The sequence below is a fragment of the Dryas octopetala genome, chromosome 6, assembly GCF_963921425.1.
Source record: "Dryas octopetala chromosome 6, drDryOcto1.1, whole genome shotgun sequence".
Taxonomy (NCBI): domain Eukaryota; kingdom Viridiplantae; phylum Streptophyta; class Magnoliopsida; order Rosales; family Rosaceae; genus Dryas; species Dryas octopetala.
Genome location: NC_141371.1, coordinates 20,498,590 through 20,570,009, shown reverse-complemented (window position 1 = coordinate 20,570,009; position 71,420 = coordinate 20,498,590). Strand labels below are relative to the sequence as shown.

Here is a 71,420-nt window from a genome sequence, read left to right as displayed (position 1 = left end):
TATTGATATGAATATAATAATGCCTAGAACTAGAACATATACAAAAATGAAAAGTACCATAAATTTAATACCTGAACATTTTTTCACTCCAACCAGGGACATCACAAAGTAAATGAATTAACAATTCAACTAACTGGTCAATATCCTGGAAACCTTCCACAAACATTTGTTTTTTTTTTTTTTTCAAAACTAACCATTTTTTTAAATCTCTCATGACTCAAGATCATAAGGTTTTCCTAAGTTTTTAAAAGTGTTTTGCAGCAAAGGAAATTCACTCTATTGTTCTATCATTTCTCTAAATAAGTGACTAGAGAAAAGAGCAACACCATGATGCAAAAAGCTTGTTGATCATATAACCTAAAAGATTTTGGTAATTGAACCTCCCCTCTATGTGGCCTACTGTTTCTTTAACATAAAAATGGGGGAGGGGGGAAATTAAAAAGAATCTATCTTGCAAGTCAGCATGCATGCAAGTGGCATTTGGAGTGCTAAAGAATAACAACATTAATCTAGCGTGTTAGCAATTAAATGGAACAAGGATACATTTGACATCAATAGCAGATTAGAACTGATCAGTGAATAAGTTACCACATTTCAAAGTCTTAGAGAATTAATTAATCAAAATGAGTTTGGTTAACAGCTTAATACTTATTCAAGAAATACATGTCAATAAATCTTAATAGAAGTTTAGAATGATTAAAGTGCATGTGAATTGAAACATCAAACAATAAGCATACCATGTGAGAACTAGTAGTCAGCTGTCTTGGTCTCCAATTCCCATATTTTCCACCTGCTGATCTGAAAGAGCCATCCAACAAGAATTTGAAAACAATTATTCGAATGAGAGAGACGGAGTGAGACAGGGAAAAGGGTGGAGAGATTTGGGTTGATACCTTTGCTCTACACAAAACCAAGGTAAGTAATTGAAACCCATCCTAAATCTAGTTGGAATCCACCTTCAAAAGCCTACAAATCCCAGACCCAGCCTCCAAAGCACAAAGATGACAACAGACCCCCACCCACAAAATCACTGGAACCAAAATCTACCACAAAACTGAACTCGAAACTACTTTAAACCACAAAAACAAAATCTCATCCCAAACCCAGCCAGAATCCCATTTTATGACGCAAAAACCCACCATCAAAATCTTAGCCCTACCCCCTCCTAAAACATAAATCAGGTACTAGAAATCCACAAACCCATTGGAAAGCAAACCCCTCTGCCCTTAAAGCCGCTCTTAAACCCCAAAATCGAATACATAATAATAAAAAGAAAGAAACCTTACATTGAACTTAGATCAAAATCTCCAAATTGAAGTTTGTTCTTTTATCTTCGACTCCAAATCGAGCTTCAAATGAGCGAAACATTTCAAACCCTAACCAATATAGATCTAAACAGTTCCTGGTAACTTTTAAGTTGGCAACTTTGACACCAGCTTTGGATTTATATGAACCCCAAAAAAACCCTAACCCAAATGTACCTGAAGGGGAGTGCAGAGATGGGCGATTTGTGGCTTTCTGTTTCAGTCGGTTTGTGGCTTTCTCAATGTTTTAGTCAATTTATGCAGAGATGGGCGATGCAGTATGAGATGCAGATGGAGATGGAGATACGTGATGAAGATAGAGATGGAGATAGAGATGCGTGATGGTGAAGTCTGATTGATGTGAAGATGAAGATGGAGATCGATGTGAGGATGAAGATGGAGATCGGTGTGTGTGAGTGTCTGAAAGTGGCTGAAGCCAGAGGGCTTTGACCCAAAAGACTTAAGGCGTGATATGATTTCATTAACGCAGTCACGCGCTTTGTCAAATACAAAGACCCGAAAATTTTTATTTTTTTGAAACTTGCCCAACACAACGGTATTTCCTAATACTATTGTCTGTTAATTGTTAGGAAACATTATCAAACCAAATACCATGGGATAATATACTTTAATATAACGGTTTGTTAAAAACCGTTGTGTGGTAAATTAAAATAACGGCAAAAATACAAACCGTTGTCTATTGACCGATGTCTATTACGTTTTTTGTAGTAGTGAGAAGTTATATATCTTGGACTCAAGGTGCTCACGGACTTTGTACTGGGCCTCCACTTGCCCTTAAAAATATCAAATGGGTTATGTACCTAATTAAACAAGACTATAGAGGTTGTCTTGGACTTGTAGACCCACTACAAGAAATGTGAGCAAAGCACAACTCTCATTGGTGACACAAAATGAGGTAGCAATTGGGAACTTTAGTCCCTATTGCCTAATTGCCACCAATTTTTGTTAAAATCGAGGCACTTCAGTGTTTATTGCCCAATTATCACCTCATTCTATGCCACCAATGAGGATGAGCTTTGCTCACATTTCTTGTAGTGACCCTTAATCTCCCTATTTGTCTGAGTCATAAGACTTTAATTAAGAATTAGGTCTACATAGTTAAAGCCACTTTCCATTTTGGTCATCATAATTTTAATTTTGTCATCCAATTTGGTTTCATATAGTTTTGATTTTGTCAATCACATTTTCGTACATAATTAAGGAATACAATTAAAGTTAGTTCAATATTTTCATCCAAATGAATTGACCAGATGCTCACCTGACATGTAGTTCAAAATTTTTGTGCTCAGGCCAAATTTTTTTTATATTTTTTAATGTTATTTTAAATCATCACATAGTTATGTGCAAAGATTGAAATTATCATGTATGTATCTTTAGATTCTGTCAATTAATTGTACGTAATTACTAACTAACAACATGAATACGATTGATGATCGAAATAAAAATTACCAATATTAAAGTGAAAATTTTGAGCATTGATTAAAATTATAATTTGACCTAAGAATGATCATGCACCCAACACATTTGACTTCTTATGTGTATTAATTGTATGTAAAGCGCTTATATGACTTCAGTACAAAGTAGCTACAAAGCCTTATACTCAAGTAAATCTCACACATATATACGACTCTTTATTATTCTCACACTCACAGTACTCTTCTTTACTTTCTTAGAGCAACTCCAACAATGCTCTCAAACTTAATATTGGTGTTTATGGATGTTTTCTATTCTTGGTTGAGAGATTAAAATCGATGCAGCAAAAGGTGGCAATTAAGCAACAATTTTCAGTTGAATAGCAAGTAAATTTGGTGATGTTATAGTATATTGGGTGTGTGGCCCTGCCTGTGCTTTAGAAACCACCCACCCACCCATTTCTTTCCTTCAGATTAATTTTGAGGCATTTAATGGAAAGATAAAAGGACATAAGATATATGATGATTGAACAAATATGACTTCTAAAGGTTCGATCTTATTCTCTCTTCCACTAATATGTCCCTCTAGCTCTGAGTTTCTTTTTTGTTTTGTTCTTGGATTTTCTCATTCTTACCTCTCAATAAAGCCAAGTATGGCAAATACAATTTGCTCTTTACATGTCATTTATAGGTAATTAGTAGTACTATGTTATATATCATGGATATATTTATTAAGTTTGAGGTGGGTAGATGGGAGATGGTGTAAGCTAGTGGCCGGGTTGCTAGAATATTCCTTTTCTCTTTTTGGGTAAACTTTAGGCAGCCTGCCATGCCCATATTCATGCGACATTCCAGCATTTCTATGGCAGTGAGAGCTTCAAATCTCTTTACTTTTGAAGCTGCAAACACAAGCACTACATTTCATGTGACATTTCAGATGTGATGTTTTTTCCTAGTGCACATGATCTTTATTTGTGAGGATACTTTGTCCTCACCATTGTCGGGTGGAGTGGCTTTAATTGAGATAATGGTTATGTAGTTATGTGTGCATATCATATGTCATGGGGTTAACCACATAGATTTTGTAACTTACAACCCTTCCAAATTCTCATTAGAAAAATGGAAATTAAGAATTTCATATTAATGCATAGAGTGTGTATTTTGTATTTTGGTCTCTACAAGTTTAAACTGTGAGGCAATGAATAAATGATATATCAAGTTATCAATATTTTTCCTCACATGCAACCTCATGAATTTTAAGTCTAACAAATAAGTATGTTTCAAATAAAAATTAAATCTCAAAAACTAATTAATAGAGACTGATCAACAACACTCAGAAACTAAGAATGGCATGGGCCAAAAGCTGAAAAAGCTTTAATTTGAAGCATAGAAAGAGGTAGGGGACCTAACTCGATCCTAAGGGTTATGTCATATGTAAGATAATTTTCTTATACAAATCCCAGCTTCACAAAGTCTTATTTGTGCTGAGAATTTAGCACAAGACTACAAGTCATGAGCCCCATCACTCGATGAAAAGGGAACATATGTGAGAAAACTAGATAGATGTTGAGGCCCTTGAGGGGTCAAAAAACCTAAAATATTATATTCTAATATGTGAAAAGGTAAGATTGGTGGGTGACCATTGGACATTAGCCCGTGCACCGACCCCCACTTTTTCAGCCTACCCTCTTCTACACTCTACTGAATGAATGAATGTAACCTCATTCCTATGGACACCCTGAAGCTACCATCAACCATGAGTAATGTAGACACTGCGCGTGCAACAAAGAATAAAGAGACTTGTCCCTCATCACTCACTCTCTCTCTCTCTCTCTCTCTCTCTCTCTCTCTCTCTCTCTCTCTCTCTCTCTCTCTCTCTCTCTCTCTTCAACATCCAATATTATGATCAATTCTTTATCAAAGTTAGTGCTCACTGCTGTGGTCAACAATTAATCCTCGTAACTTCACTCACTCTCACATGCTTATTATTCTCTAATCATCATCATTTCTCATCCTCTTCTGCCCTGGCATATATTAATTAATTAATTGTACCCTGCTAACTTTTCATTTTGAACTCTACTTATTTATGTAATTCTTGTCTCTATCTTCCACACACAAACAAGCTTGACATACTGCAATTTGGAATCTTCTACTTTTTTTAATTCGGTTCAAAAGTGAAGGGCATCATAAATCTCTCATCCTTTTGCCATATTCCATCACTAATCAATTTTATATATGTAGCACACAACTTTTAGACTTTCAATACTGCTGCAAGATTTTAACATTGATTAATTTGTTTCTTATTTAAATTGTGGGGCTCTGGTTTTTGCAGAGAGGGAAGGAAATAAATAATTCAAGCTTCCCATGCATCAACTTGACAAACATGCGTCAGAAATATAAGCTTTTATTACCACTTTTTTAGCACTTTATAGAATGTTTAATGAGTGGCAGGCTTTAATTTGCTGCTCATTTACTGACCTTATAACAAGAATGATACATTTGGCATTTAATGGGTGAGATGAATCACATCAATTAATTGTAAGATTTCTAAAGTGCTTGAGTACATGATTATTCTTATGTTGCAATGTGGTGGCCCCAGTTAATAAAAACGAATGCTATGTGGATGCCCTGCTCTGCATGGTGTCTCAGTTGTTCATTACATGCATTTTCACATACCTTTTGGTGCACTGAATGAGAGGAAATAAAAAGAGGTTACTAGCCTGGTCATCACTCATCTGTGAATGGCATTCATGGCTGCTCTTTAATTTTAAGGATTAGTTTGATATATATTGTCAGTTCATTCCTTAACTTAAATTTTTTGGGTGTAGTAGCTGCTTAACATGATACCACAGCTTTGGTTTCAAGACGTCTTGAGTTCAAAACCTCCATCCTCATTTCCAACTAGTCACACATTATGTTAACATGCAAGTGGAGCTGTCCTAAACCGTAGGCTTTTTAAGTTTTTGGGTTGCAATGGTTGTCTAACATTATGTTCCTTCAATGTTTATTTCTAGTTGCAGAAAAGTTTCTCCCACAAATTATTAGAATTCAATTTGATCATCTCTTTTAATTAGAAGCAAATATCATATCTGGGACATGAGGATTCAGAAAAAAACATACTTCATATATATATAGGGAGCTTACATAAAACACCACTCCTCTATAATCACACAATAATCAGATTTACCATCCTGAAGAGGAACTCAAAACAAAAGTCCTCTTTTAATTATGTACATACATGCATGGATTATTTGCTTTACAGATGAATACCCACTCCATTCAGTGAGTCAGCAATGCTCTATGTCACTATCCATTAGGGATCTAGGAAGACCCTCCAACAAGCAGGAGACTGGTGGAATAGTTAGTGTCTGCAATTCTCCATAAGCATTCCAACAATAAGGGTCCAACACCACATCTCCAATAGCAGGAAGAAGCTCAACATCTGAGATAGTCAAGTTGGTGCATGGGAGAGAATCACTGCAGGCAAAATGCATTGGGGAACTCCTCACATCATAAGTCCCCTTGATGTTTGAATACAGTATGTCTGATACAAACACTGCTGAAGTTTGGTTGGTGCACCCCTTGGTAAGGCAGTAGAACTGGTCAATCATAATGGGGTTCCTCACATTATCCATGTGAATGTTACTGAATGTTACTCCAAATACTGATCCTGATCCTCCCTGCCATGTCTTGATCCTAACTCCGTTGTCCGTATTTTTGATTATTGAGTCTCTAACCGTAATATTCGAAACACATGCTCGCGAGTTGTGATTTCCTAGACTCCCAATGCTGAACAGAAGAACAAGGATAAGTTATTTGTAATGAAAAGGAAAAGTTTGTAAGACTTTAATTTAATTAGATTATTTTGATGAAAAGCAATAGAGTACCTGATTCCATGACCAGGTCCACAAGTGATGTTCCTTATGTCTACATCATAACAGCCTGAGCCAATTGACACACAATCATCACCTACAGAACAGAAGAGGGATTATTAACAAATAGGTGGGGAGAATTAATTAATTAGAAGATTTGAAGGTTTTTCACTTACCATTGGAAATTACTGAATTATAAATCTGGACATCATTTGTGTTCTCTATGTGAATCCCATCTGTGTTTGGACTCTTTGCAGGGGCTGTTATAAAAATGGACTCTATATGCACATTCCTGCAATTATCAAATCTGAAATGGAACTGGGGGCTATTCTTGATTCTAAGTCCTTGTACTGTCAAGTTGGAACTCATGAAGAACCTAATGGCCTGCATTGAAATCATAATAATATTGGATTAAAGCTCATGACTAAACTTATATATATAGCTGATATATAACATACAAGCAATGTTTTCAACTTACAGTTGGGCTATCACATGGTCCAGGCAATGTGGTTCCATTTATCCCCTGTAACATTAGATTTGCAAGGATCAGCAATTGCCTCAATTACAAAAAATTTCACATAGAATACAAGCCATTGGTAAATTAAGAATTAAATACCTTGTGGGGTTTGCAGGGAAGATTCCACCATTTCTCTCCTCTCCCATCAATTACACCACCTCCTTGCAACGACATCCCGTCAATTCTGTAAAATACAAGCCATTGGTGCCTGCTGTTGTTCTTTGGCCAGGAGTCTGGTCCATCAGGTGGCACTATAGTTCCATCAACCTTCTCAGTACCAAAATTTACCCAATACAAAACCATGTTAGTCATTTAAATACTTTCCTAAAGAATAATCTATTAATCTACAAACAAGGCCTAGAATTAATACATTACCTGTAACACCAGAGCCCCAAGGCAGGGACCAGTGAATATTGTAGATTGAATCATGACTGATAAACCATGGGGAACGAGGATCCGCGCTGCTGATTCGCTTTGGCAGGCTGTGTCCCATGCCATCTTAAATGCCTGAGTATCATCAGTTTGGCCATCCCCAACAACACCAAATGATCTCACATCAAAAACACCAGGGGAGGAATTGTATGATTTGGTTGGAGGCTCAACAGGTGGGCTAGCACTAGCACTAGCAGCAGTCTCAGGTGAAGAGGAAGGAGGTTGTGAAATGTAAGAATATTGCTTGTGAGGTTGGTGGGTGTGCTTGTGGTTTGTATGGTGATGCCATCTGGCTTGGGTGGAGAGAAGAAAGCAAAAGAATAAAATGTAGAACACCAGCAGTGACAACTTGCAATTCTTCATCATATTTTGAGGCTTGAGCTATTCACTTTAACTAGTGGAAGTCAATGTGGGAACAAAGAGAATGAATTGTATAACTAACAAAGAAAAACTCTACTTTCCCCTTACTGAAACTCAAGAAATTAATGGGTTGGTCACTGTCATCAGAGAAATGTGAGAATAAATGCACCCTATGTTTTGGAAGTAGAAGCTAGTGGACTCTGTGTGTGTGTGTGACCACTGTGGTCAGTAGTAGAACAAGTTGCACAAGATGTAGCTAGAGAGTAGAAGCTTTGGAATATATGGAGAATCAGAAAGGCTGATGAGTCTGTATATATAATAGAATAGAATAGAGAATTGGTGGTAGTGGAAGGTGATTCAAACCTAAATCTCTTCATATTTTAATGGTTTTAGGGGGCGGGAACCGACCATGCAATACCATTTAAGCAGTGGCCCTTTTTTTTTATACAATTTTTTCTTTTTATTTTTTTCAGGGTTCAGGGAAAAAGGTAACGGAATGAAAGGAATTGGAATGGGTGGGCAATCGATAAGCCCCCCCATGTTCTTCCCATAACTGTCACTCTCTTTGGTCCCGAATTTAGTTATTGCAACAGTCACATATATTATAATAATAGCCACAATTTAACAGTTTGTACAAGTCCCATTTTCTCTATTATGCATTGAGAGAATTTAGGTTTATAATTAACCAAGGTTTATGAATCCAAATTATTAGCACAGTCACACATCATGTATGTGACTACAGTTGGTCGAGTTCGTATCTCTTGCTCCAGTTGTACAATGTTCATCTTCCACACCATCTTCTGCTATTTGTGCTAGCTCTTCGTATTCTATTTCAAATCAAATCAGATGGAGTCCCATGATTGCTCTCCATAATCCATAAATGCCATTTGCACTGGCTCTGAATTGCACTAATGCTCTTCGTAAATATTAAATAAAAACGAACCCCATCTCATGCATGCATTTTAAACTAAAGATGCAATCCCCCTTGGGTTGTCCAAGTGCTATTGGGAATGAGGTGTGCATGACTTGGCCGGCCGCAAAGGTAATTTGCAGTTATCTTTCTACTAAGTTGGGCAGTCCACTAATTACAACTCTCCAATATATCTATATTAATTAAATATAAATATGGTATCCTTAAATTTATTAATTTGTTATTTTTGTGGCTGAAGCAGTACTGAAATGATTGGGTGGGAGCAAACAGAAATTGCTTATTGGTAGCTACTAGCTATAGCTAGCTGCCTAATTTAGAATATGTATGTGGGGCGGTGGATTGGATAATAATCATAATACGTACCCAATACAAAAGCTATTTCACAGATCGAAAAAGTGAAAATTAATAAATAGTGACTAGTGAGACTGAAACAAACAGACATCAAATTAATATGGCGTATATGATATGTTGTGTGGATGACTGTCCTCTTGGATTCATTGCTTCTCACTATCTGAGTGAGTGTTGGTAGCCCAGTCACCCCATTCCACATTTACACAGATAGAGTGATAGACTGTTGTAGAGTATATATCAATTATTTTATGGATATCTGTTTGTTCAATCACTTTATATTTTACCATTAACCAACCAGCATAACAAAAACACGTTTGAGAGGTGTTGAGAGTATTCCAGGTCAGAATTGTGTGATAACATTCTTGTAAAGAGAGAAACCAGAAAAGAGAGCAGAGAAGATAAAAGAGAAAAGAGAAAGATTGTGTTTTATGAGACACTAGAAATTGTGCCCACCCATTGTCGCGGGTGTGGAAAGCTTATAAAATGTGCAGAAAACTTATAAAATTTTAATGGAAAGATATAGTCTTTAGTATATCGAAGTTTAAATGGTTGTGCCCAGCCTCATAAACCATCATCAATCAGATTTTAATCAAACCAAATATTTCGTTAGAGAACTTTATATTTCTTTGGGCAAAAATTGTAATAGACAATATAGTATAAGAACTAAAGGAGAAAAGGGCCAAGGAGGAAGACATCCTAGTCCTATGTTGGATAATTTTCAAAGTATCAAAAGGAATGAAAATTCTCGGCAGAAATGAATCAAATTCATTGGGCTCTCTTGGAATTGGCTCGTACATGCCTTTTCTGAATCAATGTGTCTCTTTGAAAGGTTGCTGAATATTTTGGAGAAGTTTTATGTTCATTGGGTCATGACTTTTCATGAACATGCATGATTCAAATAAAATGATACCTCTTGGATTAAATTCAAATGAATGGGTGTTATACCACTTCAGAAATGACACATTGAACTCTATAAAAAGGGAAAGATATCTGCAGTTTATACAACTAATCAAAATCTCAATTACATCTCCATCTTTTCATCAAAAAGCAAAATACAGAGAACTAATATCTGCAGTTTTACTTTTTGGAAAACTCGAGCATTCTTGTTCGATCTGTTCTAGTGTTTGGTCTGTTCTTGGTCGTGCAGAACATTAGCAGACAATATAATTCTCTAGGCTTCATTGTATCCACAAGGCATATTTGTGAATTCCTTTGCACCCTAGAAGTGGGGGCAAATATTGTCTGAAAGAAAGCACTGTTACAGTGTGCCTTAAAGCAAGTTTCTTTTATAGTTCTTGACAACCACAACTCTGAAGATTTCCAGAAAAAGCAAAGTTCATTTTCTCGACAGTTACAACCCACACAGTTTTTCCAACAATTTTTAGATAATATTTACTACTGTGACTATATCATCCATGAAGGATTTTACGTCGAACTTTGTAAAGCTTGATATATCGCTTTGATGGAGGAAATTTTAGGCGGTGGTAGAAGAAGTTACACTTTCTTCTTACAAGTTAATTTGAAAGTGGTTTATGTCCTAACTACTTCAAGACCGGAAGAGAATGAAGATGAATCCATTGCTGACCAGCATGGACGTTTCAAGTTGGATCAAGATGACTACATCTGCAAGGGACACATTTGCAATGCCATGACTGATGCATTATTCGACATCGATCTAATATGAGACGGAGAGTTCCAAAGAAATCTGGGATGCACGTGAGGCTAAATATATGACTGAAGACACAACAAGTAAGAAGTTCCTTGTTTCTAAGTTTCTAAATTATAAACTAATTGATGATAGAAATGTTATTGAGCAATTTCATGAGATTATACACATGCATAACCAACTTTCTCAATACAAAATATCTATAGATGAGTCTATCCTTGTTTATGCTATCATGGAGAAATTACCATCTTCATGGAAAGAATACAAAAAGAACCTTAAGCACAAAAAGGAGGATCTCTTCATAGAGCAATTGGGACAACACCTTCGAATTGAGGAAAAGTGTAGGGTCCGAGACAAACCTGATAATGTTACATCATCAAAGGTTCATATGGTGGAGGATGGTTCTAAACAAACCAACAATCTCTAAGGGAACAAAAAGAGAAAGGGAAATTGCAACAAAGACAACAACAACAACTCAAAGAAGACAAAAGGAAATTGTTTTCATTGTGGCAAACCTGGCCACTTCAAGAAGGATTGTCATCACTTCAAGAAGCAACAAGAGTCAAACTCCAAAGACACTTTGCTACCGTGATTCCTAAACTGAACATGATGGATGACAATGATGCTTTGTGGATCGATTCTAGAGCAACCAAGCATGTGTGCATGGACAAGAACATATTCAAGACCTATGTTCCTTGTGACAATGGTGATGTTCTCTATATGGGAAACTCATCTACTGCTGAGATTAAAGGAAAAGGCACAATAGTGTTGGAGTTCACTTCTAGAAAAGTGCTTACTCTCAATGATGTTCTTCATGTTCCAGAGATTAGAAAGAATCTGGTATCTGGAAGTCTTCTCAACAAATTTGGTTTTAAGTTAGTCTTTGAGTCAGATAAATTTATCTTGACTAAAGGTGGGAACTTTGTTGGAAAAGGTTATATGTATAATGGAATGTTCAAACTCAATATCAATAATATTTCTATTGGTTCTGTTTATATGTTTGACTCTTTATCTTTATGGCATAATAGATTAGGTCATGTCAATATGAAAAAGATGAATGACATGTCTAAACTTGAATTATTTCCAAAGCATGTGAATGATTTGAATGATAAGTATGTTACTTGTTTGCATACCAAGATCACTAGGAAATCTTTTCCTAAGATAGAAAGAACATTTACTTTATTGCAAATTATTCATAGTGATGTATGTGATTTACCTTGTACACCTACAAAATATTTTGTCACCTTTATAGATGATTTTAGTAGATTTTGCTATGTCTATCTCATGCATACTAAGGATGAAGTGTTGGAAAAATTTAAGATCTATATATAAAAATGAAGTAGAAAATCTTTGTGAAACTAATATAAAGTATCTTAAATCAAATAGAGGTGGAGAATTTCATTTTCCATCCTATTGTGAATCTGTTGGAATTGTGCATGAAACTTCTATTGCATATGCACCACAACAAAATGGTGTGGCTGAAAGGAAGAATAGAACTCTTATTGAAATAGTCAATGTCATGATGTTAAATTCAAACCTTACTAAAGGTTATTGGGGAGAGGCAATGCTAACCACATGTCATCTCTTAAATAGAGTTCCTACCAAGAAATTAAAGACCACACCATATGAACTTTGGTTCAAAAGAAAGCCAAATCTAAGTTATCTTAGAGTTTGGGGGTGTAGAGCAATTGTAAGGTTACCCGAACCTAAAATAAAGAAGTTGGGACCTAAAGCTATGTGCTGCATATTCTTGGGATATGCAGCACATAGCAAAGGTTATAGGTTTCTGGTTATAGAACCTAATGATTCCATAGGAGTCAATACTGTTATTGAATCTAGAGATGCTGAATTTTGTGAAAATAGATTCATGTCTATTTCAAAGAATGTAAATGAAGTGGTGGAGGATCCACAAAGGAATGAAAATATTTTACCAAATATTTCAAAAACTCCTTTAACCGAAACACCACATGTTGATGATGAAGAACCTTTTGAACATAGAAGGAGCAAAAGAAGAAGGACTGAAAAATCATTTGGTCCAGATTTTATTGTATATCTTGTTGAAGGTACAAGGGACTCACATAGTAAACAAACTATGATTACACCAAGTGTAGAGTCAAACCCTCTAACTTTTGAGGAAGCCATGAAATCTCAAGATTCTGCCTTCTGGAAAGAAGCAATAAATGATGAGATGAACTCATTCATGGTAAACCAAACATGGAAGTTGGTTGATTTACATCCTGGTTCGAAGCCTATAGGGTGTAAATGGATTTTCAAAAGGAAAATGAAAGTCGATGGAACTATTGACAAGGTCAAAGCAAGGTTAGTTGCCAAAGGCTTTACACAAAAGGAGAGCATAGATTATTTTGATACTTATGCACCGGTTGCAAGAACCGCGACCATAAGGATGTTAATTGCACTAGCATCTATATACAAATTTGAGATTCACCAAATAGATGTCAAAACTGCTTTCCTAAATGGTGAATTGGATGAAGAAATTTACATAAAACAACCTGAAGGTTTTGTTCTAACTGGACAAGAACACAATGTATGTGAATTGGTTAAATCATTATATGGTTTAAAACAGGCTCCAAAGCAGTGGCATGAAAAGTTTGATAAGGTGATTATATCTAATGGCTTTAGGATACATGAATCAGACAAATGTGTTTATAGTAAGTTCCAAAAAGATAAAAGAGTAATTAATTATTTGCTTATATGTTGATGTCATGTTAATCTTTGGAACAAATATGGAATCTATAAACAATATAAAGGAATTCTTATCATCTAGCTTTGATATGAAAGATTTGGGCATTGCTGATGTAATTCTCGACATGAGAATCAAAAGATGCAATGATGGTTTAATGTTAACACAATCACATTACATAGAAAAGATACTAAAAAGATTTAATCACTTTGATTCAAATCCAGTATCAACACCTTTTGATTCAAACATTAAGTTATATCCTAATAAGGGTAGGGTCGTGAATCAATTAGAATATTCTAAAGTAATTGGTTGCTTAATGTATGCATTGACATATACTAGGCCAGATATTGCATTTGCGGTAAGTAAACTTAGTAGATTTACTTATTGTCCTAGTCAATTTTATTGGGATGCAATAACAAGAATATTGAAATATCTAAAGGGAACTTTGGATTATGGAATTTGGTACAGTGGATATCCTAAGGTTTTAGAACGGTACACTGATGCAAATTGGATAAATGATTTTGAGGATCATAAGTCTACAAGTGGTTGATATTCTTACTTGGTGGAGGAGCCATTTCTTGGGGCTCAAAAAAATAAACATGCATTTCAGACTCCACCATGACAGCCGAGTTTGTAGCCTTGGCTTCATGTTGTAAAGAAGCTGAATGGTAAAGAAACCTGTTAATAGAGATTCCAGTTTGGTCTAAACCAATGCCTCATATCTCTATTCATTGTGATAGTCAAGCAACACTATCAAGGGCCTGTTGTCAAGTGTATAATGGAAAATCTCGGCACATTGGCTTAAGGCATAGTTCAGTAAAGCAAATGATTACTGATGGAGTTATAACTATCAATTTTGTAAAATCATGTCAAAAATTGGTTGATCCATTAACAAAAGGACTTGCAAGGGATATGGTGTTGAAAACATCAAAAGGGATGGGGTTAAAGTCCACACCTACATGATTACCAATGGTAGAAACTCAACTTAAACTCTTGAAACATCAAGTCTTTAAGTTCAATGAGCAAAGTACATCATATGATTGTAATCGCAAGCATTTAGTGTTATCATATTAAATGACACACTCCAATTATGTTTATCCATCCAAGCATTAAAATGCTTGGTACCTGTAATGTATGGAAAATGGTGAGTTTTTCACTCTTAATAGATATGATGAAAAGTACTTAAGTTACAGGGCTACTACATGTCTACCTATATGCGTGTAAGAGGTGGTGCCGCTTCTTATACGACAAAAGACTTGTCACTAGAGCACGCACAAAAGTGGGTATAGACACAAGGCCAATCCATGTGTCAGTTTATAAACACAAAAATGGGTTATAAAGTTTTGTGTGTGAGATATGTCCGATTATTCATATAAGATTGAAAGTTCAAAACAACCAATGCTACTCTCCATCTTGATTAACTTTGATGCATTTTCATTAAAGTTCAAGTTCAAGTCCCAAAGACACTTTAATTTATGCACAACGCTTTCAAGAAATTGCTCAAGTATTTTTCAAATGTTTTTAAAATATGAGTCGTTTTTATATTTTGAAAATGGTGGAGAATTGTTGGATAATTTTTAGATTATCAAAAGGAATGAAAATTCTCGGCAGAAATGAATCAAATTCATTGGGCTCTCTTGGAATTGGCTCGTATATGCCTTTTCTGAATCAATGTGTCTCTTTGAAAGGTTGCTGAATCTTTTGGAGAGGTTTTATGTTCATTGGGTCATGAATTTTCATGAACAGGCATGATTCAAATGAAATGATATCTCTTAGATTAAATTCAAATGAATGAGTGTTATACCACTTCGGAAAGGACACATTGAACTCTATACAAAGGGAAAGATATCTGCAGTTTATACAACTAATCAAAATCTCAATTACATCTCCATCTTTTCACCAAAAAGAAAAATACAGAGAATTAATATCTGCAGCTTTAGTTCTTTGGAAAACTCGAGCATTCTTGTTCTATCTGTTCTAGTGTTTGGTCTGTTCTTGGTCGTGCAGGACATTAGCAGACAATAGAATTCTCTAGGCTTCATTATATCCACAAGGCATATTTGCGAATCTCTCTGCACACTACGGCCCGACGAGTCATCTACTTAAAAGGACCCTCCCCGCAGTGTGCTCTTCCTTGAATTATTCGGTCATGCAATACTTACTCATCAAACGACGCGTTGCTTGGCGTCGTACGACGCCAGGTGGTGCATCGTTTCGCTTCGGTATCAGTTAGCACTGACGCGGCGCGTTGTCCACTCGTCGTACGCCACGTGGCGCAGCGTCAGTCCTCGTCACCAAAATAATTTATTTTTAAAATTTTTATATTTATTTCAACTTTAAAATTTGCCAAAAATATGTCTGGACTCAGAAAAATTTCCCGAAAATTTCTACAGACTCATCTCAATGAGTACTAATTTTATAAGGGGTCGAAACACTAATTTAAATTTCCAACTCTCAAAATAAATTCTAGAAAACCAAAATAATTCTAGAAAACTATCGAAAAATTAAATTAAGTCTAAAATAAATTTGGAAAAATTAACGGGATCTCACAAGTTTGGCAAATTGGCCATTGGATTTCATTTGGTCCAATTATTTTATGTTAATAACCTCTATAATAAATTTACTCAAATTATAATAGTGCATAGAGTAATTTTTGAATAGGTATGAGTATTTGTAGGTTCATGATTCAGTTTTAGTTTTGAGTGTTGTTGCAAAATGATGGGGAAGAGGAAGGAAGAAGGCGAGGAAGAAGAATGAGGGGGTGGGAGCATGTGGGGATCTGGGCATGTGGTTGGGGTGTGGGTAGTTTTAAATTTTTTGTTTTTATTTTAAGTTTTTAATATTTTTAAATGCTTTGATTAAATTTTTTATTATTTTTGTGCACATGTGGCATACATATCATTAAAAAACCAATGTCAGCATTGTCCATGCTGACACTTAACACCAGCTCCTTAATAGAAGTTAGTTTTGCAATATTTTCATGTCTTTGCGAGAGCTAATGAAAGTTTTAGCCTTTGATAGACCACCTTGAAAGTCGTCTAATACTTTGGTTAAAAGCTTAGGTAGTTTAGGAGGAGATTAGGTTATGAGAGGATCCAAATCCCAAATTTAATATGATTTGAAAAAATTTCAACTTTAACATTAGAGAGACATTCCCAAACCTTAACTTTTTCTCAAATTTAATTTTGATAATATTTGAAGGAAATAAAAGAAAATGGTCAACATCAACATCAAAACATACAAAAAAACCCCTATAAATGAATGTTCAATAAATTAATAATCTCGGTTAAATAATAAAATCTTCCAATCCCAACTCAGACAGTATTAAAATATTAATCTCGCTAAATGCATAAGATAATAATTTTTCTTAATATCCTTTAAGGCCCAACGAATATATAAATTAATAATTGATGAAATATATAAAAAAAAATAACATATAAAAATTCATAATACATATTATGAAACTTTTTACTTAACAACTTCTGTTTTCTCAATTAAGCTCTTTCTCAAAATATGCTGTTAAGGAAAGTAAAGTCAGCAAAGGCGTTGATTGAGTAATTACCTTCCAGTATAATAGTTATACAAAAGTCAACTGTGTTAATTACCTTTCCTTTTGTATATGAATGTAAACCTGGTAATTACGTTGTCTAGGCCTTAAGAGTAGGATCTTGTTAGACTTTTCTATTGAATAAAATCCATGTACAGATTCAATGAGAAGTAAGAAGTTGAAACCATTTTCTTCACATGGTATCAGAGCATTGCATGCTCTTGGTAACAAAGGAACTCTAGCTGTTCTCAATATAGAAAAATTCTGACTCTCCTAGTTGATCACCATGCGAGACGAGGAAATATCCAAAACCAAACCCATTAAATATGATGATCCAAATCATCCTCTCTACCTTCACCATTCAGATCAACCTGGTGTTGTGCTAGTCACCCAGTTGTTGAATGAAGAAAATTATGGCATATGTAGCCATGCCATGACTATGGCTCTCAGTGCCAAGAACAAGGAAGGTTTCATTGATGGATCCATTAAGAAACTTTCAGGTACATCTACAACTAAATTACAATAGTGGATGCGTTGCAATAATCTTGTGAAATCATGGTTGCTGAATTCGATATAGCAAGAAATTGGCGCAAGTGTGATTTATAATGAGGTTGCCCAGGAAATTTAGGCAGATCTCAAGGAGTGTTTTTCTCGCGCAAACAGTGTTCATCTTTTCCACATTGAGCAAGAGATTTATGACTGTACTCAAGTTGGCATGTCCATTGGTGCCTATTATACCAAACTCAAGGGCCTATAGGATGAACGAGATGCACCATGCGACATTCCAGCTTGCACCTACGACATCGTGAAAGAGATTTTGCAATTCCAGCAAAATCAAAATACCATGAAATTCTTCATGGGCCTCAATGAATCCTATGCTGCTGTCAAAGGAAAAATTTTGCTGATGGATCCACTTCCCTCTGTCAACCGAGCACACTCACTCATTCTTCAAGATGAGAAGCAGTGCATTGTCTCAACAGGGAAAAGATCCACGCCTGATGCATCAGCTCTTGTTGTCAGGGACAATTCCAGAGTCTCGGCGAGAAGTTTCACTCCAAAGAATCCTCACTTAAAATGTGAGCGTTGTGAAAAAATCGGGCACACTTCGAAGACATGTAGATCACATCTTAAATGTGATAGATCACATCTTAAATGTGATTATTGTGGCTAGAAAGGACATACCATAGACACTTGCCGAAAGTTGCAAAAGGCCAACCAATTAGGCGGCAAATCTGACTTTCAGGATTGTCGCAATCCTACACCCAAAGCCAACCACGCTGATGGAGCATCAACACAACTACCTCTTTCACTCTCACACCAGAGCAATACCAAAATCTTATGGATATAATTGGTAATAGTAAGCCAAACTCCATGGTTAACCATGTTGGTAGTTCTTCCGCAATGAGTGACGTATCAGGTAAAACATTTTGTGCTTCTGTTTTTGAGAAAAACATGTCTTGGATTCTTGATAGTGGAGCCACGGATCACATGGTTTGTTCTCCTAGCCTATTGACCACAAGTTTACCTGTCACCAATCGAACTATGCATCTTCCAAATGGTGCACAAGCTGCTATTACTTGTATTGGCAATATCCGTTTTTCCCCCCATCTCATTTTGAATGATGTACTTTGTGTTCCTTCTTTCCAATTGAACTTGATTTCCATTAGCAAACTTGTCCAACATTCACACTATCTTGTTACCTTCACTAACAATACTTGTACGCTTCAAGACCAACGCTTGGAGAAGATGATTGGGACGGGAACTGAACTAGGACGACTCTACTACCTTGATATCTCGAAGGGAGCCCTTTGTCACTCAGTTAATGTAGCTGTCATTCCTTCTTCACGCCTTTGGCATCAACGCCTAGGGCATCTTTCTAATAAAAGTTTGCGTTTATTTTCTCATTACGTCCATTAGCTAAACACACTCGTTCACAATTTTCTTTAAGTTCTATAACTACTCATGCTCCATTTGAATTAATTCATGTAATGCTCGTGCAACTCGCTGCATATTTCTTGGTTATCCCTATGCACAAAAAGGTTATCATTTGTATGACATTTCAACTGGTAAAATATTTGTTTCCCGTGATGTCTTATTTCATGAAAATATATTTCCATATAATTCTTCCACTGCCGATTCTTCTCTTATTCTTCCTAAATTTCAAGATGTCTTATTTGATGATCCCACACCTTCTCCATCTCACTATGACATTGTCACCCCGGGGCAGCCTTCCTCTAAGATTCCTCTACCATCAGCTCCTCCTGCTGCTCCGACACCATCCTCTCGGCCAACTCGTGCTACACAAACGTCGAGCTACCTTTAAGAGTATCATGTAGAAGTTTCTCTCCCTTCACGTGCTCCTCCCTCATCAACCTCAGCATTGGTTGGAACTACAGGTGTTGTTCATCCTTTATCTCATATTCTATCCTATCATCGTTTATCTCCTAAACATCATGCTTTTACCACTTCAATTTATGTCCACACAGAACCTCGCTCTTTCTCCCAGACTGTCCAAGACCCCAAATGGCGTCTTGCCATGCAGCAGGAACTCGTTGCTCTTGATGCAAACCACATATGGTCACTCCAACCTCTACCTCCAGGCAAGAAACCAGTTGGGTGCAAATGGATGTATAAAATCAAGTTTCATTATGATGGCTCAGTTGAACATTACAAAGCACGGTTGGTGGCTAAAGGCTATAGCCAAGTAGAAGGACTTGATTACCGGTAAACCTTTTCTCCTATTGCCAAACTTACCATTATGCGTCTCTTACTTGCTGTGGTTTCTACTCAACAATGGCATCTTCACCAACTTGATGTCAACAATGCTTTCCTCTGTGGTGATCTTGCTAAAGATGTTTTATAAGTCTCTTCTTCCTGGTTTCGGACGAAAGGGGGAGACACGGTTTGTAAGCTTCATACGTCATTGTATCGCCTCAAACAAGCCTCCCGACAATGGTTTATTAAGCTTTCGACAGGCCTCAAGCAAGTTGGATATCAACAATCAAAGGCAGATTATTCATTATTCGTCCGATCATAAGGTGATAAATTTACTGCTATTCTTGTTTATGTGGATGATGTTATATTAGCAGGAAATAATTTGCAAGATATTGAAGCCACCAAATCATTCCTAAAGAAGCATTTCAAATTAAAGGATCTTGGTCAATTGAAATACTTTTTAGGTATTGAAGTCGCCAAATCAAACAAGGTAATTGTGCTTTCTCAAAGAAAGTATGCACTTGAAATTCTTGATGATGCTGGTTATCTTGGTACAAAATCAGCCTCATTTCCCATGGAACATAATTTATTTCTTACCAAATCGGATGAAGATTACATCAGTGACCCCTCTTCGTATCGAAGACTTGTTGGGCGTTTGATCTATTTGACTATAACACGACCCGATTTGGCATATTCTGTACATATCTTGAGCCAATTTATGGACAAGCCACGAGTACCACATTTGGAAGCTGCTCATCGGGTTTTGCGCTACATCAAACACACGTCGGGACAACGGATTTTCTTTTCCGCGACAAGTCCAATCCAATTGAATGCTTTTTGTGACACAAATTGGGCTCATTGTCGAGATACTAGACGATCTGTCACTGGATATTGTATATTTCTTGGTGACTCACTTGTTTCTTGGAAAAAAACTACTGTGGCGCGGTCTAGTGCGGAGGCTGAATATCGATCTATGGCTGCAACTTGTTGTGAGGTCACTTGGTTAAAGTACATTTTGCATGATTTGGGAATCAAGCATTCACATCCTGTCAAGTTATACTGTGACAACCAAGCAGCACTTCACATTGCCTCAAATCCAGTCTTCCATGAACGGACAAAACACATAGAGATCGACTGTCATCTAGTGCGAGAAAAGATTCAAAATGGGGTGATCAAAACAGCTCACATATCTACTATACATCAACCGGCTGATATTTTCACAAAAGCTTTTGAGTTCTTCACAATTCATGACTTTACTTGACAAGCTGGGCATTATTAACATACATATATGCCAACTTGAGGAGGAGTGCTAAGGAAAGTAAAGTCAGCAAAAGCGTTGATTGAGTAATTAACTTCCAGTATGCTAGTTATACAAAAGTCAACTGTGTTAATTACCTTTCCTTTTGTATATGAATGTAAACCTGGTAATTACGTTGTCTAGGCCTTAAGAGTAGGTTCTTGTTAGACTTTTCTATTGTATAAAATCCATGTACAGATTCAATGAGAAGTAAGAAGTAGAAACCATTTTCTTCCCATATGCTTCTAAAGTCATGTCTTTTCTTTGTACCTAAACCAAATTGAACCTCATTCTTAAAATACATGTATATCTTTGAAGTCATACATGTATCTTTATTTTTTTATAACATACATGTATCTTCGGTACAAAAAAAAAAAAAAAACATGAACAAAAAAACATAAAACTCTTTTTAAATTAATAAATATTCATTTATCGATATATAAATAACTCCTCTAAAATAATAAATTTTTTTAATCCCCAGAGTATTAATTTATAGTGGTTTTTATTGTACATCCCACACACACAAGCACAAAGCACAAACAGTGACCTCAACATCAACCAGCATTCAGCAAGCAACCAGCAACGAGCAATCAGGTTTCAGACATGGGAGCCCTTGGACGGCTGCTAAAAAATTGTATCTCTCCTCTATCCCTACTATCCAAACAGGTACATTTCTTGAATTCATTATTGTGATTGAGAAATTGTGGAGTCGGCACCATCCTCATCTTCCAAAGCAAACGCCTCCTGTCTTCTCTTACCCTTTTGTAACAGTTCTCTCTAAGCTACAAAACATACAGACAATGAAATTGAAGGATTAAAAATATGGATATTATAAATCACAAACTTGGAATTTTGTATTGTTTGTTTTTGTGAATAATTAGGCGAAACATAGATTGGAACAATTTGGAGATTGTGATTTGTGAGTGAGAGACATAGATTGGAACAATTTGGGGATTGTGATTTGTTAGTGAGAGACCTTGTGTTTCTAACTGTGATAGTTATTGAAGAGAAGGTGACGCGAAACATAGATTGGAACAATTTGGGGATTGTGATTTGTGAGTGAAAAACCTTGTGTTTCCAGCTGTGATAGTTATTGAAGAGATGGTGGAGTTTCAGAGAACACTGTATTTGTGTAGATTCCATTGGAGCTGCAGCTGCAGCTGTTTTTTCTTTTCTTTTCTATTGCTTTTCATCAGTAATTGTAAAAGTTTCAAGCAAACTAGATAAAGAGAGTGAGCTTTTCTCAAAATTAATTAAAATAATTCTGTTTTAAGTAGTTTTTAGCAAAATTCTGTGCTTTAAATTATATGAATGACTAATATTAGTACCTGCATGTATTTCCCTATTTCTAAACAGAAACCTTTTCAATTTTCATTGATATTACAATCAAAGTAATTCATGACATTCTAAATGTGAATGGTCCAGTAAGCTATTCATCTTAATGTGATTCTAAAGTTTAATATTGATTAGAATGGATTGTTAATATTACATTGAAATATTGAATTGATTGTTAATATTAGATTGAATTGATTGTTATAATGTCTACCATGTTAATCCACAAGTTTCCTTCTATCATGAGATTGCAAAAAGTGTGGACTGGAGTACAAGGATGCACCCCTTTGTCCACAACCAAAGAGGACATGATTGTAATGTCATCGCAACATTGGAGGTTATCCAAGCACAAATTGACATCAAGACTGAAGAGAGAGCATATAATAGACAATTTGGGCAGTGATATAGAAAATACAGTCAAACTCTACAACTTCCTAATTACATAAGGTGTTGCCCTTCATGAAGATTGGCTATATGAAAGGGGTCCAATGAAAGTAAATGGCAGAAAATTCAAACTTCAAGGGTACATATATACAAGAGGCCAGAGAAATATACTTCGCGCTTTAATGAAGACTCCGGTTGTTGCAACAGTGGCTTATACTGAAGACCTAAACCTATATGATGGGGTAAGCCCTAATATGCAGATTCATATTAACTCTAGTTCTTATGTTAATATTAACCCTTAAATCTAAACTAATATAAACCTTCTCATTGTAAGGGCATCTATTGACAACCTTGGATTGATTATACAACATGCGACGACGAGGAATGTGAGTTCAAAGATCAAAGGGTAAATCATTTTTGTGAGAATTGCAGATACCGGGAGCAATTTCATGCCTTAGCCCTCACAGGATATGGACCAAGCTATTGGAAAGCTAAAGGTAGCTATGGCATTGAATGAGGAGAGAGAGGATACATTAGAATCCTAAAAGAATGTGGAGAGGGGGGACTTCATAGGCCTAAAGGAGTATTAAATATAGAAGGATGTGTCACGATTCCCATTTTTAAGGCCTAAATGGAGGTCAATCCATTCTGAAGATTGCGTTGAATGTACATGAGATGCATACTTATAACTATAATATATATAAAAGACCTTATTGCCTTAGTGTATTATTATTCTCTGAATCATTTGTCTACACTACAATGAGGATCAGTTTCCATGAAATTTACAGTACTTCATGATATTCTATACTGTGTGCACATGCATGTATTCCATATGTCAATTATAAGCTTTGAATGATTGTGTGAATTAAGCATTTCCGTATAACTTAGAAATTAGAATATCAGAAAATTAGTAATGCAATAAACAAGGATTGAGTTATAGTGTTTCAAAATTGGCGGTCGCATCATTCCACCAACAATTTATTATTCTCTGAATCAATTTTCTAAACTACAATAAGGTTCAGTTTCCATGAAATTTATGGTACTTGATGCGAGACATGCATATCCCAAATATGAACACAAGAATGTGTAGCATGCATAAATGTACAGACATATAATCCTTTTTACGGAAGTGGATCAAAAGAGTAGCTTTCGTATAAGCTCTCTCATGAAAGTCTCTAGTTAAATCTTCGTCTCCACCCTTCATTAGGCCTGCTAAAACTGCTGCGGCTTGTTCTCTTACCTGATACATAAATTGGAAGTATAAAAATAACAAAATCTACAACTCCCCAAACATATGTGCATCATCATTTAAGGACCATCCTTGAGAGACACTTGAATTCAGGTTTTCTCTACCTCACAGGTCAAAAGCTTATGAATATTAAGATGAGTTTATATGTCATCGTTATATATAGATAACTTTCTAATGAAAGTGTGCCTCTTGTTTAAAAATAAATAAAAATTAGCGATACTAACAGAACTTTCTTATCTACATGCCTGAATCAACATCGTATTATATCTTATCAAGAATAGACATTGTATGGAACTGAAAAGTTTGAATGCAAACAAATAAAAGGTGGACCATAATATTGTTATCTAAGAAAATTATCATATGTCACAGATAAAAGGGGTACATGACTTCAAATTATTTGGACCAAAACATATATAGACTTATGTCTAGTCAAATTATGCTTTAGAAGTATGCAGAGAGAAAAAAAAAATTATTTGTAGTTTGACATCCCTAAAGTAATCATTAAGGCACATTAAAAATTAGAGGCTCATACCAAAAAGGATGAGATGCAAAATAAGTATCATACATGTACATAAAACATCGCAAATATGTCAATGTTGCAGATCTAGTTCGGCAGTTAGAATCATTGGCAGAAGAAAAAATCAAAAAATACAGCGTCCTGGAGGTGAGGTCCCCAAAACACCCTCCATTTGAGCAATACAAAAGTTACCTTGTCCAAGGTTGATGAATCTTTACTTGAAGTTTCCTTTAAAAAAAAAAAAAAAAAAGATATAAAGATATAAAGATCTGATGCCCAACCAATTTGCACCCGTACAATAGCGCAACCCAATAGATTGTTACAATATCCAACCTCTTTTAAATTTTTCAATGAAATCTTTGTTTCTCATTAAAAAGAAAATTCAAATGAACACTCAATGCAAAAATTTAAACTCAGTGGCTACCCATGCCCAGGGAAGTACTAATAGAGTCGGACCTTTGATAAGAAAAGTAGAACAGACATCAACAAACATAGTTAGATGAGTCAATTAACAGCTAGCTCTTGTTCAAAATGGAGAGCAAGTCCGCAGATCCTGATTCTACATTACAAAAGCAATCCAATTGGTGTTATAAAACTCTTTCATGTTCTTCCTGATTCAGCAAGAAAAGCATCCAACAAATTATTGCCAACGTGATGATAAACTATCCCCCTATTAATCACTCAAGATTAACCAACAAGGACACACACAAAAGGAATAGAAAAAAAATATAGAGAATTGCATAATGAAAATTACCTCAAATGAAAACCAGTGAAGCACGACTAACAGAATCAAGCTTTTACGTCAAATACCTGCAAGTATATCACAAGATAAAGAAGTCCCACAATTACATCCAGCAGATATGAAGATCATGATTGGCTACCAAAATTCCTGCTTTCCATCTCGTGTGAATGATCACGATTACATCCTGCAAGTCCCACAAGTACATCCAACAGATATGAAGATCATGATTGGCTGCAAGTCCCACAATTACATCTAGCAGATATGAAGATCGTGATTGGCTGCCAACATCCCTGCTTTCCATCTCGTGTGAATGATCACGATTACATCCTGCAAGTCTCACAATTATATCCAACATATATGAAGATCATGATTGGCTGCAAGTCCCACAATTACATCTAGCAGATATGAAGATCATGATTAGCTGCCAACATCCCTGCTTTCCATCTCGTGTGAATAATCAGGATTACATCCTGCAAGCCCCACAATTACATCTAGCAGATATGAAGATCATGATTGGCTGCAAGTCCCACAATTACATCCAGCAGATATGAAGATCATGATTGGCTTCCAACATCCCTGCTTTCCATCTCGTGCACAATTACATCCAGTAGATATGAAGATCATGATTGGCTGCCAACATCCCTGCTTTCCATCTCGTGTAAATGATCACAATCAAATGATTCATAAAGCCATATATCAGAGCACAATGCAAAAAGGGTAACACCTATCGATTCTCTTACTTGTCCACACAAAATATTCATCAAAACTTTGAAAATTACAAGTATAATACCCAAGGTTAATGAAAAATAGGGATAGAGAGATAAAATGAAGATTGTCCTTCCCTCAAGTAATAATATTCTACTACAAGATTAGAAGCAATAATTATTAGACCTCCTATACTACACAAGAGAGATCACTTTTCAAAAACATAGGTGGAAGAATAACATGGTATATAGACCTCCTATACTGGAATTCTATTACTCTATCAATCTTCTTCCCAATGTGAGAATCACGAACACATTTATCTAATTAAATAAAACGAAAGAGAGAGAGAGAGAGAGGATAATTAAAAATAATAACTTTTTTTTATCTTTTAAATTATTAACAATCATAACATTTTTTATAAGAAAAGCACCATTAATAGTTCTGCTAATATCTATTTTACCCCGTTGCAGATATTCTTAAAATAAATGAACAAATAGTGGAAGACAACATTCAAAGAGTAAAACAAATTAAAAGAGACATGCTTACTTGGGCAGATGAATGGCATGTGATACCAAGCAGCCCCTCCACAAGTCTATAATGGAGCTGCATTTCAATGGCATTTTATGGGGAGATAATTCAATAAGTGCAGCTGAAAGGAAAGCATAGCACTTGGCAACTACGGTGGTAGTTACTGTTCTAGCTAAAGATGCTACCAATCAATCCAGTACCAATTGTCTCAAGAGAGGAACCCTTATTCCATATTTCCCATTCCAGTAACTGCATAACGTATACAGGTTGCCCACTCAGGTATTGATTCTACTGATTGTGATAGAATGACATTCTGCAACTGGACCGCCATCCAGTTATCCCATGCTACTAAGAGACCATTAATGCAATATGCCAGCAAATGCTTCAGTAGCAACACATTGCTTAGACCTCTCCTTGGCATTTGCAAACTCCTCCAATGAACTTTTAAAGTGCCAATATAATTAACAGACATGCCACATTCTTGTATTAGCCGCTTGAAAATTCTCGCAAAGTTTGAGTAAAAGGTCTCACTTCCCAATAAAGATATCCAAGTAGGAGTACTTGGCCATGAAGCGGTAAAATCAAAATAAAAACGGGTGATTGATTTGTCTGCTAGGCTCTGAAAAAAAGTTTCACGATTGCCTCGAAGATGTGCTTTCAGTACCAGGAATTATGTAAACATTTGAAAGGTTGTTCAAAGTCTCACTGAAAAATCCCTATTCGTGAAATATTTTACTTAATTCTCCTTCAAATGATGATTTCTACTACCTTGAAAATTCCTAGATGAAGAAGCCTGGTCTTCGGCTGACAGTTCATAAGGTGATTCTTTTAACAACGTATTTAGAGCTGAGATTGCAAGTATTCTTGTCTAAGGAAGCTGGTTTTTTAAATTCTTTAAGAAGTGGCTTGGAAAGCATAGCATCAGAAAAATTTAGAATTTTATCAAAACAGATGTACTTAACAAATAAGTGTAGTGTTGAAAAGTAAAGGGGCCATTCATGAGTCAACAAAAACATGAACCAACAAGCAATTTTACTCAAAAATATTGAGGAGGAATTTGAGTCGTACCTAGATGACATAGCCAACAACAGTAGAACCATATTAGCCATCAAATTTTACCTGCCAATACATAAGAAATTGTCGGTTTGGCCTGAAAAGAAAATGATTTAAATTCAAAATAAATATCTAGGAGCACTAAAGCAAATGGTCAACATCATTCACAAGAGAAAGTAGCTTGGTGTTGCTGCAAATTAGCGAAAGTTGAAAACTTTAACAACATAGTCATGGAATCAGATTGAAAAATGATGATTTGGAGTACAACTTAACAAAATAAGAAGGTTGATTTGAATATTTACCATACCTCCAACTTATGGATGGTTCGGATATTTAGGTCCTGCAGATAAAACCTCCTATGTCTGAATTGAGTCAAAGTTGAAGACTTTAACACCATATCCACGGAATTTGAAAGGTAAATTGATTCTTGAAGCTGATTTCATTCTATTCAATGGAAGAGGGTGGATCGGCAAATTCAGAAATAGGGAAGGGAACCATGTTGACCCCTAAAATCTTATCTTCCTTGGTCGAGATAGATGTAACTCCTACAGCGGATAAAAGATTGGCTTCGTTTTTATATAAGCCGTTTGTTGCCCACGCGTCTTCAAAAGAGCATGAAGTAGCTCCACGTTGTGACACTAAATCTACTTTGTGTCCACGTGTTTTTCTATTAGACTTGAAGCGTACTTTGTGACTTGTAGTTGTAACTTGTAAGAAGGTTAAAACAGAAAAGATCTACACCTAAAAGGACAGAAAAATTCCTGAAATTCACGAAAAAGTGGGAATTATTTAATATGCCACACGTCAGAATTTTATTCGTTGTTTGGAAAAGTTATTAGGAGGTTTGAGTTTTCAGTTGCAAGTCTTTATCTTTTTATCCTTTTTTTATTCCCCCGGCCGATTAAAACAAAAATGGGGGGCAAACGGGGGCGGATTCAGCGATTTATATAAACTTATATACCCATAGTCAAGGAATAAAATTTTGGGTTTCGAGGAAATTTCGATGGAAATTTCGACGGAAATTTCGAAGATTTTTAAATTTCGACAGAAATTAGAATGAAACTTTACCATATGTTTATTTAACATATTATCTACTACATTGATAAAAAACATTGAAGAAACCAAATTATATAATAAATTTCATGTGATATAAAATGAATATAATGCGCTTTGAAGACAAATACTGTTAAATAAAATTAGTATAATGAATAAATAAAATTAGTATATTTTTTATACTCTATAATCTATACACGAAATCCTAATATTAAACCCTATATACCCTAATACTTTTTAGACTCTATAATCTATACACTAAACCCTATATACTTTATAATCTATATTCTATATTGTTAAGATATCGTATAGGATATTAGGGTTTAGGCCCTTTAGGGTATTTTTAATTATTTTTTATATAAAAATGTATTAGAGTTTACTAGTTTAGGGTTTAAAAACAACTAAACGAAATCCAAAAATGACCAAACGAAATCCCAAACCATTTTTTTTCTTTCCAATTGTCCAAAAGCCCCAAACAGTCAAACACCAATCAAAAGAAAACCTTTTTTTTTTTTTTTCTTCTCTTTTTTTTCTTTTTTTTTCTTTTCTTCTTTTTCCTTTTTTTTTTCTTTCCTTCCTTTTCTTTCCCCGTGGCTCTCCTTTTCTCCTTTTCTTTCCTTCCTCTCATTTCTTCTCCTTTCTTCTTCTCATGTGGCTGCCTGTGCTTCTCTCTCTCTCTCTCTCTCTCTCTCTCTCTCTCTCTCACTCTTATTCCTCTATCTTTCTTTCTCTGCATCTCCACGTACCCTCACCTCACCCTCATCTCTTTCTCCCTCATCTCCCCCTGCCGCCCGCTCCCTGCAGCCAAAACCCACCGAAAATCAATTCAGTCCAGCCCTCATCTCCCCCATGCCGCCGCCCTCACTTTCTCCCTCGATCTCACCCGCCAAAAATTTTGGCGAAATTTCGAAGAATTTGATAATTTTCTTATCACGAAAAAATTGAGGATTATGAGTTTCGATTTCGATCCCTTCTAAAATCGAAATTTTCGGCGAAATTTCGCGGAAAATTTCAAAATTTAAGCCCTTGCCTGTAGTTAGTTTATAATAATATAAACTATTATATTAGTATATTTTTACAAACTATAATAATATATTAGTGTACCCTAAACCCCCTATACTCCCTACGCCGCTCTCTCTCTTGGAGTCTCGCCAGGTCTCACCACCCTTTGTCTCGCTCACTTTCTCTTAGACTCTCACTCTCTCTTCTCTTAGAAGCCCATAAACCTAGGTATGTAATTAGTTTTCTCACACAAAATAAAGATGTTGTAATATTTGGTGTGTTTCAAATTGGACTATGAAAACGTGAAAGAGGAGAAAATGGTCCTTTCACAAACAATATCAAGTTATCTATGATAGAATATCGACTTTTGCATATTCACCCATATGGGAATAGAGAGTTAGCATAACATTATAAGACAATGGTCCTTTCACAAAACCTAACTCCTTCATCTTCTCGAAAATGGACTCAGCCTTTTTCAAAGATTTATGGTCTGCATAGCAGTATAAAAGAGCAACATGCAACACACTTTGAAGATTCTCACTGGGTTTGGGATGCTACTAAAATACTTCTCAGCTTGTTCTAGGCCGTGAACTTTTGAGATCAAACTGTTAAGACCCAAAGAATAGAGATAGAAAAAAGAGCCTCCAATCAGGATGACTGCTCAAGTGAGTTTTCATTTAACAACCAACATAAGAAATTACATCATAAGATAATATTCTAATTACAACTAAAATGGTATTAACTAAACAATATATATATATATATATATGCGTATTGCTTATGAGAAGTAAAATGGGCTGGGCTAAGTGAGTGAAGTAGTGAAATGGGCTACTATATGAATAAGGTTCCTATCACAGCCCAAGCCGAATCCCAATGTCTCATGGTTCCTCTCTCGGTCTCTCTCCAACTCCAAAGTCGATCTCAGCCTTTCTATTGGCCTCTAGTCCCTCCATAATCCATTTATTTATTTATATATGAGTTTTTGTTTCTCCGCTTGCTTTTCTTTTCTAACTCTAAAATTAATCCCTAATCTTCTCGATCCCTATATTTGAATCCAATCTTTCTCTGTCTCACGGTGAGTTTGTGAATTTGCACATTTAGAGAGTCATGGCAATGTCTATTCGCTCTGTGGTTGGAAAGCTGGGGAGGGTGACGTGTAATACAAATATTACAAGAAATATTACGAGAAATATTAGAGGATCAGAAGCATCAATGGCTTCTGCTGGTTCTGCTTATTCCTCTCGTCACCCTTTTGATTCTGGAGACCATGCAAACCGAGTGCTGCATCAGCATCACCATCTGCATCGCAGAATTCGCAAGCGTCAGAATCTGGTAATTTTAATTAACTTGTAATTCAATTATTAAAGGAAAAGCTTTTTCTTTTTGTTTTTCTATTGTCTAAAATCTAATGAATAATAATATGTATGCATGCCTACAGAGTAGAGACCAACTGCAGCGTGTGAGAGCGATAAGGGTAAGTAACCAGGGGCACTTCTGTAAATTTTTTTTATAACAATAGAGGCCGTTGATACTGCTGATCATCATGGCTTCTGGTGGTTCTGATATTAATTAACTTGTATCAATTTAAGTGCTAATATAGGTTGCTTAATTTGAACGAATTTGAACAGAATTTCCAACCTATAATTGGTGGACCAGGCCATATCCACTCCATACGTGCATCTAGTCCTGATATTCTTCCTCTTGCCCATTTTGCCGTGGAAGAGTTCAACAAGCAAAAGGTTTGAATGGATCAATCATCATAACATTCCGAGAGTTCATTATGTACATATACACATTATTGTTTTGATTAACATATATTCATATTTATATATTGTTCAAATTAACAATTGTTTAACTCTAATGAAATGATGTGTCTTGATCTCTTTTAGGATGCCCAACTGCAGTTTGTGAGAGTGGTGAGGGTAAGTAGGCAGGGGCTGTTCCGTAGAAAATTTTTTATAACAATAGAGGCCATTGATGCTGCTGATCATCATGGTGTGGTGAAAGTTTATCAAGCAATGGTTGTCTGGGAAGTAGTCAGCAATAGCATGGAGCTCAGATTGTTTGGTCTTGTTGTTGATGATGGGAGTTTGTTAAAACTGATTGATAACAGAGGTGGACGATTTGATGGCAGAGGTAACTATATATAATGGCATGCATGTTAATTTCTGCTGAGAAACCAACATTAGTTATAAGAATATTGATCATCCATTCATTTGCATGAAATAGACAACTTGACTGAATCATGGTGTCTTGAAACAGATTCCATTAATTAGCAAATCGCAATGTCTTGTATAAATTTTACTCTCTCTCCCTCCCTATACATTTATATACATACATCTATGTTATTTGAATTAATATTTTATATATACTCTCAATATTAGACTATTTGTTAATGCATTTATAGGTAGGGTTGAATCTTGGGTCCACCCCAGTCAATTGGACCAATCATATCTTTACACCTCTATTTTTTTCTTCTTGTTTAATTGTCATATATACTTTCTGATAAAAAAATAATTGTCATCTCTGCTGTTAATAGGTCGTCAGGAAAAGGGGATGGTAAAGGTTCCAAGGATTAGAAGAGGATATCCTGTTGAGGATGAGATGCTAAGCACCTTGCGCATGTTTCCCCTCCAATACTGAATTTGATATTATTATATCACCTTTGTAATTTTATTCATGAAAGAATAAAAACTTGTTTGGGTTTTTATTCCTTTATGAAATACTCAGTTTGATGTGCCATAAGCCAAATTTGAGACAAACTCTGGTTGTAGTCTTTGCTGATACAAATCCGAGTGAGAGAGTGAGTGAGTGGCTGGTTGTAGCCTCTGCCGATACAAGTTTGTTTTTGTTTATAACCATTTCTTCCCTTCCAACTGACAGCTAATTTTTTCTTGTTTCTGTCTTTTTGTACTGACAACTCTTTTTTGTCCTTTTTGGACAAACAATTTGGATCACAATTGAAATAGATATGGATTTCGACAGATCTATATTGTTCTGATCAAATTGTTTTTTCCCCTCTACTTGAACAAGAAATTTAGATCAAAATGTGAATAGATATAACAAATATCAGTAATAGCATGAGACTTGAACTCAATCCAATTAAATGCGGGGTGATATTAATTATAGCACAAAGGAGAATTGAGTTTATTTGAACTTTGTTAACTAAGAGAGTCTTTAATCTTCTGCTGCTCATTCGACTTGTAAAGCGTTTAGGAAGGTTTGAGCTCGGCCGGATAAGCTTTCCTTAGAATCCATATATGTGAAGATGTGGCTTTGACTTATCTGCTAGTTTTCAAGTGTGTAGAACTCAAGTGAAGATGATAATATATCTCAGAAGCTATGTTCTTTCCCTTATTCGGCTATATGGAATGTAAATATGAAATGTAACTATTTTTTTTTTTTTGGCCACTGAAATGTAAATATGGAATGTAAATATGGAATGTAAATATGAAATGTAACTATGGTGTTATATAAAACAGTCATAATGCTGGTGCCATATAATATTTGTGTGTATACTATATTACTATAGTTCTTTTAGAGCCTCTACTTTGTACTAGTACTCTAGAAAGTACTGCAAAAGCTTTTTGTAACTTATTCTTTGGTAGTTTTATTTGCAGTACCACATTTTAATGACGTGTAAAACTGTATCTGCTGGAGAAATATGGCTTTCTTAGCAACTGCTGAAGCTTGCGATACAAATACAGCCCTTTTGGCAAGAGGAATTTCGTGTTCTGCCGCCAATGTTCCAGATGTATGGACAATGTCAAGCATTCTCAGGTCCCATTGTCACTTTAAAGGTGTTTGAGGACAATGTCTTGGTTAGAGAGCTTCTCAAAACCAGAGGTGAAGGAAGAGTTTTAGTTATTGATGGTGGATGAAGCATGAGATGTGCTTTGGTCGGAGAGAACTTGGCTCAGAATATGGGATGGGCTGGTATTGTGGTAAATGGCTGGCATTAGAGGTGTTGATGAGATAAAATGGATGTGATATTGGAGTGAGAGCTTTGGCATCTTATCCCGTGAAATCAAACAAAACAAGTGTCGGCGAAAAACAACCTTTTATCAACATTGCAGGAACCTTGATTCGTGAAGGCGAATGGTTGTATGCAGATAGTGATGGCATCCTTGTTCAACATCTGAACTGTATATTTGAAACAGCATTACTGCTTCACATGTTAAACTTTCCTACTAATAAGAGGAATTTGTTATTTCACTGCTTTTGTTAGCATCTGAATATGCATTAGACTTTCCTCGTCAACAAAAGAATGTGTTTGTTTCTCACTTCCTTATGCGATTGTTTTATCTGCTACTAATACAAAATTAAAGTATATTCAATTATAAAACTATCATTTAATGCCAAAATCAGTAAAACATTGGAAGGTTTTCTTCAAAGAAATAGTTGTGACATCCAAATAGCCTAGCAAATCCAGTGAGCTTTGCCTTTTGTTGGATTGTGGGTTCCTGGGCCAACAATATACACATACAGATAAGTTGACAACACTGCGCAGTTGCAGCCAGATTAGAGATGGAGCAGAAGAAGCAAGGAGATGGGTTTGGAGAGACTGCCTAGCAGCGTATTGGTAAAAGAGGTGCTTCTGAAGCTGGAAATAGACACCCTTTGCTCAGTTGCATGCGTTAGCACTTAGCAGAGCTATGAACTTCTCAGTCTCACCCTTAATTGCTTCCACCTTGATGACTCGTCCCTCGGTATTGTTCTGAAGAAAGCATGTTTCACTATAAAAGGAACAGAACCTTAAGTTTATTTTTGTTATAAATTTTGTAATCATACAGTCTTTATCTCTAAAGTTTCGAGGGATAAATTCTGCCTGCCTAATACTCTCAAATGCATGAAGTTACAGCCAGTGGATTGAGCATGATGCAATCTGTCTCATAGATAGATTTAGAGTTGGTGCTGCTAACAACTATTTTCAAACAGCTAGTATCAGCACTCCCAATAATTCCATTGTCATCTGGACTCACATTGCGTGCTTGTCGCTTGTCTTGGATCTTATATCAATGAACTTATCATTGCCATTGCTGGTAATCTTCCCCTTTTGGTAGAGTTAGATCTTGAAGACAGACCAGATATAGAACCATTGCTGAACCATGACTTAACCAACATCAGGATTCAATATTTGGCCTCTTGTCATCGCTTCACAGTATTCTCTTATTCGAGGTAGACAAAACCACCAATTCTCGTTCAAAAGAGTAAATAATATGGCCATGTTTCTTCTTTCCCAGGGCTGCAAGTGTCTAGCGTCTGTGATTGTGGGTTTTCCAAAGTCAGTGATGCAGGCTCCGCATCAATCTTACACTATTGTATGAAGTTGAAGAAATTCGAAGCACGTAATGCCTTCCTTTTGTCAGACTTGGCCTTTGTAGACCTTACTGAGTTCCCATGTTCCCTGGTTGAGGTGAAATTATTGTCCTGCAGTCTTATAGCTAGTTCTAGGGTCCTGGAGGTGCTTGACCTGTGTGGCTATAGGAGCATAGCAGATTCCTGCCTCAGTTCCATTTCATCCCTTGGAACCTTAGCCATGCTGAATCTTGCAGGAGAAGAAATCACTGGTTATGACCTATCTGTTCTTGGCCAGGGGAATCCACTCATCAAACATTTGTGTCTCAGATGTTGTAAGAGGGTGACTGATGAAGGAAAAGGTTTCACAGAGCAGAGAAACACAATCAGCAGGGAGATGCTCCAAAATGATCACAAGTGATGAAATATGTAATTTGCGCATGTACTATCATATCACTAGCTGTGTTTCTTATAGATCCACTTATTCATCAAACTAACCTCATTAACTCTGCATATAGAGAATAAATGGAAGTTTTGCATTTCTCTCAATTTAATGACTACAACTACAAGCTATGCAGAGAACAATGGCAGTCTGCAATTCTCACCCAATTCAATGAATACAGCTACAAGCTTACAACGTACATTTCCATGTACAAAAATTGTCATCTCTGCTGTTAATAGGTCGTCAGGAAAAGGGGATGGTAAAGGTTCCAAGGATTAGAAGAGGATATCCTGTTGAGGATGAGATGCTAAGCACCTTGCGCATGTTTCCCCTCCAATACTGAATTTGATATTATTATATCACCTTTGTAATTTTATTCATGAAAGAATAAAAACTTGTTTGGGTTTTTATTCCTTTATGAAATACTCAGTTTGATGTGCCATAAGCCAAATTTGAGACAAACTCTGGTTGTAGTCTTTGCTGATACAAATCCGAGTGAGAGAGTGAGTGAGTGGCTGGTTGTAGCCTCTGCCGATACAAGTTTGTTTTTGTTTATAACCATTTCTTCCCTTCCAACTGACAGCTAATTTTTTCTTGTTTCTGTCTTTTTGTACTGACAACTCTTTTTTGTCCTTTTTGGACAAACAATTTGGATCACAATTGAAATAGATATGGATTTCGACAGATCTGTATTGTTCTGATCAAATTGTTTTTTCCCCTCTACTTGAACAAGAAATTTAGATCAAAATGGGAATAGATATAACAAATATCAGTAATAGCATGAGACTTGAACTCAATCCAATTAAATGTGGGGTGAATTAATTATAGCACAAAGGAGAATTGAGTTTATTTGAACTTTGTTAACCAAGAGTCTTTAATCTTCTGCTGCTCATTCGACTTGTAGAGCGTTTAGGGAGGTTTGAGCTCGGCCTGATAAGCTTTCCTTAGAATCCATATATATGAAGATGTGGCTTTGACTTATCTGCTAGTTTAATTTATTCTGCTATCCTTGATGCGAGCATGTGTGTGTGTGTGTGTGTGTGTGTGTGTGTGGTACAATATACTAGATCCCTTGACTTACATAGTTTTCAAGTGTGTAGAACTCAAGTGAAGATGATAATATATCTCAGAAGCTATGTTCTTTCCCTTATTCGGCTATATGGAATGTAAATATGAAATGTAACTATGGTGTTATATAAAACAGTCATAATGCTGGTGCCATGTAATATTTGTGTGTATACTATATTACTATGGTTCTTTTAGAGCCTCTACTTTGTACTAGTACTCTAGAAAGTACTGCGAAAGCTTTTTGTAACTTATTCTTTGGTAGTTTTATTTGCAGTACCACATTTTAATGACGTGTAAAACTGTATCTGCAGGACAAATATGGCTTTCTTAGCAACTGCTGAAGCTTGCGATACAAATACAGCCCTTTTGGCAAGATGAATTTCGTGTTCTGCCTGCCAATGTTCCAGATGTATGGACAATGTCAAGCATTCTCAGGTCCCATTGTCACTCTAAGGGTGTTTGAGGACAATGTCTTGGTTAGAGAGCTTCTCAAAACCAGACGTGAAGGAAGAGTTTTAGTTATTGATGGTGGATGAAGCATGAGATGTGCTTTGGTCGGAGCGAACTTGGCTCAGAATATGGGATGAAAAAGCGTCGGCGAAAAACAACCTTTTATCAACATTGCAGGAACCTTGATTCGTGAAGGCGAATGGTTGTATGCAGATAGTGATGGCATCCTTGTTCAACATCTGAACTGTATATTTGAAACAGCATTACTGCTTCACATGTTAAACTTTCCTACTAATAGAGGAATCTGTTATTTCACTGCTTTTGTTAGCATCTGAATATGCATTAGACTTTCCTCATCAACAAAAGAATGTGTTTGTTTCTCACTTCCTTTTGCGATTGTTTTATCTGCTACTAATACAAAATTAAAGTACATTCAATTATAAAACTATCATTTAATGCCAAAATCAGTAAAACATTGGAAGGTTTTCTTCAAGATTCAACTGCACAAGTCATTTGAACATACAATTGCGTATGTATTTGTTTTTCCACTTCTGACGAGCGTGGTTACAAAGAAATAGTTGTGAAATCCAAATAGCCTAGCAAATCCAGTTGGCTTTGCCTGTTGTTGGATTGTGGGTTCCTGGGCCAACAATATACACATACAGATAAGTTGACAACACTGCGCAGTTGCAGCAAGAATAGAGATGGAGCAGAAGAAGCAAGGAGATGGGTTTGGAGAGACTGCCTAGCAGAAGAAGCAAGGACATGTTTCACTATAAAAGGTACAGAACCTTGAGTTTATTTTTGTTATAAATTTTGTAATCATACAGTTTTTATCTTTAAAGTTTCGAGGGATAAATTCTGCCTGCCTAATACTCTCAAATGCATGAAGTTGCAGCCAGTGGATTGAGCATGATGCAATCCGTCTCATAGATAGATTTAGAGTTGGTGCTGCTAACAACTATTTTCAAACAGCTAGTATCAGCACCCCCAATAATTCCATTGTCATCTGGACTCGCATTGCAGTGCTTGTCGCTTGTCTTGGATCTTATATCAATGAACTAATCATTGCCATTGCTGGTAATCTTCCCCTTTTGGTAGAGTTAGATCTTGAAGACAGACCAGATATAGAACCATTGCTGAACCATGACTTAACCAACATCCGGATCAATATTTGGCCTCTTGTCATTGTTTCACGGTATTCTCTTATTCGAGGTAGACAAAACCACCAATTCTCGTTCAAAAGAGTAAATAATATGGCCATGTTTCTTCTTTCCGAGGGCTGCAAGTGTCTAGCATCTGTGATTGTGGGTTTTCCAAAGTCAGTGATGCAGGCTCCGCATCAATCTTACACTATTGTATGAAGTTGAAGAAATTCGAAGCACGTAATGCCTTCCTTTTGTCAGACTTGGCCTTTGTAGACCTTTCAAATTATTGTCCTGCAGTCTTATAGCTAGTTATAGGGTCCTGGAGGTGCTTGACCTATGTGGCTATAGGAGCATAGCAGATTCCTGCCTCAGTTCCATTTCATCCCTTGGAACCTTAGCCATGCTGAATCTTGCAGGAGCAGAAATCACTGGTTATGACCTATCTGTTCTTGGCCAGGGGAATCCACTCATCAAACATTTGTGTCTCAGATGTTGTAAGAGGGTGACTGATGAAGGAAAAGGTTTCACAGAGCAGAGAAACACAATCAGCAGGGAGATGCTCCAAAATGATCACAAGTGATGAAATATGTAATTTGCGCATGTACTATCATATCACTAGCTGTGTTTCTTATAGATCCACTTATTCATCAAACTAACCTCATTAACTCTGCATATAGAGAATAAATGGAAGTTTTGCATTTCTCTCAATTTAATGACTACAACTACAAGCTATGCAGAGAACAATGGCAGTCTGCGTTTCTCACCCAATTTAATGAATACAGCTACAAGCTTACAACATGCATTTCCATCTACATACCTACAGAAGCTCCTAACATAACACTCTAATAAGTCTATAACACATACTTTATAATCCTTAAGACTCAATGGTTATGCTAGCTCCAAAGGTACAATTCTGCCTCTGGCACTCCCAAAACAAAGGTACAATTATGTTTATCGTCATATTCAAGCACCGTTTCCTCTCAAATATTAAACAATACAAATTAGACAACTAAAAAATATAAAAACTCTTTACCAAGAAAATATAGATACTAAAATATAGAACACAGAGAGAGAGAGAGAGAGAGAGAGAGAGAGAGAGAGAGAGAGAGAGAGAGAGAGAGAGAGAGAGAGAGAGAGAGAGAGAGATAATTGCTGATATAGAAACATCTGTAAATTGGATAGATCAGCAATTATCTTCCTTAGTTGCTGAGAGAGCATTTCATTATGGTTCCCTTCCTAATAGGGTCAACGTTTCATGGTTCCTAATGCTTACCAAAAAAACCTAACACATTCAAACCATTGGGCCGCACAACCTTAGTTTCCCCAATTTATTGATTTAAAATTCATAAGAAATTCCTAATATGTGCAAAACTATATATATTATATAAGAATGAAAATACGGTATCGTTTAGACACTAACAAAGGCAATTAAAAATAAAATTGTATTCATACACCAGTCTTATGGAGAATAGTCCATGATAATAAATCAATAGGCTAGAACTAAAGCTAGGAGACTATTGAAAGCGGATTATCCATGCATGGTAGGCACTTTGGCCCTTGCAGTAACCACGCAGCACCTTCACCTCAATCTGTTAAGTTATGCCATAAGGCTGCATTAATCATGAAATGCTGTAACTGATCATAAAATAACTTGTGCACATGCATTAGAGTCTTAGACAACCATGCATATTAGCAATTACAATGCATTAAGCATGCATACATAAAGAAATAAAGACATACCAAATGATCTCGAACTCCCCAGATGAAGCATCATTCATCAAAAAAGTTGTCTGCTACAAGCAAATAAATGGATCAATATCAATTAATTTAAATATATAATCAGGCATAAGTTAACATGCCAAATTAGCTATTAACTATCTACACATGCAATGATCATGACATTACTGAATCAGAAGACCTTACCTAAGTGATCATAGAGTTTTAAAGGATAGTTTTTATTGTCAACGATAAGATACAAGTCTTCCAACCACATGCCATCTAGAGGTGATTCTATCGAAACTGTTGCTGCATAGAATTTCACCACACCCCCATCAACTGCCTCCAATAGTACATAATAAGAACGGTACCAATAAATTCTAGGATCGCCACATACCCAGGATGCTCTAAGCACTCTCACAAACTGCAGTTGGGCATTCTACAAGAGGAGCCAAACCAATTCCATTAGATATGTAAAGAAAATTATTAAACATTAGTTTACACTTTACAAAACCATTTGTAAAAGTAAGAAACGTGCATTGTATTCTAGCTAAACAGAAGAAAGGGCTAATGAGTTTAATTAATTTATATATAAATTTGTATACCTTGATCATCCTGTTGAACTCTTGTTTGGCGAAACGGGCAGGCCCTAATCCTCCTATTTCCATATGATAATCATAGAGCTGTTGGTGTTGAAGATGGGGTATTAGCAATTTAGCACTTTAGTAGCAAGCAAACTAGAGCAGGCATGAAATCATATACATACACCCGGTACATGTACCTTATTCTTAGTAGCTTTGGGTATGGGAATACGATTTTCATGGCCCCCAAAATCAAAAGGGAATACCATCTTCTGGTTGTAGTTGATAGCTGCGGTCTGAAAATTCCCAAGAATATTGATAAGTTTTCCATGATTCTGAAAATTACATTTACTACTCTTTCCCAGCTTTCCAAGCACACAACGAACAGCCATATATAATATAGCCTACCCTGTAATGTAAGAATCAGTACGTAAGATCACTCATATATAATATCTACTGTTGCTGTGGATTAGCTTTAAATAATCAGTATCGAAAACCTAATTTCTAGTTTCATGGCCAAAAATAAAATTAATTAATTAACAAGAGGGGTAGAGTCTTCTTCTTATTACCTTAGGCCTTCTACTATGGTAAGACCCTTTTTTTTGTGACCCAAAACCTATTTTGAGTCACAAATAGTGTTGTAACTCATTTCTTAATGCAATGGTGCTGTGACCCATTTTGAGTCACAGTGTTTTACACCTATTTAAAATATGGCTAATATTAATTAAGTGATATTTAATTTTTAATTTAAAACTCAAATAATTATAAAAATTATATCATTGATTTTATTATAATGAGATCTTTAAAATAAGATTAATATTGAATATTGAATATATTTTAATAAGATCTTTAAAATAAGGTTAATGAGAAAAAAAAATTTGTGCAAAATTTGGTTACCAAAGGTTGTAGTTTGTGATGAAAAACTATAGGTGTTGTATGGTATATATAGACCCATTTGAGAATATAGTCGTTGGAGGGTTTTGGGGAATTTTTAAAAATGTTTGAAATTTTTTGGCAATTTTTCGGGTACTATTTCAATTTTAAATGATTTATTAATAATTTGTTTTTTTTAAAAAAAAAGTTAGGCAATCTGGACTGTTGATAATCAACGGTCCATTAATCCAAGCCCTCTATTCAAATTGGTCCATTTAAAAAAAAAAAAAAAAAAAAAAAAAAAAAAAAAAAGGTCTAACAGACAAAAGATGGCAACCATTGATCACCAACAATCATTTAATCTAGACGGTTGGTGACCAGCACAAAGCCCAGGCGCGTCGCACCATGTAATAGCCGACCAAATCAACAGGCTGGGCCCACTTGCTTTTAAGCTTTGTTTCACTCTCTCTCCTCTTGCAACATCACGTGGGCTTCACTTTTTTGCATTTGGGTCACAGCCATTTTGGCTCACAGTGAGACCCGGATTTGGGTTATACTTTGGTTACACCTTCTCTTGGGTCACATTTTCCGGTCCATAGTGTTTGAGTGTAAGCCATTTGTAATCCAAAATGAGTTTTAAGTCACATTTTCAGGTAGGATAGTGGAAGGCCTTACAACAGCCAGCGAAAAGGAGAGGAAGACGACTGAGAGACAGAGAAACTGAGAAAGGGTAAGCCTATTGTGAAGTGTGAACCTTAATAGGACGCAAATTTCGCAAATTTGGATCAAATATTAACTGGGCCAAGACAACAAAATCAAAGACTCGATTCAATTACATGCATAACATTCACGGCCCAGCAACTAGCAAGTAGCAAGGCAGGTGTCATTATGGGCTTAAGTATACATGGGCCAGCCCAGTATTCAAGAGAGCAAGGCCACCAATTGCCATTAATCCTATCTATCAATTTGTGATACAACATTAGTGTATTTTGTGATACAGCATAGTGTATCAATTTGTGATACAACATTATTGGTCAAAAAAAATTTGTGATACAACATTACAATTCACAGATTAATAACTTTTGTCCCTACAATCTTCTCCTTGTCATGGGGAAATGAATGGCCTTCCTGGCCCTTGTTGTAAAATTTATTTCATTATTTTTCTCGCAAGTATACGAGTCTTTGTAATAAAGTTCATATAGAAGAGGAGATCGAACCTAAGGGAGTGTTGCAAAAAAATACACTAAATTTAAAACTCTAAATTAATTTAAAAATAAAATACAACTAAAATATAAAACAATAAAATTTATATCTACTTGTTACTAAAATTTGGTTTCACTTGGGATACTTAGAAGTTGTATCTTTAAGCAAGAATAAGATCTATCATAAAAAAATCATTTATTTTGTGCTTAAAACGTAAATATCTTTGGTGAGGGCATCAAGTTAAGTTTTAGGTGTCTTCCTCTCTTTGGGAAATTACTAGAAATTTACTAGGTTTGTATATAGTGGTGTGAAATCCTAACCTTGGTTTTCATACCATTGTTTAAATTTCCAACACCTAAAAGTTGTAATTTTTCATATTTAGATTTAATATTTGAGTTCTTGCCCCCTTATTTACTTTATTTTCCTTTCATCTACTTTATTGTTTTATATTTTATATTTGGTCAAACAGAAGTTTGTTGCACCTTTTCGTCAAAATATTCTTCAGCTGAAATCCAACTTACAAGAATTAAAGAAAGGGTCAGACTTGATTGAAGTATATCTTGACAAGGTCAAGACGTACAGCTCGGGATGCCCTTACTACTGTTGCGTGTTTTTCTTGAAGATGAGGATGTGGTAGTCACTATTCTTCGTGGCTTACCATTAGAATTTGTAGCTATGAAAACTGTCATTCGAGCTCAATTTGTTACCTATTCCATGAGTGAATTGAAAACTCTTCTAAAAGCTGCTGAAATTGATATTGACAATGATACCAAGGACACTTCATTGCTTCTTCGTACTGCTATGGTCACACAAGCTCAGGCTCCTTCTAATTCCTTTACCACTCAGTCTGCTTTGCTACCTTCTCACTCATCTAATATGGTTTCTTAGCCTGCTCATACTATTCCACCAGGATTTTCCTTTCCTACTACTCCTAGTGTTCCTCCAGGTTTTAATTTTCATGTTCCTCTTGGTCCTTATGATTGTCCCTCTGGATCATATGGATCATCTGGATTTTTTGCTAGAGGAAGGGGCAAGTATAATAATGGTGGCAGATTCTTTGGTGGTCTTGGTCACAATCATTGTTTTCATAACACTGGTGGTTTTCATAACCAGTTTAGTTCTCACAACAACAATTATGGTGGACAGTTTCATCACTCTGGATATACTGGCAGGTCTCAAGGCAATTTTAATGGCAACTTTAGTGGCAATTCTAATGCTCACAGTGGTTGGAATTCTGGTATTACTTGTCAGCTATGTGGCAAGCATGGTCATGGCATGGCGCACATACATGTAGGTTACTCAACAATTTTCAGACTAGGAATAGTGGTTCTATCTCATCTATGGCATGTCAAATATGTGGCAGGAAGGGTCATACAGCTGATACATGTTTCTTTCTTATTGGTTTTCCTGGACAAACACAACCGAATGCTTCTGCTCCTTTTGCCATGTATGCTTCCACCACTCCAGTTTGACTTGCTGACACAGGGGCCACTCATCATATGACAAATGAGGTTCAGCATCTCACTGGTGTGACTGTATATCCTACAACTAATTCTGTTAATGTTGGAAATGGTGAGGCTATGCATATATCTAACAATGATAATAGTCAATTGCTTACACCTCATGGCTCTCTCAAACTACAAGACATTTTACACATTCCTAATCTTGCTACTCATCTCCTCTCAGCTTATCAATTGTGTAAAGATAACAATTGTCTAATGTGGCTTGATGAATATATGTGTTGTATTCAGGACAAGGTGCACAGAAAAATCCTCTACAAGGGGCTGAGTAGCAATGGACTTTATCCTCTTCCTTTACACCTTCCATCTACTTCACATGCTTCATCTTCTTCACGTTCATGTTCTGCCTTTCTTGGACAACACATCAAGCAATCCTTGTGGCATAAAAGGCTTGGTCATCCTACCAATGACATTGTTTATGCCATGTTAAATAAATGTAGTCTATCTAGTAAGTCTAATAGTTTTTCATCCATGTGTGAACCTTGTCTAGCTGGAAAATTTAGTAAGTTGTCTTTCCAACTTTCTGCTACCAAAAGCAAAGATCCTTTTGACCTTTTACATTCTGATGTATGGGACCTGCTCCTTTTCAATCTTTAGATGGTTTTAGATATTTTTTCTTGTTCATTGATGATTGTACAAAATATACATGGATCTTTTCATTGATAAATAAAAGTGGTGTCTTTTCTGTTTTCCAATCTCTTTGTGCTTATATTTCCAATCATTTTTCAACTTCAATTAAGTCTTTGTGCACTGATGGTGGGGGTGAATACATAGGGTCTCAGTTGAGGGATTTTCTAGCCTCTAAAGGTATTGTTCATCAAGTGTCTTGTCCATATACACCTGAACAAAATGGTGTTTCAGAGAGGAAAAATAGGCATCTTAGGGAAACAGTTGTTACCCTACTACAAACAGCATCCTTACCAAATCAATCATGGTATCATGCTTGTGTCATGGCTGCCTATCTTATAAATAGGATGCCAACAGCTGTTCTCAACATGATTTCACCCTTTGAAAAATTATTTCATAACATACCATCCACAAAGCATTTGCGAGTGTTTGGTTGTGCTTGCTACCCCTTGATGAAACCTTACAATTCACACAAACTTCAACCAAAAACTGTTAGATTTGTGTTTCTAGGTATTGCCTTAGGCTACAAGGGATTTATTTGTTATAACACTGTGGCTAGGAAATATATTGTTTCTAGACATGTTCTATTTGATGAAGAACATTTTTCATATGCAACAAAACCATCAGTGTGCATTCCTTCTCTTATGTTGAAAGCTAATTAGCAACCTACTCTTCAAGCTGGTTCTATTTCTATGTTCTTTTCTTATCCTAATCTGTCTCCACATGGTCCTAACTATACTCAGTCTTCTTCTTTTATGCCTATACTTGTCTCTAGAGATTCAACTAGCAGTGAGCAAACTAGTACATCAGCTCAACCATCTATAGATTTAGTTCTTATTGCTCATAATTCAAGTCAGTTTCCTTTTGTACCTTCTCAGTCTACTGCTACAGTGAATAGGGATGGGAATGAGTCTATTACTGATCTTGAGTTGAGTGGTTTTCATCATACAATTATTCATTTGAGGGAGAAAACAATAATGTATCAGTTAGTACTATGTCTGGGAGTGGTGTATCTTTTGTGTTAGCAAATTCAACTACTCCTGATAATCATTCTGATATCACCATTGTACATCATGTACATGGTCTTACTAATGCTACTATCAATGATCATAACATGATTACAAGGGGTAAAAGAGGTATCTTTCAGAAGAAAGGTTTTTTGTCTATCATGACTTCAGGAACATCTGATCCTACTCTTATAAAACCTTCCAACTATAAGGTTGCAATGAAGATTCCAAAATGGTATTAGCTATGCAGGATGAATATACTGCTTTGCTACAACAAAAGACTTGGTCTCTTGTTCCTCTTCCCCCTCATAAGAACCTAGTTAGTTGTAAGTGGATTTTTAAGCTTAAGAAAAACTCAGATGGTTCCGTAGCTCGACATAAAGCAAGGTTAGTTGCTAGGGGGTTTAGTTAAGAGCATGGGGTTGACTATGATGAGACTTTTAGTCCTGTGATGAGGCATACCACAATTAGGACAATTTTGGGATTGGCAACTCAGTTTGGATGGAAATTACATCAACTAGATGTTAAGAATGCCTTTTTACATGGCTTGTTGAAGGAGGAAGTGTATATGTCTCAACCAGGTAGATTTGAGATTCAAATCATCCCACTTATGTTTGTAAGTTGGAAAAATCCCTATATGGCCTCAAGCAGGCTCCTAGAGCATGGAATGATAGGCTCACAACTCATTTACCTTCTCTAGGATTTAGTTCATCTTGTGCAGATCCATCATTGTTTTTCAGGATTGCAGGAACCTCAAAAGTATACCTTCTTCTATATGTTGATGACATTATTCTTACTGGGAATAATGAACATGATATTCAGCTGGTCAAGACTGAATTACAAAAAGAATTTGACATGAAAGATCTTGGAGATCTGCATTATTTTTTGGGGTTGCAGATTCAATACTTGAAGGATGGATTATTTATTTCTAAACAGAAATATGCCAAGGAAATCATTCACAAAGCAAGCATGGACACATGTCATACTCATTTTACTCCTTGTCAATCTGGAGTGAAGCTTCTACAGGATGAGGGTCCTTTTCTTTCAGACAGTGACATATCACTTTACAGAAGTTTGGTAGGCTGTTTAAAATACTTGACCTTTACTAGGCCGGATATTGCCTATCGTGTCAATAGTGCGTGTCAATTTATGCAAAATCCCACAGAGCAACATCTTACAATAGTGAAAAGAATTGTGAGGTATATCAAAGGTACATTGGATTTTGGTCTAACATACAGAAGAGGTGGTCATAGTCTAGCTCAATTAGATTAATTACAGGCTTACTGTGATGCTGATTGGGCAGGTGATCCAAATGACAGGAGGTCAACTACAGGGTTTGTTATTCTTCTCAATGGAGCTCCTGTTTCTTGGTGTAGCAAGAAACAAAATGTTGTCTCTCGTTGCTTAACAGAGGCTGAATACAGGAGCATGGCAGATACTACTTCTAAGATTTTATGGCTCAAGAATTTACTTGCAGATTTGCACTTTAATCTGCCTCATACACCTATTTTATATTGTGACAATATCTCTGCTCTTGCTCTTTCAGAACAAATAATCGGAGTGTAACCAAAATGGAAGCTTTGTAATAATGGTGAGCTTTTGGTTGTTCACTTTAAAATATAAATCAATTTCCAAGTATAGAGACAAGCCCTTTATTTTGAAACCATTAAGCAAAACATCAAATAAGAAATCAAAATTCATTTGAAAGTAAAAACTTTATTTTAAATCCTATTTTTGGTGCAAACATATCAACATTTCAAAGTAACAAATAATGAGTAAGTAATTGAGCCATTCTAATCCTTAGATAAATAATTCCGCAGATTTCTCAACTAAAATATAAAAAGATAGATAGTAAAGGAATAGTAACAAACTCGTCCATAATTGGATCATCTTCCTCATCACTTGAGTATTCAAATATGGGTGGTGTTGGTAAGCTATTTCTTGGTGAATTCTCCCTACTTCCAAATCTCCATCCTTCACTATCTGAAATGTCTATGAAGCTGACCATTCTTTTGTCCTAAAGGTTTCTTGCAAATTAACAAACTGTGTAGGGATGAGCATCACTAAAACAGCTAATCACACACTCAACTAGTCCAACAAAACTCAATCATTTCGATGTGAACATTCATTAACAAGTAAGGTATAGCATTGGCTTAAGTCCTTGCCAAAATGGCCTAAACTCAAACGAGTAATTTAATGAATAAATGGGCAGCCTATTTAAAACTTAAAAAGGAAACCAAATCATTCTTACTTTGAAAATACGCATACTCAATTTCAAAGATCAAAACTGCAATTACACAAACATAAGTTGCATTTATATTTTCATAAATAACCAAATGTTTTCTCGGGTAGAACATGGCAAAATAATCATATAACTATACTTGTCATATCCAATCATGATTAATTTCATGAAATGCAAATGCATATTTATTTAAATAACAATGCAAACGTACTTTTTTCTCCATGACATTGTAAACCTGTCAAAGTTTATAAACAGTGGACTTATCCCCTAATTTGTAAATTTAATTACCTATATCTCTCATATCTTACTAAAAAATAAGATCCAGATAGTGAGATGTTTTTTTCATTGAAGTAAATAAAAACTATCTACTCCTCTCTAGCATATTCTTAATTTTCATAACCAATTCTAGAACACACCTGTATGCATACCATTTATGGAATTGAACCAAGGATAGAATAAGAACTGTACCCCTTTATCTCTAATTAAGAAGTCCAAACATTTAAACCACATTAGTGTAAACATTATTGATTCAATATTTATGAATGCTAATATATGATTTGGCAGCCCCTATGAAAGGTATGGCTGCCCTTATTGCTCCACATATATATATGCTGCTATATAATCATGAAATGACCATTCATTTATACATATACTCAATTTGATTCCTTGCACTAACCTCATATACATGCTTTATAACTTAAACAAGTATAACACAATAAGAGCAATTAAATAAACAACCAAAACTCTGTTTAACCTTGGATTCGAAACCAATAATTAAGACCAAGTAAACATACAATTATTGGTTCAAACCCCTTTTTACCTTTTAAACTAGTTCTTAAATTCTTAGAACTTTCAAGTTTTAAAATAAGGTAGAAATTCACTCCTTAACAACTCTCAGGTATCACAAGTTATGTAGTCCCTATTGGTTTTATATCTAGGTGATCTAGTACCCATTTATACACCAATAAACTGATATGTAATTGTTACTTTTTCACAAAAGGCAAATCTAAGTTTATTAAAAACTTAATTCCTAGGTTAGTTTCTTTAAACTAAACATGCAGCCATAGTGATTCAATTCCCAATTAATTTCAAATAAGTCCACTCATTTTATCCCTAGAACAATAGATTAATATTTTCCATCCTAATAAGGCAAGTTGAAGTCATCAACATGCCTTCCATGTTTAATTAATTCGTAGTTTCAAAAGCAACTAGATTACCACTCCTATAACATACAATTAACCAATAAATCACACTTTCTTTTAAAAGTTAATTTCTTAATGCTATACAAACATGGCAGCCAAGAAACACATCAAACATCTAAGACAAACAGTCAACTCGAGCCAAACATTTAAGAAAGTAAACACCTTTAATCATATAACTATGAATTAAAACATATTGAAACATAGAATTTGAAAAAGACTAACTCCCCCTACCTTAATTGAAGCCTTTTGCTCTTGCTGTAATCCTCTAAACTAAAAATTAATCCCAAAACATAAAGGGAATCAGATTTCACATTCTCAAACTCATTAGGGCTTTCTAGGGTTTTAATGTCGTATTGGCTAAGTTAAGTGACATATGAAACCTCTAATCTATAAATAACCATCCTATGACCTCAAACAAGTTCTAAATCATACATACATACATATTTGGAAGCTTAAAAATCAACACAAAGGTTGCACCAGAAAAAGGGTATGTTGCAGCCTTGGTTTTGTTCAAAATCATGGGGTTTTAACAACCCAAATTCTATTTGAGGGGTAAATGAACTCCTTTATGCTCATAGAACAATCTCAGGGTGATTTTTGACTTGTGTGAACCAACAATTTAGGCAAAAAAAACATTAACATCAAAAATGGCAGCTTTAGGCAAACTTGGTTTCTTAAAAAGTCCAAATGTTCAGTACATGCTTAGTGAATTTTATAAAATCACAAAAATAATTTGAACAAAATTTTCCACAAGCAATTAGAAGACATACTAACACTCATGTCAAAACATTTTCAAAGTATTTGAAGTTGTGCAAGTAGGGTTTTCGATAGCCCGAAGTTCACACCAGAAAACTAGTTTTACTACAAAATCATTGTTCATGTGGTAAAAAGCTATTCTCAGGTATATGAAACCAAATCAAGTAAAACCAATTGGTACAAGTCTGAAATCATCTCTACAATCTACTGTATCAATTTCAAATCAAGACTCTCAGTAAAACAAAATTCGAGCATGCAAACCTCATGAATTTTCTTTGAAAATGCTGCAGAAAAATGGCAGATTTTAGGGAAACTTTGAAAATGCATAACTCACTCAATATAAATGGGATTTGTATGATTCTTGCTTGAATGAAAGGTGTACATATCGAATTTCATGCATAAACACAATTTTGCAAGTTTCTAACTCAGTTGGTACATAATTCAATTTTTATCATGCAAGGTCAAAATATGTAAAAATAGCCAAACAAGACTAGGCTGTGAGACTCTTGGATTTTTCTTTGGATGCACTTAACCCTATTCATTCAACAAGGTTCTAAGGTACTGGAAATCAAACTTAGAGGGTAGGGTGAGGGTTCTTACCAATTGTTTCTGAGTGTTCTAAAAAGGAATGCAGGCTGCAAACTCCTTCTTCTTCTTCTCAGGTTGGCCTTCTCTTCTGGCCTTCCTCCTCTTCTCTTCTCTTCTCGTTCTTTCTCTTTCTCTAACTCTAACTCTCTCCCTTTTTCTAGAACTCAAAATTAATGTGGAGGATTTGTCTAAGTAGGGGTTGGTTTTATAAGAGAATGCTTGTGTTTGTTGGAGGGAAAACAGAAGAGTCACTTCCTTTCTTGCGTGGGAAAGGTTTTTGACAAGGCTCTCGGGCTGTTTGTCAGGACTTTTGGTTTCTCAAGAGGCTTCTAATAGGCTACACAATCCCTTAAGGCCTTTTAAATTAAGTGGTTAGTCTAAGGCTCTAGGCTAAACAGCTCAATAACCAACCAAAGGCTTTTCTTTATGCTAAATCATTTAATTAAAGTCATCATTACATTTTATTTGGTTCTCTTTCCTTCTAATCCGAAAATACACTCTAACTCCAGCCCTAGTCATGATCACCATGCCATACAATAGCCATCATCTTTATCTTTTGCTCAAGTAACCTTGGGTTCTAGCGCTAGTGGTCTAGATTGGTCAACAATAAGGTTTCATGGTCAACTTTTCAACCCTTGGTATTCCTACTTGTCAAATTCTAACTCTAAACATGTATATGTCACAAATACATGTTTGTACAAGAAAAAGTAAGTATGTGATATGAAAGGATCACTTGAGTGTCCAAATAACTTATTAAAAATATGTAATTTCAAATAAGTGCATTGAAACCATTTTTCGATGAAGTAGAATCATACAAACTCTTGGCATTAATCCGAGATCATCAATTTAATAAACAAAGTCATGCTAATAATCAAATTATCCTAGCATGAGTAATTAGGTCAAGGGGTTGTGCATAAGTGGTCATGTAACTCATGTTCTTACTTTTGTGAGATGCTAAGCAAGTAACATAATTTTAACATAAGTGCACAACTTTAAATAAAACATTTAGATAAATGTAATTCCATAAACTTAACTATGTGGGATAAATCCAAATTTGTGTTCAAAAGGTAGCAATTAGTTTTAACTAATTTTAATTAGCCTAGTAACACTCTTAAATCAAAATCAATAAAATTTGGGGTGTTACATAATGCTTCTCGGTATTATATTATAGTTTGTAAAGAAAAAAAAAAACCTTGATACCATGTGGTGCACTATCTTTCAACACAAAATAGGCACAAATCATGCATCGCACAGTATTACGTGCAGCCATATATTTTTCTATTATACTATGAAGTAAATTCAAAATTAAAAAAATAGGGTTTTTTTTTTCAATTTTAATATCTGAATATTGGTCATTTTCATTTAAACAATTAATTATCCCAACTAGGTATCCTAACTTTTATTTTGTCCCAGTTTGGTATATAATATGTTTTTTGTCAAATAATACCAAGTTACTAACATGCCCGGGGGGATTTTAATCAACTCAAGTTCGTAAATGGACTAAATTATAAGACATGTGCAAGGTAAATGACCAAAATTTGTTAGTATTATTTGACAAAACTCACATTATACCATACTGGGACAAAATAAGAGTTTAAATACCCAATTAGGACAAATAATAATTTAGGGTTTTAAAAAAAAAAAAAAAAATTTACTATAAGTGAATAAATTTTGCATCCAGCATCTGGTTACAATCTATCATTAATATAGGAGAAAAAAAAAATATTCAAGGGGGCAAACCCACCGAGGTCTGAGTAACATAATAAGCGGAACCTTCTTGATCTGCTTTCTACTTACAATGCTTAAGCGGATAAATATAACTAAAGGGAACAAATGAACAGGGGATTTAAAAATTAAATATTACGGCTTCAATATGACAATCAAATTAAAAAGGGACAGTTACATTTCTACAGCAGACCACATCTTTCTGTGCAGAGCATACATCAATTACAAAGAATCGTCACGATGCAAGGAAGGCACACTGTTTTCTTGCATGCTCTGGGATCAGCTTAACAAGCATCTCTGCAGGTACCCCCTTCAGTTCTATTCAATGACAGCAGCACCAACAAAAATTATCAGTTAGGCTTAGAAATCACAATAAAATCAAAAGTGAATGGTACAGTTCCGAAAATGCTTATTACCATGAGCCTTAAAGTTGAACAATGGGGGAAGGAAACGTCCATTTGGCAGGCGGGTGTTAAGATCACGCAACTCATCAAAGAAGGGATGAACTAAGGTCTCCAACTGCATTGAAAACATAACCATTTACAATAAATTTTTCAGGGCACAATGCACCATGCAAAGCTCAAGAAGATAGATTAGAAACTGGATCCTGATCAGAATCACTCTCTAAGGCATCCTAAAACAGAAAAATTGATAATTGAACTCATCAGAAGTACTCACAGCTGTACTTCGAAGGTTTGGAGAGTACTGTAGTAGCCTCGATACAAGATCCACAGCTTCGGGGGGCATGCGCTTGTGGAATATCTGATGATAAATGATGTACAAAAAGGATATTAGAATGAAATTTTCTGAGAGCTTTAATTAGGGGAAATTTAAACTCTGTAGTTACGGTTCATGCATTTTAGGGTGCATGCGATATGATATCTCATGTACCTTGTGCCAAGGATGAGCTTTAATTTGGGGAAATTTAAACTCTGTGTAGTTAGGGTTCATGCACTTTATTTCCTCCCTAGTTGGGGTACCTAAAACCTGCACGAGAATCACATAAATCATCATGAGACAAAAAAACTAAATGCAACTCAAAGGGAAGCAATATGAAGCAATCTAGATTTTCCTGGAGCTGCCAATAAAAAAAGACATGCCAACCAAGATTGTCTAGAAAGAGCCAGCAGTGTCAGAATGAATAGAATGCAAAGTTTTCAACCCATTCCAAGATAAGTATATATACAAATGTTCTATTCCTCATTATCCAACTGCATTTAAAGTTGAACAAATTCAAAGTTCACAATCACCTTGATGATTTCAACAAGCTGGTCTACTCCACTTTCGCCAGGAAATAGAGGCTGGCATAATAGGCATTACTTAGTTAGCACATATATGTGAGTCTAAAGATAAAGGAAACTCACATTAAAGAAGAACAACACCTACCTGTCCAAGCAGTAATTCTGCTAGAACACAGCCAGCAGACCAAATGTCAATGGCTGTGGTATACTCAGTTGCACCAAATATAAGTTCAGGTGCTCGATAGTACCTTGAACAGATGTAAGATATGTTGGGTTCCCCTCTTACCTGTCAAATGTACATCCAATTCAGTATTGTAAAATCATTAGCCAGAATGAGCATATTTAAAGAATGCTTGGATGCAGAAAACAAACCAAGACTTTTGCACTCCCGAAGTCACAGATTTTAAGCTGGTGAGTATGGGGATTGACCTGTTAGAATGTGGATAGACAATCAATTAACCTATGAAAACACTTCAATTAAAAACAAAGTACAATACATAGAAAATACCAGCATACCAACAAATTTTGAGGCTTTATGTCCCTGTGGCACACTCCAATACTATTGTGAATATAAGCAAGTGCTCTACAAATCTGAAAAAAGAGATAAAGAATTAGACGTAAGAGCTAGAAATATACAGCATTACCTATTTACTTTTCTGATAAATTGTAACAATTATGAAATATCTTAAAACATGTATTTCAATAGTGTGTAACAAAAGCCTTAAGAGAAACACAACTCATCTTCATTCATCGCCAGCAATGATATACAATACAAATAATATGTAAGGATATAAACAATTTAGAGATCCTTAGTAAAGAATAAAAATGTGACCAAACATACCTGGTAAAAATAAAGTTTAACATATATCAGTGGCATCCTCTGGTTCATCTTACTGTAGTGTTTGATCACCCTATGGACAGTCTCGGGGACATACTCAAGTACAAGGTTAAGGTATAGCTCATCCTTTTCAGTTGTCGAAAAGAAACAATGTTTAAGAGACACAATGTTTGGGTGATCTAGAAGACGCATGGTTTGCAACTCCCGATTCTTGTATCTCTTGTCTTGTAGAACCTTTTTAATGGCAACAGTTTCACCAGTTTCTAAACACTTAGCCTGCATAACAATTATAAAATAGCAATTCAGTGAAATGAATTCAAACAGAATCATTAAATCAAAATTAGGGATCACAAACAGATCATTGAAACAAATGCATTGAAAACCACACATCTGAAATGAGAAAAATTACCTGGAAAACCAATCCAAAAGATCCATGTCCAACAACACGCTCAGCCATATAGCTTATTGTCTACAGTCATTGAAAGTCAAATCATGTCATCATCAATTTAAAATACCACAAAATGCGACTGTACAAAAGGAAAGACCTAGAAAACATTATACCTGTTTTGGCTGGCCATTTTTTCCACCAATAGTTGTGACAATAATATGACCCGTCTCTGTTCCATTACCATCAACGACAGTTGCTTCCATTTCCTATAAAAGGAAACATATATATTACAGATTTCACAATCAATAAGAAATCACATAGAAATGACAAAGACTACCAACGCCAGAGGAATAAGTGGCATAACTTACCTTGTCATCCCTAAGTTTCATGTCATTCATTTCCTCAGGCAAACTACCAACGCCTACTGTATTACCCCTGGGGTCTCTTATTCCAGAAGCAGGAGCCACGCTCACGAAAGCCATAAGCTCAAGCAAAAATAACTGAGAAACTCGTCTGCTAGATTACCCTTCTCAGCTCAATAAAACAAATCAATAACTCACCTGCAGAAAATACATCAACCCATTAATGCATTTACACAATACAATTTATGTTAAAGCATTATGTCCCAACTGTTGAGAAATACAATAGAAAATGGCATGCTAAGATGTCCCATTATCAAATACACATAAACCAAAAATTTAAATTAGAGACCTTGACACACAGTTCCATAAACCAATAAGAAGTAAGCAAGCACCCTCAAAAAAAAAAAAAAAAAGGACTTTATGAGAAATCAAACGGATGCAGCACAAGGCTCTTATCTATAGTTCATAAATTTCAATTTCTGTCACTTTCCTGCACTCTCTTGCCAACCAAACATATCTCAAATACAAAGAACAGTAAACAGAAGGGAGAAATCAAAAGGGAAAAAAAAACACAAAGAGACAAAAAAGAAAAAACCCAGTTGGATTTGATTTACATGTACGTATAAAAACTAATCAGAGAAGGACAAAATTAAATTTTTGGCCCTAAGCATTGAAAAAAAATAAAAAATAAAAGTAGAAATAAAAGGCTAGAAGAAGAGGAATTTACCGATCGGGATCGGCGTGACGGTGTCATAACCCGTCGATCGATCGATTGGATGGATGTCAAAGTGTCAATGTGATTCTGATTCACTAGTACAACCGATTTTGGCTCTGGTTATTGTTATTGAAAGAAACAAAGAAAATGGAGAGAGAGAGAGCAAAGGAAAAGGGATGGATGAGGTTATGAGTGGGTTAATGGGTTTGGTGGGTTTGTCTTGATTTTGTGAGTTTGGTGAACAAGGAAGGAAGAGGGCAGTCAAAACTCAAAACACAAGAAGAGGAGAGGATGTGTTTTTAATACTAATGAATGATTGAATGAATAATGCATTGCATTGATCCATTGATCCATTGATGCATTGATGAATGAATGTGTATCTCTTTTTCTTTCTTTGCTTCTCTCTCCTCCCTTCCTCAACCCTCTCTCTCTCTCTCTTGTTGTTTCTTTTCAACTTTCAACAGTCCTCACGCCCTTTTTTGACCATTCAAACCCCCTGCCCCACTCCACCACTTTCAAATTTCTCTATTCCTCTTTATTAAACACACAATTATGATGGCTTTGGCAGTTGGAGACTTCTCTACTTCTCTCCTCTGCTATGACTTTTTCTTTCTCTCTCTTTAATAAATAAATTTAGAATTTTTTTCATATTTAGTACTTGAATTTTGACCATTGTTTTAATGTGGTACTTAAATTTTTATTTATTCCATTTGAGTACCTAAACTTTTATTTTGTGTCTAATAGGTATCAAAATAAATTTCTGTTAAAATTGTCAACAAAAGTTATGGACAATATAGTCACTTCAAAAAATTTATATTTTATTTTTAATTTTTAATTTTTTTTGTTTGTTGTGTGTTTTTTTTTTAATAATTTTAAACATATAAAGAAAATAATTAAAATATACTTTGACTATATTGCCCCTAATTTTTATTGACAATTTTAACAAAAATTCATTTTGGTACCTATTAGATACAAAATAAAAGTTTAGGTACTCAATTGAGACAAATAAAAGTTTAGGTACCACATTAAGATAAGGGTCAAAGTTTAGGTACTAAATATGAAATAAACTCATAAATTTATAAAACAAAACAAAAAAACCCATACAAGAAAAAAGCCAAAGCCCACAGAAGCAACCAGGCCTAAGTCATACCAGAATTTTACAAAGAAAAAGGCCCAAACTAAAGCTAGCAAATTGGCTAACAGCCTAACACCAACGCAGGCAAAAGTGAGCAACAAGCAAGCCAGCACCAGGAATAAGAGATAGGTAGCAGCATGGAATCCAACAACAAATTGGTTAACAATACCTAAAATGGACAATCTTATTTCTGGTCAAATATTCAAGAATAAATTATTTGGATATTTTCACTTTGTGTATCATTCCTCTCTAATAGAAATATTTAAACGCACTAAATGGTCTCACTAAAGAATTGCTTGAGAAGGTGCACACCCTGAAAAAGTCAAACTCTTCCTGTGGCTGGTACAGCTTGACTTGGGAACAAATCAATTCCTTTTGAATTTCAATTTAATCAAATAATTTTCAATATATGTTGCCTACGCCACTAACCATTTTGTTCTTCTTTTTTTTTTTTTTTTCTTCAACCAGCTAGTCTACATATCATAACTCTTTTTCTAGGTAGTAGGACTCCAAAGAATAAGTTTAACATGAAATTTGAGTTCTTGTATGCTTTTCATTCACAAACAATAGAGCATATATAAATAATTTGTGAGTTTTGTGTACATTTTATAGGATTTAAATAAAATCATCAAGTGCATATATAGTATTGTTTTGTGCTAATTCGATAGATTTATTTGTCATGTTGTTATCATGTTTTCATCTCTAGCCCAACTTTCCTTTCTCTTTGGGAGTTCAATCCATGCAACTTTTAAATCATGGCTCCCCCTCTACAAAAGTAATGCTCAGTTTTCTTATTTTGGTTAAATATGACTTCTTCGATCTTCAAATTCAATTTCCAAAATGCAAATAAGAGAAAAACCTCCAAGAACCATGTTTATTTTATTGGGCTCATTCATAGTACCTAGGAATTGAACCCGATCCTTTAATTATCTCCAATATTTTAAGCCTATTTTGAGAGGTAGATTCATTTGTATATCTGTTTGTGAACCAATATTGATTCTAGTGAGTTCAAACTCATTAGAATTAGACACACACACACAAAAAGAAAAGGTTGGAAAGGAGTAACTAACTGTGCATAAACAGAGTATTTAATCTTGTTGCTTTTACCATTTACCTTCTTTAATATTGTAACTTAAAATTGTCATACAAGCTAAACTCAAGCAAATTTGTGATATGTAACTAAGAATGATTGTGGAGCCACATAAAAGGGAAAATTTTCTAGCAGACAACATTTTATACAAACAACTTTTAACACTTAGATCTCTTAATAGGGTATGAATTCTCAACCCTTAATTTGGCTGCATCACATGCAAGTTTCCGCACTAGCCGTTGGTATTTTCGATGGAGAGAGCATAATTTTAAATACAAGAAAGAAGAGTCAAGATTTTTCACCAAAGACATAATATGAGCTTTGGTTTTGCCATCTGGTTGGCATACACTGTCACTTCTTTCCCATTCCCATAAAGTTGTTGTGTTTGTGTAGAAAAATCATGCATTAGAGCATCTCCAGTTCTTTTTTTATATTTTTTTTCAAATTTGAGGATAAATTAGGGAAAAAAGTTAAATTTGGAGAAGAGCTCTCCAGTGCTAAAGTTGAAATTTTCTCTAATTTTTTTTTTTTTTTTGGGTTTCTAGTCTAAAATTTGATTATTGGAGGTTTGATGAAAGTTTAAGAAGCTTCATTCATTCAACTTGATTTAGAAAAAAATTTTGGAAAATCTCAAATCTGGGGAGATTTTAGAGAATGATTGGAGCTGTGTTTTATATCATTTTCCCCCAATTTAAATTTGGGGAAATATTTAGGAAATGGCTGGAGATGCTCTTACTAATTAAAATAAGGCTTATTCGCACAATTTACTCCCTAAAACTATAACTTTGATTCACTTCACCCCTTGAAAGTTTAATGTTTCAACTTACCCCCTAAAAGTTTATCTCGTGTTCCACATTACCCGAAACTGTCACGTCTATCAATAGCACTGTTTGAATTGATGACTAAATTGTCCCGCCATGTAGACGCCACGTCATCGATTCACACAGAGGAATTAATAGACTTGACGATTTCAAGTTATGTGAAACATGAGATAAACTTTTAGGGGTAAAATATAACTTTAAACTTTTAGGAGATGAAGTAAGACAAAGTTATACTTTCAAGGGGTAAATGTACGAATAAACCTTAAAATAAAGGCACATTTACCTTTTGACCCACAAACTATAATGACATTTTCAAGTGGGTCTATAAATGTTTAAAAATTTTCAAGCATGCCCACAAACACATAGAAACTCTGAAAAATTGCCTTTTGTCAAGGGGTATGTCAAAGCTGCTCTTAAGTGTCAATGTAGACAATACTGACATGAATTTTTTTTTTTTAATAACATGTATGCCACGTGAAAAAAAAAAATCAATAAAAATCTCAAAGAATTTTAAAATATTAAAAACTTAAAATAAAAAAAAAACTTAAAAATAATGACACCCCACCCACATCTGCAAATACGCTCACCCCTCCAACCAGCCTCCACCCCCTCATTTCTTCCTCCTCCCTCCTCCTTTCTTCCTCCTCCCATCCTTCTTCACTCACCACATTCACACACCCTCAAGGTTGGGCTCATTGCAGCCTCAGTTTCAAAGAAGCCTTTTGAGGTGAAACTAGTGAACAACCTTGGAGTAGTAAAGAAAGATGAAGTGGGTCTTGTGTGTTTTTTAGTGGAGAGGTTAGAGAGCCATTGCTTGCCATTAGAGGTTGTGGCTCTTGATCTATTATATAATAATCTTTTTGCAATCAGGTAAAAGAAATTACAAATGCACCCAAAATTGACCGACACAAAAAAAAAAAAAAAAAAAAAAAATTGACTCGGTCGTTTCCTCAAACCCTGGGAGTAATCCCTTCTCCCCCAACCGTAGTTCCTTGTCACACACACGTGCTCGATCCGTCTTGATCCTCTTTTCCCCCGCCTCCTCAAATTCATCGTCACGGGCAACACCGACCTTGACCTGGCCAAGTGCCAGCATCGCATTTCTAGCGCCTCCAAGATCTTCGATCCCAATGCTGCTGACTTGGTCATGGGGTTTGTTCCTACATACTTTGTACAGAGTAGAACAACAACTCATTTTGTAACCTAAGGCTCGAGCACAATGCATAGAGTCCCGACTAAGGCTTGGACTCTTGACACAAGCTTGTAGTCTCGACTCATGCTCAGGCTCTCAACTCGTGCTCGGTCTCTTGACTAAGTTTTGGAGTCCCGACACTTACCAATGCTCGGGCACCACTGACGCTCGATGTTCTTCGGTCCTTGCTTTCTTATGGGTGACAACATCGTATCTATGTTAGAGTCTCTCCACGTGTACAAGTTGCATGGAAGGAGGCTGCATCCGTTGGTGTTCCTCCCAGGCAACACGTGGCACTTCCTCATGCAAAGGATGTCATAAGGGACATGTGTCAACACTAGACTAGTTTGCTTTCCCCCAAGCAAATGACGTCATCATGAATAGTATTATAAAAGGAGGTGCTTGCCATTATTAAAACGTACGAAAATCACTGACATCTATTGTTACTTTGCTTGACCTTTTATCCAATAGTGACTTGAGCATCGGAGGGTCTTCGGCCAATTCCACACCAATGTCATTCCCGCTCACTTCTTGTGTTCGCTTTTGCAGGGTGATTGGTAGCTGATGTGTCACTTTAGCATTGGACGTACAGTAAGACTTACTCCTTAGGCTTGACCTTATGCCAACGTGTCTCTTGCACATTGGAGGGTTATCCCAGTACCTTGGTCCGACGCAATGTGGACTGCTTAATTAACTATTTTTGAGCATCAACATGATTGTTTCTTGATGTGATAAGGAAGATTCTGGTTGCGAATCGGTATGTCAGAGATGGGTTTCAGGTTAGCAGAGGAGATTATGCTCTTGGTTCTAGATATGCGGCTTCGTTGATCCAGCGGGTCGAATTCGAGTTGAGATTGGAGATGACTTATTGGAGTTGAGGAGGAAAATAGTTGAGGATGATGAAGAAGAAGGGGTCGTGAGGTTGGTTTGCATAGGTGTTAGTAGGACGTAAAAGGAGTGGTGAGGGTGGGTTAGCATGGGAAAGATGAATAAGGAGATAAGATAAAAAAGGTGGGGGTGACGGTGGGTGAAGGAGGACCGGAAGAAGAAAAAAGGGGTAGGTGGCGGTGGAGTATGATGATAAGGATGAATGACTTTTGTATTTTTTTAGTTATTAGTTATTTATTTTTTTCAAATTTTTTTAGTTTTTAAAAATGTTTTGGTGAAATATTTTAATTTTTTTCCACGTGGCATACGTGTTAATTAAAAAATTAATGTCAGCATTGTCCACATTGGCCCTTCATAGAAACTTTGATGAACCCCTTGACAGTTGACAAGTTTTTCAAAATTTCTACTTGTTTGTGGAGGCGCTTAATTTTCTTACCGTTTATAGACTCACTTGATAAGACCATTATAGTTTGTAAGTCAAAGGTAATTGAGCCTAAAATAAAAGTAAAACCCCAATATAATTCTATATTTGCCAACCACGTATAGTCAATATTACATGTCTTTTTATGTCTTTTTCTTGGACACATTCATATCTCTTTGGACTTTATATTTATAAATTAGAAATCCTCATATTCAAAGTCAACTGTTCTTTGGGCAAAAAAAAAAAAAAAGTCAACTGTTCGGTATGAAAAAGAAAGTGAACTATTTTGTTAGCAAAAAGAAAAGTCAGCTGTTTTAAATTTTTTCTCTTTGTCTCCTTTTATCTGTTGATAAGTATGAGCTATCCCATCTTTAATGGCTGCTACATATAATCTATTTGCTTCTTCGAACATGCTATATGTCCCTATACTTTTTTTTAAGTAGTCTTTTCCAATTTATAAGGCATTTGTACTTTGAATTTTATAAAAAAAAATTAAAAAATTGAAAAGGAAAAAAATATATAAACTCTATTGATGTTATGTAAATTGAGAAATAAAAGTTAGAAAAAAAGTGTTGGGACAATTAGTATTTTCTTTTTCTTCTCACTTCACACCTCTTACTCACAGCATTTCTATTTTATTTTAATTTTTAAACAATTTATCACTACACACACGCCATTCATTTCAAAAATTCCCTCACTACACAAGAAAAAGCTAAAAACAGAAACGGAAAATAAAAGAAAATTAAAACAAGAACCGAAGACCCAATTCAGCTTATGCCACTCCGCCACCCCCTCCATCGGCGGTTTGGGCCTGATGACTCTACTTTCCTCTCTCTCTCTCTCTCTCTCTCTCTCTCTCTCTCTCTCTCTCTCTCTCTCCCAATTCGTCTATATCTACATCCATTGTTCTATGCTTCAATTCATTTCTTGGTCATATATATAGGTCCCTTCAAATGAGGTATACCTCATTTTAGCCATAATAATATATTACTTGTGAAACTCATTTTACATTGTAAATTAATTATTAGAGCTGCCTTTTCTAAATTCTAAGTCTCAATGCAAAAATCATTCTTACAAAAATTAGACAATAAGAAATTATTTAACAATTTGATTAAATAGTCATTATTTCAAGTGTTTACTGAAATCACCATATTCGTTTATTGATTACAATTAGATGTTTTAGTGGTTCTGATTTTATCTCTTTTCTTGCAAGGGTGATTATTGAATAGAGACTTTAAAAAAACTCGACAACTCTGACCATCAAATTACGATGCGAAATGAGCCCACAAATTAATAATATATACCTCATTTGAAGGGCCTTTTATATATATATATATATATATATATATATATACATATGCATACATACTGTTAATAGTTTACATAAACACATTGATAAGTACCTTATATATAATGAGAAAAGATTTGGGGCCTCAACTTTTGTGCCTTAATTTGTGTCTCAATTTGATATGCCAAAATTAATGGTACACGTCATTTTTTTTTCTTGATAATTATACACATCACTATTTATTTATAATATTAGATTAAAATCATTTTTATTGAAAAACTATCTTATCCCTCTAGACTCCAATTACCCAAATTTGTCTTACCCAATTTTCTCTTTCAATTTTTTCTCCCCAACCCTTCCAATCTCATAATCCTAATTCACCTTTCATCTTTTCTTGATTTTAACTTTTCATTTTGCTTATTTCATCTTTTTATATCATGTCTTATTTACTTTGTTTAATTAATTTTTTCATGTTTTTTTTTTTTTTTGTTGAGGTTGATATTTTCGTGTTAATTGCAATTGCAGTTAACCATATCTTGAATGTAATTGCAGGGAGGGGAAAAAAAGGTTGGGGTAGAAGTGGGGTGTTGGGTTAGGGAGGGAGGGAGAGAGAGAGAGAGAGAGAGAGAGAGAGAGAGAGAGAGAGAGAGAGAGAATTTCTAGATCCTCAAAATACAAGAAACTTATTACTCTATTAATTTGCTCAATTATTACAATGACTTCGTTCATCTGAAGAAATTACAATGAATTTTGAGAGAGAGAGAGAGAGAGAGAGAGAGAGAAGAAGAAGAAGAAGAAAAGGGCAGGGAAGAAGTGGGGGAGGGGGGGAGTGTGGAGGAAAGAATGATGATATATGGTGGAGGAAGAGGAAGAATGGTGGATGGTGGATGGTGTATTTTATATATTTATTTATTTTATTTATGATAAATAAAGACGGAACACATGGTGTATTTTATTTATTTATTTTATTCATGATAAATAAAGAGGGAACACATGGTGTAAATAAATAAATATTTATTTATATCATTATTCATTTGTTTAGTTTATAATTTAAATTTTTGTAAATTTATAAGAAAGGTTAAAATAGTATTTATTCAAAAATAATGTAATAAATGAATAATGATATATATTTAACTTAAAAAACATTTTAATTGGCATGACATTCTATGTCATTGTGGCACAAATTTGAAGCACCCTAGCATTACCGCAGATATATATCTGTGTATACATACATTGAGTATTTATGTATTTCTCTTTGACTCTCGTATTCACTTCTTTCATGATTCAATTGATTCATGTAGATCATCAATTCTAATGTTTTATATCAATATATACGTATATATCACTTTATTTAATTATGTTTCTGATTCATACAAAGAGAAATATGGTACGTCAAGTTCTCATGTTGTTAATATTAGAGAAATTTTAAGTTTAAATCTTCAATCTTCAGAAATATAGAAAAGAGGCGAGTTGTAAGAGTTTAACACGTTTTTCTTCTTGTTGATGCAAATTCTCGTAAGGTAGATGCAACAACTTAGAGATAGTGACCTGGCTGATCAGAAGCCTTGCCGGATGATGACGTGGATGTTGATTGAGATCTTCCTGTAAGAGAAACAAGATCAAAGGAGATGGACCGGTGTGGTACCAGCCAAACACGCTCCGATGATGAAGTCAGTGATGGTGTTTGATGATAGGTGAGGAAGAACAAAAGATGAATTTGGGAGAATAGGAAGAACAAGGCAAATGTTCTGGGTTTATTCTCAGCAAGTTGGGTATGTTCTTGGGTGAGTGTAAATTTTGGTAAGTGTTTGTCTGGTGAGGAGTTGATAGCTAGATTTTTTGGATTAATCCCCCCATTTGTGCATATATGGTGCCTTATATAGGCAAAGGAAGATTTGATGAGTAAGTTACCTGCATGTGAATGAATGGTTGCCAGAGACCCACGCGCTTGGTCAGAACTAGTTGCATGCACAGCTGCTCACCTCCTCAGTACTCAATGCTGCATTAAATGCTCCATTAAATGAAAGGTTGGAAGGTTCAGGCAAACTGCCCCAATGGTCATGGATGCAGGCTGGATATTCCATCTATCAGAGGATTTGTGTCAGGTGCATTTAAGCGTGGCGGTTCATCCCAACATGATCTTCCTGGGAATGGCGGCGGAGAGCCGAGCCGACCCGAACACATGTTCTTATGCGTATACAAGAAGCCCATGCGTGGTCGGATCGAACATGGGATTCCAGACCGAGCCGGTCCAGTAGATAGAGGTCCCTTCGAGCCCTAACTGGTCAGCGCCAGAACTCGAAAGGAGATTATCTCTGCGCCGAGCCGAGCCGAGCTGGGATGACCATGGAAAGATGAACACTCAATCCCCTGGAAGGTCATCGGTTCAGCTCGGACCGGGCATGGAGGACTCGGCATGGGGACCCGAGCTGAGCTGGCGGAGGAAGTGCTGAGCAGTGATGATGTGGAGGTCAAAGTCTGACCACTGAAAGTCAACTCCAGGGTTGGTTTTGACCAGCCACGTGTCGAGCCATGATTGGCTGTTTGGATCGGTGTGGGTTTTCCCACAAACAGGAGTCCCCCAGCTTCCGATCCGAGCGGACAGTGATGGATTGGAAGTTGAAGTGTGCCTTTCCCTGGGGAATGATACGTTGTTAGATCCGAACCGAAATGATATCGGGTTCCGATCCGAGCAGGCCAGTCTTCCCGAAGACCGAGCAAACGATGACTTGTATTTGGCCAAAATATCTTCGAGAGCAGGTGAAGAGACGTTTGGTTTCTGCATGGGGGAACGTAAGGGTCACATCATTTATGGGTATTTTGAACGTTTTGACAGGTGTCAAGATCTGGGATTTGAAGCGCCAAAAATGAAGGGTTGGGATCTGATTTGCATGGGGTATAAATGGCTATTTTCTCTCTCTTCTCCCTCACATTCTCAGTTTTTTCAAGCTTTCTCTCTGCAAAATCTCTCTCTCTCCCGCGAATCTCATTCTCTCTCCGCCAGTTGAGTGGTAGTCCGATCTCAGATCCGACCAAGTACGGTGATAGGCGAGGCGGTTCCGAGGGTATTGGGGGCGGAGACCTTGGGCGGAGGAAAACCAGTAAGTGATTCTCCTCACTTTTGAGTTTTTGCATTTTCGGGTTTTTGGGTGTGTGTTCTTGGCGTTCTTGAGAAAAGGTGCTTTTTGATCCAAAAAGGTAAGAGAGAGAGTGAGAAAGAGTGTTTGTCATGTCAACAACTGACTCGAGTGGTAGGCTCGGCTCGGGAGAGGCATTTGATGGGGAAAGTGACGCCGAGCTGAGCCGAAGCCCACCGGCGGGCGAGGCAAGTTGGGACGGTTTGTCCGAAGAATTAGACGAGGTCGGCTCGGCGCTGGATCGCAACCCAGGCGAGGAGCGCCGAGCTCGAGGGGACCAGGAAAACCCCGAAGTGTTGAGTTCCGACCGGGAACAAGGGGTGGCCGAAGGTGATGGCGAGGAACCTCTTGACGTCGAGCCGATCGCGACCATCCCGAGTAGACTCACCTCGGGCCCAAATGAAAGGGACAGGGGTCACGATGCGTCGACCTCGGCTCAGCAGGTGACGGGGAGTCCGATCGACCCGGACTTCTACGAGGAATTGGCGTGGAAGGCCGATCAGATCCCCAATGAGATGACCGAGTATCATCTCGGGGACTTAAGGGATAGGTACTCAGTTCCCGAATCCGTGCTGACGAGGTTGCCGATTGGGGGAGAGAAGCCGAGCCGACCTCCAAAAGGATGGGTGACAATGTACCCCGAGATGTTCGAGAACGGGGTTCGGCTTCCCCTGCACCCCTTCCTGCAGGACTGGCTTGCGACGATCGGCGCGGCGCCACACCAACTGAACCCAAACGTATACAGGATAATTTTGTCTATGCACATCTTGTGACACAAAGTGCACAAGTGTGTGCCAGACAAGGATCTCCTGTTCTGCAACTACGCGCTGAGGTCGAAGCAGAGCGAGCTCGGATTCTACAACCTCCAGGCGTATTCGGGGCCACTCTTCGGTGGGAATCCCTCCTCCCAGAAGACATGGAAGAAAAGATACTTCTTTGTCTCTGGGGATTGGGAGTTCGCCGATCCGAACAACTCCACCTCGGCTCGGGTCCCCAGAGCCTTTAGGATTCCAGGTGGGCATTGGACGTCTGGGGCCGATCCGAAGATAATTGTGTGTTTTGTGATAATTGTTTTCCTTTGTCTAACTCCTTTTGGTTTCGTCTTTGCAGTCAGTTGGGGCAAGTACAAACTGAGGGGCGAGCTCAAGGACCAGATCGCCGCGATCAGGGACTCACCAGCAGAGTACCTGTCCACAAAGTTCCTGCTCGGGGAGACCCAGATCAGGTCGAGGGGGATTTCCTGGTTTGTACCCAGGTGGAATCCGAGGGCGGAAAGAGGGATGAGTTCGGCAGATATGGAGGCTTGCCTAAGGAAGAAGACGGCGCGGAGCGTCCAGAGGAGGGCCGCGGGGCGGGCCCCTGCCGAGCCGGTCCAGGTTCCTGTCGCAGCGACAACTCAGCCCGGACCTTCTGTGCCGAGGTCGGCTCGGCAAGGAGAAAAGAGGAAGGCTCCCCAGACCGAGGTCCGGGTGGAGAAAAGAGCTCGGGCCGAGCCCAGTGGTCCCGGTGCCGAAGCGTCTGGCTCGGCACCCTTGAAGACGGTGGAAGTAGACCCTTCCATCGAGCCGTTCGTCACGGGCCTCAAGCGCGTGATGACGCCAAAGGTGCTGGAGGGGCTCTGGGCCGGTCAGGAGGAGCCGAGCTTCAGCCAAAAAGCTTTGAGCACATCCCGCCAAGCCATGTTGGTAAGTCTTTTTCACTTCGGATTATGTTTATCCACTCGGTTCGGATTAATAATTTTTTGTTATTTTTGCAGCTCGCCTTGAAGCAGTTTGAAGCTGCCCATGCCGCTGTCGAGGCCGAGGCAAAGATGGGGAGGCTTCGGGAGCGGAACCGGGAGCTCAGGGAGAGGCTGGCCGAGGCCGAGCAGGCGGTCAAGGCCGAGCGCGAGCAGTCGACGGATCTGCGGTCAAAGCTGGCCGAGAAAAAGGTGGAGGTCGCTCTGCTCGAGAAGGAGCTTCTGACCTCAGAGCAGAAAATTGCCGACCTGGGGCAATTTGCCGACCAGCTCCAACAGGATGTCGAGGAGGCCGAGCGAAGGGCGGTTGAGTCTCGGCGCCGGGCCGGGCTTCCGAGCGTCCAGGCGCTGGCTGATGCCCACTTCGAGGGGTATAAGGAGTTGCTGGAGGAGATCCGGTCCAAGAGGCCGGATTGGGATGTGTCCTTCCTCGGCGAGGGGGACACCCAGGAGAGTCAGCAAGAAGACCTTCCTCCCCCCGATCACCAAGCTACCGCCGAGGTGGTCGTGTCAGTGGCCGAGCCGACGCCGGAGGATCCTCCGCTGCCTGAATGCGAGCCGACCCCGATTCCTCCGATCCCCGAGTCCGATCCTAACGCTGAGATGCAGATCGGCGGGGTCGAGGTGGTGCAGCTCGGCGAGGAGACGCCTGAAGAGTCCATCGAGCCGATCCCGGAGAGGCCTGCCGAGCGATCCGCCTGAATCCAACTTGTATTTTTGTTTTTGTTTATTCCCGAGCCGATGTGTGGCTCGGGTTTGATGTATGTTTGAACAATTTTATTTATGTTTTTGAACCACTTGTTAATTTATTCAGTATTTTCTTTCTTAAACAAGTTGTTGTCAGTTCGGCTTGGACATGGAACTTAGAGACAAAAACAAGTAAAGATAGGTAAGAAAGATAATGAAAAAAAAACAAAACATTCATGCTAAAAACAAAGGCATATTGAGATCGGCTCGGCATACCGATCGCAATGAAATGAAATGAATAACTTGTCTTCGGATAAGCTTGATAAGCATGACGAAGATAAGCAGGAATTTAAAAACCCATTGATCCCAGATGGGCTCGGCATACCCATTGAGATGTTTAGGAATTTTGTTTTTGAGAAAAATATTCAAGCCTACTTTCAGATCGGCTCGGCATGCACGATGAAAGTTTTGGTTGGAGTGTATATTTTTCTTTTAGAAATATCCTGTTGAACGTTAGGACTGTAGAAAGTCGCTTCGGCTCGGACAGGGATTTTTATAGACCTGATAAGTCTGTACTATGTCGAGCATCGGGCCGAAAGTGGCGCGCCAGCTCGGCACGGGAGTTTATAGACCTGATGAGTCTGTAATATGCCGAGCATCGGGCCGAAAGTGGCGCGCCAGCTCGACACATGAGTTTATAGACCTGATGAGTGTGTAATATGCCGAGCGTCGGGCCGAAAGTGGCGCGCCAGCTCGACACATGAGTTTATAGACCTGATGAGTCTGTAATGTACCGAGCATCGGGCCGAAAATGGCACTTCGGCTCGGCACATGGGTTTATTATTATTTTTTTTCGAAGGAAACACTTAGATCTTTCCTCTTTGTTGAAAGTGTGTAGGAGTAGAGTCCCCAGTGTTTGCTTCGAAAAATAAGAAGAAGATGAGTCAAAATGTGTTCATCCTTTCATTGATTGGAACGAATGTTAGGTCGAACAGTCCCCGATCCTAACTACATTTTTACTGGTAATAAGTTTTCAAGTGTTCAGCGTTCCAGCTATGCTTGAGAGGCTTCCCAGCCAGAGTGGCCAAGTTATAAGTGCCAGGCTTGACTATGCCTGTAATTCTGTATGGCCCGGTCCAGTTCGGATCGAATGAGCTCTCCTTGACGGCAAGGGGATTCTTCTTCATGACGAGACTGCCCAATCCGAAGCTCCTGGGTCTGACCCTTTGGTTGTAGTATTTGGCTACCCTCTGTTGGTAAGCGGCTCGGCAGAGATTGGCGTCGGTTCGCCTCTCCTCGATCATGTCTAGGCCAAGCCGAAGCCCGGTGTCATTGGTCTCGGGATTGTACGTGCCGGTCCGGAATGAAGGAGTCCCCATTTCGACCGGGACGACAACGTCAGTTCCGAATGCCAACGCATAAGGTGTTTCCTTCGTGGAGTTGTGATAGGAAGTTCGGTAGGACCATAGCACCTATGGCAAGAGTTCAGGCCAATTCCCTTTAGCATTGTCGAGCTTAGTCTTTAGGGTCTTCTTGATGATCTTGTTGATGGCCTCGACTTGTCCGTTCGACTGCGGATGGTAAGGAGCGGTGAAGCGCAAGTTGATGTTCAGACGTGAACAAAAACTCCTGAATTTCTTGCAGTCGAACTGTTTGCCATTGTCCGCAATGATGGTGTGCGGCATGCCGAACCGGCATATGATGTTCTTTCAGACGAAGGTCTCCATCCGTTCGGCTTTAGTAGTGGCTAGGGGCTCGGTTTCGGCCCACTTGGTGAAGTAGTCGACTGCTACTACGGCCATGGTGACTTGCCCTTTCGCCTTCGGCATAGGGTCGATCAGATCGAGTCCCCACTGCGCGAACGGCCAGGGACTGGATATGGAGGTCAGCAACTAAGGAGGTTGATGGGGGACTGCGGTGGGGGACTGCGGCAAGTTGTTGGCATTTGACACAAGCGCGAGAGAGATGATCTGCGTCTTTGTTCAGCGTCGGCCAGAAGTAGCCCTGCCGGGTCGTCTTGTAGGCGAGGGCTCTTCCTCCAGAGTGGTTTCCGCATATCCCCTCGTGAATTTCTTTCAGCACATCCTGACCTTCTTGGGGAGTGACACACCGCAAGTAGGGTAGGAAGAAACTCCTTTTGTAGAGCTGACCGTCGATCATGCTGAACCGAGCCGACCTCGTCTTGATGAGACGTGCCTTGTCCCTCTCTGGGGGGAGGATCCCGGAGACCAAGTAGCTGATGATCGGCGTCATCCAGTTCGGCTCGGCCTCGGTTTGCATGACGGCGGCTTCGTTTTCGGCGGTGCTAGGTCTGTCCAGGATTTCAACTGGAACGTGCCTAGCGGATCCGGTGTCTGTGGCCGAAGCCAGGCGTGCCAAGGCATCGGCTCTGCAGTTCTCTGCCCTCGGGATTTAGGATATTTTGTACTCGTGGAAGTTCCCGAGCATCAAGCGAGTCTTCTCGAGGTAGGCAGTCATGCTAGGCTCTCGAGTCTCGTACTCTCCCAATATCTGGTTGACAATGAGTTGGGAGTCGCTGAAAATGTTCAGTTTGGTCGCGCCGAGCTCTTTTGCCAATCTGAGTCCGGCGATGAGTGCCTCATACTCTGCTTCATTATTAGATGCTTGAAATCTGAAGCGAAGAGCATACTCCATCACAACTTGTTCTGGGGAGATCAAAACAAGCCCAGCCCCACTTCCCATTGCGTTGGAAGATCCGTCCACGTAGAGGGTCCAGGTGAGAAGATCAGCCTGGCTGCGATCGCCGTTGATGTTCGGATCAGATGCGGTTGGTGTAGCGTCGGCGCGCGGTGGGTCTTCTGTCAAGGCGGTTGACTCACAGATGAAGTCCGACATGGCCTGACCTTTGATGGCCGTCTTGGGACGGTAGATGATGTCGAACTCGCCAAGCTCGATTGACCACTTGATGAGCCGACCCGAAGTTTCGGGTTTTGCCAGGATTTGTTTGAGCGGCTGATCGGTCAAGACGACGATTGAGTGAGCCTAGAAGTAGGGTCTTAATTTCCGAGCCGAGCTGACCAGAGCGAGAGCCATCTTCTCGAATTTTGGATACCTGGTCTCGGCATCGGCGAGGGCTCGGCTCGTATAGAAGACCGGGTGTTGTACACCGCCGATCTCTCTCACCAGAACTGAGCTGAGAGCCGAGTCAGAAACAGAGAGGTAGAGAAAAAGTTCTTCACCTTCTTCTGGTTTGGATAAGATGGGAGGTTCCCCCATGTGCCTTTTCAGATCTTGAAAGGCCTGCTCGCATTGGGGGGTCCATTCTATGCCCTTCCCTGCTCCCCTTAAAGCTTTGAAGAAAGGGAGGCACCGGTCAGTGGA

General features: G+C 37.2%; 4 protein-coding genes, 1 long non-coding RNA gene and 3 pseudogenes across 9 annotated transcripts in view; 4 read left to right on the top strand and 4 right to left on the bottom strand.

Annotated features, from left to right (window-relative positions):
* Positions 1-1,753, bottom strand: part of LOC147283169 (uncharacterized) — a 4,107-nt gene extending 2,354 nt beyond the window's left edge. For 3 of the 5 annotated variants that reach the window (XR_015122967.1, XR_015122966.1, XR_015122964.1), the window contains exons 1-2: positions 1,287-1,753; positions 738-798 (exon numbers count right to left, since the gene is read on the bottom strand). This is a non-coding gene — a long non-coding RNA (uncharacterized LOC147283169). The remainder of the gene's footprint in view (positions 1-737; positions 799-1,286) is intronic. The other 2 variants (XR_015122965.1, XR_015122968.1) reach the window with 2 other exon arrangements.
* Positions 1,754-5,799: 4,046 nt separating this feature from the next.
* On the bottom strand, positions 5,800-8,138 carry LOC147283168 (polygalacturonase At1g48100-like). The gene is made up of 6 exons (XM_086246988.1): positions 7,502-8,138; positions 7,226-7,393; positions 7,088-7,132; positions 6,786-6,993; positions 6,625-6,706; positions 5,800-6,526 (listed from the first exon to the last, which is right to left on the bottom strand). The coding sequence occupies exons 1-6, from the start codon at positions 7,922-7,924 to the stop codon at positions 6,025-6,027; spliced, it is 1,428 nt and encodes a 475-aa protein (XP_086103114.1). The 5' UTR covers positions 7,925-8,138; the 3' UTR covers positions 5,800-6,024.
* Positions 8,139-17,400: 9,262 nt separating this feature from the next.
* Positions 17,401-18,880, top strand: LOC147283167 (uncharacterized; annotated as a pseudogene).
* Positions 18,881-30,687: 11,807 nt separating this feature from the next.
* Positions 30,688-32,675, top strand: LOC147283166 (uncharacterized). Its single transcript, XM_086249225.1, has 5 exons — positions 30,688-31,023; positions 31,130-31,165; positions 31,320-31,430; positions 31,581-31,827; positions 32,231-32,675. The coding sequence occupies exons 1-5, from the start codon at positions 30,799-30,801 to the stop codon at positions 32,332-32,334; spliced, it is 723 nt and encodes a 240-aa protein (XP_086105351.1). The 5' UTR covers positions 30,688-30,798; the 3' UTR covers positions 32,335-32,675.
* Positions 32,676-33,355: 680 nt separating this feature from the next.
* LOC147283165 (F-box protein At-B-like) lies at positions 33,356-35,410 on the top strand (annotated as a pseudogene).
* A 1,407-nt stretch (positions 35,411-36,817) lies between these two features.
* Positions 36,818-37,284, top strand: LOC147283164 (putative 4-hydroxy-4-methyl-2-oxoglutarate aldolase 3 pseudogene; annotated as a pseudogene).
* Positions 37,285-39,560: 2,276 nt separating this feature from the next.
* On the bottom strand, positions 39,561-40,786 carry LOC147283163 (uncharacterized). Its single transcript, XM_086248374.1, has 5 exons — positions 40,595-40,786; positions 40,419-40,496; positions 40,021-40,252; positions 39,838-39,890; positions 39,561-39,686 (listed from the first exon to the last, which is right to left on the bottom strand). The coding sequence occupies exons 1-4, from the start codon at positions 40,784-40,786 to the stop codon at positions 39,868-39,870; spliced, it is 525 nt and encodes a 174-aa protein (XP_086104500.1). The 3' UTR covers positions 39,561-39,686; positions 39,838-39,867.
* Positions 40,787-52,077: 11,291 nt separating this feature from the next.
* LOC147283162 (glycogen synthase kinase-3 homolog MsK-3) lies at positions 52,078-56,158 on the bottom strand. Its single transcript, XM_086249320.1, has 13 exons — positions 55,694-56,158; positions 54,973-55,164; positions 54,778-54,870; positions 54,626-54,685; positions 54,220-54,492; positions 53,895-53,969; positions 53,751-53,807; positions 53,524-53,664; positions 53,388-53,438; positions 53,029-53,124; positions 52,816-52,899; positions 52,554-52,656; positions 52,078-52,455 (listed from the first exon to the last, which is right to left on the bottom strand). Exons 2-13 carry the CDS (start codon positions 55,084-55,086, stop codon positions 52,373-52,375), a joined length of 1,230 nt encoding a protein of 409 aa, XP_086105446.1. The 5' UTR covers positions 55,087-55,164; positions 55,694-56,158; the 3' UTR covers positions 52,078-52,372.
* Between the last annotated feature and the right edge of the window lie 15,262 nt (positions 56,159-71,420).

What these genes read in the sequence shown, in the direction of transcription:
- LOC147283163 (XM_086248374.1), bottom strand. Translation starts at nt 40,786, where the DNA reads ATGGCTGTTCGTTGTGTGCTTGGAAAGCTGGGAAAGAGTAGTAAATGT. An exon ending in AGTTCAACAGGATGATCAAG is followed by an intron (nt 40,253 to 40,418) that starts GTATACAAATTT and finishes CTCCTCTTGTAG; the next exon opens with AATGCCCAACTGCAGTTTGT. An exon ending in AAAACTCTATGATCACTTAG is followed by an intron (nt 39,891 to 40,020) that starts GTAAGGTCTTCT and finishes ATTTGCTTGTAG; the next exon opens with CAGACAACTTTTTTGATGAA.
- LOC147283162 (XM_086249320.1), bottom strand. Translation starts at nt 55,086, where the DNA reads ATGGCTTTCGTGAGCGTGGCTCCTGCTTCTGGAATAAGAGACCCCAGG. An exon ending in CTTTTGGATTGGTTTTCCAG is followed by an intron (nt 54,493 to 54,625) that starts GTAATTTTTCTC and finishes ATTGTTATGCAG; the next exon opens with GCTAAGTGTTTAGAAACTGG. An exon ending in TTAAACTTTATTTTTACCAG is followed by an intron (nt 53,970 to 54,219) that starts GTATGTTTGGTC and finishes CTCTTTTTTCAG; the next exon opens with ATTTGTAGAGCACTTGCTTA.
- LOC147283166 (XM_086249225.1), top strand. Translation starts at nt 30,799, where the DNA reads ATGGCAATGTCTATTCGCTCTGTGGTTGGAAAGCTGGGGAGGGTGACG. An exon ending in AAGAGTTCAACAAGCAAAAG is followed by an intron (nt 31,431 to 31,580) that starts GTTTGAATGGAT and finishes GATCTCTTTTAG; the next exon opens with GATGCCCAACTGCAGTTTGT. An exon ending in TGGACGATTTGATGGCAGAG is followed by an intron (nt 31,828 to 32,230) that starts GTAACTATATAT and finishes TGCTGTTAATAG; the next exon opens with GTCGTCAGGAAAAGGGGATG.
- LOC147283168 (XM_086246988.1), bottom strand. Translation starts at nt 7,924, where the DNA reads ATGATGAAGAATTGCAAGTTGTCACTGCTGGTGTTCTACATTTTATTC. An exon ending in GACCATGTGATAGCCCAACT is followed by an intron (nt 6,994 to 7,087) that starts GTAAGTTGAAAA and finishes ATTTCAATGCAG; the next exon opens with GCCATTAGGTTCTTCATGAG. An exon ending in GGACCTGGTCATGGAATCAG is followed by an intron (nt 6,527 to 6,624) that starts GTACTCTATTGC and finishes TCTTCTGTTCAG; the next exon opens with CATTGGGAGTCTAGGAAATC.